General features: G+C 43.8%; 2 protein-coding genes across 2 annotated transcripts; one reads left to right on the forward strand and one right to left on the reverse strand.

The window, feature by feature from the left end:
- The first annotated feature begins 6655 nt into the window (after positions 1-6655).
- Positions 6656-35410, forward strand: Chrnb3 (cholinergic receptor nicotinic beta 3 subunit). Its single transcript, XM_051169604.1, has 6 exons — positions 6656-7069; positions 23727-23899; positions 25840-25884; positions 31700-31809; positions 32030-32912; positions 35259-35410. The coding sequence occupies exons 1-6, from the start codon at positions 7021-7023 to the stop codon at positions 35391-35393; spliced, it is 1395 nt and encodes a 464-aa protein (XP_051025561.1). The 5' UTR covers positions 6656-7020; the 3' UTR covers positions 35394-35410.
- A 10136-nt stretch (positions 35411-45546) lies between these two features.
- Positions 45547-55268, reverse strand: Chrna6 (cholinergic receptor nicotinic alpha 6 subunit). The gene is made up of 6 exons (XM_051169595.1): positions 55107-55268; positions 53390-53529; positions 49669-49713; positions 48466-48575; positions 47374-48355; positions 45547-46018 (listed from the first exon to the last, which is right to left on the reverse strand). The coding sequence occupies exons 1-6, from the start codon at positions 55180-55182 to the stop codon at positions 45887-45889; spliced, it is 1485 nt and encodes a 494-aa protein (XP_051025552.1). The 5' UTR covers positions 55183-55268; the 3' UTR covers positions 45547-45886.
- Between the last annotated feature and the right edge of the window lie 16496 nt (positions 55269-71764).

Genomic DNA, 71764 nt, shown 5'->3' on the forward strand with positions numbered 1-71764 from the left:
ACTACTGACCTTGATTGTTCCCTGAACCAGAATTCATTTGCTTTAACATTCGGAACAAAGAAGATCACGATGTAAGAGGCATCCCAAAACTCACTTGAACTTGTATGGTTTAAAATCTATTGTCAAATTTAGTTTATCCTGAGTGCTTAGCCCACCATGTCCAAGATGGGAAGAGCTTACCATGGGTAAGGTGTTGAAGGTTATTTTCATTAAACTGTTTGTTTCTCTTAGTTTCTCTCTTAAGCTAGTTATCACACAAATAATTGAGACTCTTTTATGTTTGTTTATAAAGCCTTACAATGCAATCTAGAGCAGCTTAAGTCTGTTCTTAACCCTCTATGTTATCCTGACTTCATCTTTGGCAAAACCCTCAATTTAGTTGCTTTTTAGTTCTTTCTTTGCTTCAGCTGAATCTTCATCTCTCCTGCACCTGTGGCTGAATGCCCTATTTCCTCTTCTAACTCCTCCTCCCCTGGCTGGCAGGAAGTCCAGCCCTATTCTCTCCCCTACTCAGTGATTGGCTCTAAGCTGCTTTATTGGCATACAAAGGGAGCAATTGGGGAGCAGAGTTTATACAACATTGAGACAGGAGATTCTTAGAACAAGCCTTGCAACCAGATATGGGGGATACAGAAATCAGCATTTGAATTACCTTATGATACCTTACGCCAATAGCAAGGTCAGTACTGGCAGACAGCAAATGTGAGCAAGTGAAGAGAGCACAGGGATGTCAGGTACGTAACAGTAGAAAGGGTGGATGGAAAGTTCAAGTGTGTGAGGTAGAAGAGAGAAATCTCACCAGTGTCCCAGAAGATTCCTTTTTATAAGTACACTTGTCATCTTTCCCCATCAAGTTCTCACTGTGGTTATTTAAAATGGAACTGCATAGTTTTTCTTCATCTTATAAATCAGCAAATCCATGGTCTCCTCTTGATGTGTCTGTAAAAAAACAATAATATTGCTACTATAAAACCAACCAACCAACCAAGCCACTAACCCCCTAACCAACCAACAAACCAACCAACTCACTAACCTCCTAACCAACCAACCAACCAACCAACCAACCAACCAACCAACCAAGCCACTAACCCCCTAACCAACCAACCAACCAAGCCACTAACCCCCTAACCCCTACTTAGGGACACAGAATGCATTTGTTTACTAAGTTAAAATATCAATCTACCCTTACAATTTCTAATCTGTCCAGTAACTATAACAGGTTCTTTTTTCATTTTTAAATAGAAAATCTATTTATGTATGGTAAGAGTCTGACATTAACTATAGTCAAACCTGTATGCAATAGAAAGTAATAAAAATATATTAACCATTTCAAATGACAACTTATAGCAGGTTCTCATGATCCCTAGATAAGAAAAGGAATTGCCCATTCCTAATAACACCTTAGATTATACAACATAATATAATTTATCAGAACAACATTTTTACTAACAGTAAATAATTTATGGGAAATTTGTTCATCTACCTAATGTTTCATTATGAATTAAATTTTTTGGGGGGCTATTTCCTGATAGGGTTTCTCTTGTAGTCCTGGCTATCCTGGATTCGATTTGTGGACCAGGCTGGCCTAGAACTCACAGAGATCCACCTGCCTCTGCCTCCCATGTGCTGGGATTAAAGGCATGAGCCACCATGCCTGGCCTGTTATGAGGTTAATTGAGAAATATTAAAAAATTTTAAGCTCCATTTTTCTGACACTTCTAGAAGTGTTATTCATGACAGGATAAAAAGAAAATGATACCTTATGGCTTTTACTTAAGATTTATTTTTGTATTGAATGTGTGTGTGTGTGTGTGTGTGTGTGTGTGTGTGTGTGTGTGTGTGTACACCACATGTATGCAGTACCTGTGGAGGCAGAAGAGGGCATCAGATACCCTGGGGCTGGTGTTAAGAGATGGTTATAAACGTCCACGTCCTTACTGGGAAGTGAACTGTACAGCTGGGGTTGGCAATTCATCCAATTCATCCTGATGAGTAGGAAATCAGAAGCCACAACAGTGATTTGTGCAAAATTACACAGTTAATCAGGGTGAAAGTCAAGGTTTCTGACTCTTGTTCCAATGCCCTTTCAAACATCTTTACCAGTAACCACTCCTGCCAGTCATAATTATAAGCCCTGCCACAACATATGCCTGCCATATTGAGTAGTGCACCCGACCGCATGATTATTTGTAACCACCCGTACCAGCCCTATCTACATGTAAGCACCTTTTAAAACTGTTTTTTGGGGGGGTTCCTTAATGCCTCTAACTCCCTTCCAACGCCCTACTCCCAGGTAGGAGAGAAAGAAGTTTGGAAGGGACAGGGGACATAGACTTCTTCTTCTTCTTCTTCTTTTTTTAAAGACTTCTTTAGACATAGTTCCGGCTGGTTAGGGTCACCGGGTTCTTTGGGGGCAATACCAGTCTCAGCCAACAGGATGTCCAGCAAACACAGAAGAAACGCAGCAGCGGTCTTCTTTTTCTGTCCCTCTCCTTGAAGCGCCCAGGAAGTGTCCTGGAAGCATCCTTGTCTCTCTCCCTGAGCTATCTGCCGCTGGCAAAGACCACGCCCCTCTCTGAGCTGCAGGAGGTTGTCAGCTGTGGATCAGCTAAAGCAATCCTGTGTCCCTACATTTGGGATTAAAACAAAAACATATTCACACAACATAGTAATCGTTAAAGAAACCCAAAACTTCTACCGCACCTACCAGTCACGGCAACCTGCCATCGTTACCTGTTTTTTTAAAAAATATTTTATTTAGGTTTAATCTATGTGCATTGGTGTGAAAGTGTCAGATCTTGGAGTTACAGACAGTTGTGAACTGCCATGTGGGTGCTGGGAATTGAACCCAGGTCCTTTGGAAGAGCAGGCAGTGCTCTTAACCACAGAGCCATCTCTCCAGCCATTGTTACCTGTATGGCCAGCCATGCCTATCCTACTAATTCTGGCAACATGTTACCATCACCTGTAACTATCTCTGCCAGACCTTCTCACCAAGGAAACCGACTGCCATTACCCACAGTCTCCCTCTAGAGTCCAACTCATTAGGCACACCCTCCCCACACCACCAGGGATGTGTGTTTTTCACAAGCTTTGAGCTGACTGGACAGAGACACTGCCATGTGTGACTGATGTGAAGGGCATTCATGTAAGTCACTCAGTGGTGCTCACACAATCCTTGGACCCTGGCTAGATGCCCTCCTAGTGTTAGCAAATCCACCGGGAGAGTCTCTAGCCTGTGGGCTGTAGCTGCCCTAGATCTCTTCTTTGGGAGCTGCCTGTAGAAGGAGCCTCTGAGTGGTACCTACTGCCTGCTGGTGCAGAGTTTGAGATATAGATAGAATTTGCTACTTTTATTAAAATGCAAGGAAAACTAATATAAAGTACATGCCCCTTGACAAGGAGCATGTCTACGAGGAACTGCAGTGTGATCCACAATCCACTAGAGGGCTCCCAAGTCCCACACCCAACCTTCACTTACTCTAACTCCACAGACATGGTTAACTCAATCACTCATTAAGAGCTCAGAGCTGTAGCCAGGCCTAGGGAGTAAGCCCAGCTTCTAACAATTGTCTTTTTAAAAAAATTATTTTATTATGTTTCTTTTTAACATGTACATTTATATTACTACACATGAATAAGACAAACTGCACACAGCAGGAAGAACCACGAGATAATCATGAATTATATGAATGTTACATTCATAGTGACTTGGCCATTTGCATTTGTCAAGCCTGAAGCAACCATCCTTCCTGCTGTGTTGGGTCCAAATTTCTGAATGAAAATATCTATCATATTTCATCTCTATTAACTTAAACCATCTATCTTGATCTAAAAAGATCTTATCCCCTAACCAACTAAACTTGATTGTAAGACAATTGTCTTTTTTACCTGGTGTAATGGCACATGCATTTAGTCATAGCATTCAGGAGGCAGACACAGGCAAATCTCTGTGAGTTTGAGGCTACCCTGGTGAGGCCACCAGCAAGTTCCAGGCTAGCCAGGGCTACGTAGTTGAGACTCTGACTGGAAACAAAACCAAACCTATAAAAACCCAACCTAACCCAAACCAACCCAAACAAACACACATCCTTTTCAGTTCTGGCTCCTCCCAGGAAGCACTATGTCAGGAGTCATCTGTCCTTCATCCTCTTAGTAGCCCAGGCCCATCCAGGAGAAAGTTCTGTCATAGTACTAGTTCTAGCTCCATCCCTACTTTGAGCTGGAACTCAGGTGTACAGAAAGCACGGGCAGACTAAGCACTCTTGTCTCTCTCTCCAGTTTGGACCTTTTTTTTTTTTTTGTCTTTTTGTTTTGCTTTGTTTTTTGAGACAGGCTTCTCTGTGTAGCCTTGGCGGTCCTGGACTCCCTTTGGAGAACAGACTGGCCTCAAACTCACAGAGATCCACCTGCCTCTGCTTCCGGGAGTGCTGGGATTAAAGGCATGTGCCACTGCACCTGGTTTGGGCCAAAATCAGAACTATATGGATTTGAATTGTCTATATTTCTATGGTGTGTGTATGTATGTATGTATGTGTGTATATGTATATGTGTGTATGTATGTATGTATGTATGTATGTGTGTATGCATGTATGTGTGTGTATGTATGTATGTGTATGTATGTATGTATGTGTGTGTGTATGCATGTATGTGTATGTATGTATGTATGTATGTGTGTGTGTGTATGCATGTATGTATGTGTGTATGTATGTATGTAATCTCTGCCACAGTTTATCCTCCCTCACTCACTCCATTCCTTCCCCCTTACATCCCCCCTCATACGCTCCTCCATTTCTCCTCAGGAGAGAGCAGGCCTCCCCTGGCTATCAACCAGCCATAGCACATCAAGTTCCAGTAAGACTAGGCAGATAGCTGTGGGTCAGTGTGGATCTACAGAGTTTCCCCAGACTGCAGCTTGCTCTCCAATGACAATGGAGAACTCCTGGTTATTTCTGCTTGTTTGGCTGCGCACAGCATCTCCCAGGCAGCTGCCTTGGCTGAGGTGCACTGCTGCTGCTGGGCAGGGAGACGAGCACACAGACCTGGCTCAGAGATGGGCACTTTCTGAGAGATGAGCCGTGCTTTGTCCACAGTCTGTTTTTAATTCCCATCCATGCCTGAGGAAGGGAGTCAGGCATTTGTGTTTGCAGAGACCTCAGAGCAGAAGCGGACAACTTGTCTTTCAGTGCCAGATGCCCACTTCTCTCTATTTAGCCTATGCTCTCTGGAAAGACTGTTGAGGTGTTACAGTGGATGGAGAAGAGATGTTCTCTAAAACAGAAGGCAGAAGAGGGCTTTGTAAGGCTTAAGAGCAGAGGCCAGCTGATTCTTCTAGCAAGAAGACCATTTCTAGCACACTTGGTGTGTACGTGTGTGTGTGTGTGTGTGTGTGTGTAGCCCTCAATGAGGCAGGATTTTATTCCTGAGTTCTGCTCTTAGAGTCCTGGGCATGAGATATGGCACCAGAGGCTGCTGCTGACAGTTCTGAGAGACCATGTTGATGGCCACTGACCTATTCACTGGGGTCAAGGCAGACTGGAGGCTACGGGAGCTTGTAAGCTTGCCAAACTCCTTTGCTACCCTGCAGAAAAAGATGGGAATCTTTTAATGGTGAGATTGGATTTCCTGCCCAATGATAGAATGACAAGCATACTTATATATAATTTTCTAGGAAGAAAAGGGATTCTTGCTGTACATTATGGTGAGTGACGGCCATTTTATGGTGAGCTGGCATGTCTCCTTCCTTTCCTGCCTTCCTTCAAGGCCTAATCTTAACTATTAATGTGTGACAGGCCATGGAGATCCAGGAGGAAAGATATCAGGCCTCCCACGGGAGCTCGGGGTACAATTCAGAGACAGGTAGGGTAGATGTCGGGCCAGAACACCAAAAGGGAGCCTGAGGAGACCAGAGCTTGGATCTCTTGAATCTTAGCTAGGGCTCCTTTCTTTTTGTGACATTTCCACCCAGAGCATCATCTGGGCACCTGGAAGCTGCTAATAGGACATCCTCTCCTGCCTGCTTCTGTCTGCATGGCTGGGATACAAAGTATCCAAAGTAGCCGGCTCACTGATCACAGGACAGAAATCCATGTAAGCCCCATTCAATCAATTGTTATTAGTTATTGGTCTTAGGTATTTGACATGGTGACAGCAAGCCGACTAACACACATTAGTAGAAGATTAATGAGATATTATCAAAGAATACAGCTCTGTAAAGTCAAAGTCATTTGATGCCTCGAATGCTGCCCCATAATCTGCCACATTTAGGTCATTAGTTTCTTTTTCTGGCTACCTTACCCTATGTAGCTCCAACTTTATGCTTTCTTATTGATTAGATTTGTACTTGCTAGAGTACCTGGCTCCCCTTCCCCCACCCCCGCCCGCCCCGTGTGTGAACGGAGGAAAAGTTCGATGACCATGAAGAAGGTGGAATAGAACTAATAATAGGCAGCCTCGTAAGTGTGTGAGAAAGGACACTCCTGCGGGCAGGAGGAGGGGGACCAGTGGGCTCAAGGGACCAAGGTCTAACGTGTATGAGTCCCATCAGACACGGAAGGTGGCTGGATATCCTCATCACTTGTAAGCTCTTGGTCCAAACAGAAAAGCAACTAGTGAGTTGTGTTTCACATGCCTCCATGAGAGAGACCATGAAACACAGCACGCTCACTACACAGATCCAGACACAAGAAAATCCCACAGTGATATTTTAAACTCATCCTCCTCTCTCATCCCATCTCTCTCTGTCAGCGGGCAAATTAATAAGCCAGGAGTTAGGACCCAGAGATGGTTTTAGCCTCACAAGATCTGACAGCTCACTGGGCATCAGTGAAGTGCACTTTAGGAAACCCACTCCACAGGGAGGTGACCTGTGACTATTTTCATCCCAGGCAGCTGGTCACGATCCCCTTGAGTTCCACCTAGACTTTGAGCCGCTTGCGTTTTGTTTTCTGACCCTGTTCCTTTCCGGTGGAAACGCTCTGTGGGTGAAAGGGAAGAAATCATCTCTCTGAAGCAGACGTCATGACAGGCTTTCTTCTGGTCCTTCTGGTTCCCACTGTCACTCTCTCAGGTAAGAGCACCTTAAGCTAAATGCAAACTGCAGGTGTCAGGTTGTCCAAAGGGGGTGGGGGAACAACACCGTGGGTCACGTTATTACTGTAAAAGTGCGGCATTGATCTATTTCAAGATAACCTTTAAAATATGGTTTATAGCACGAGAACACTACAAACAGATGTCTAAAGAAGTCTGAGCTCTGAGTACGGTTAAGGCTTGCTCATTTACTGCACGGTGCTCTTTTGGATCACTGCGTATTATGAACCTGATAGACACAGTGAGGGAAATGTTACCGAGTGCTTTGGATGTTACTCTCAGCATTGCTAAATGCTCAGTAGAAATTTACTAGGTGGACACCTTTATATTTACTAACAAATGTGTCCGTATTCAATTTTGTAAATTTATTCTGCAGACCCGTTAATAATTTAATAAATACTTCTAAACTAGGAAGCTTCATATTTTCTTTTATTATTTTAATAGTATATAAAAAAGTCCGTGAATATCTGTGTGCTATGTGACCAATGGAAAAAAGGATTATTGATAAGAAAAAAGAATTAAAATAAGGTGAGAATAAAAGCACAGAGGGAGGAGCAGGCTGTGAGGAAGGCACCCTGAAGATTTAGGGGACAGTGGTCACTTACATGACACTTTTCTGAAAGGATTACTGATAAGAAAAAAGAATTAAAATAAGGTGAGAATAAAAGCACAGAGGGAGGAGCAGGCTGTGAGGAAGGCACCCTGAAGATTTAGGGGACAGTGGTCACTTACATGACACTTTTCTGGGACTCGGAATCATTTCATTGTTACAAAACTTAGAAACAAAACAACTTTTCCCCTGAAGCTAAGAACAGGGCTTTGAGGAGAGTTAATCCATCAGCAGTGTGTCCTCGTGTCTCAGGAGTGTTTTTGCCACATTTGATTATTACAGCTTCCAGATTGAGAGTGGGCCATCTAGAACTAGATCCCAGACTTAAAAGTTGTAGGCTGTGACGTTTGTACAATCACTGTCATGCACACATTCAGAAGTCGCCTCCCACTATGCTCACCCTCAGAAGCGAGCAGGGTAACTTTGAGGTGCAGAGAACGCTAAGCCCACTTCCCAACAGCACCCGATATGTTCTCTGAAAAGTCTTGAATTCCACAAGAAGTCTTGCGATCATAAAAATGATCATCAACCTTTGGGTGTTTATCATATGATTAGTGCTCATACGTCTGACTTATTTTTTTTTTTTTGTGCCTTCATTTATTAGGATGTTCCTTTTACTATGAAAGAATTGGTTCTTACAATGCACCTTGCAAGGATACCCCTCAGTGGGTAACAGAGATAATTAGCATTAACTCTAGGCTCAACTCCGCCTAGTCCTCTGTGCTCAGTAAATTTTTCCATCAGAAAACTGGAAGTGGAAGAGAACTTGGTGCTTTTCCTCCAGTGTGGAGGCCACCACAAGAGTGTGGGCATGTGTTCTGTGAGTGTATGTTTCTCACAGATCATCGTAATAATCTAACTAATAACGCACAGTCAGTCTCGCTGTGAGACTTCAGAAGCCAGTGAGATCTACTCATATTTTTGCCTGGAACCTCCTTCCTTATGTTCTAGCATCTTTACTACTCATTGTAAAATATTTACACAAATTTATATTCAGATGACACTGAACACCCTTTCAATTTTTATATTTCTGTGTTTAGTAAATGAAAACACTTGCATATTCTTGTGAGGCATCTCTCGCGTGGGAGTGCTTGTGTGTGTTCCCAAAGAGGAGGAACTCTAGCTTATTTGCCTCCCCAGCACTCTTCCTAGGGGATGATGTCTGTGTTTACTCATTCAGTGAATATTCATTAAGCATGTGGTGAACCCTGGGAATACTTCCAGGATGTGTGGCTGCATGGGAGAATAGAGCAAAGTCTTTCTAATAAGCTCCTATGTTTAGAGGAAGCCATTAAATATTTACTATTTGGCTTCACCTTGAGTACCAGAGCCATATGTTAGCAGACCTGACTACCATTCCTGTGCATAATACTTTCACAATAATGGAAAGAAAAGACAATAAAAAGCAAAAGATATCAAAAACCATCGTATCTCTCATTGAAAATTGTTGAAAAATTTCAACTATTAATTTTTTCCAGTAATTTCTTTATCTCTCATAGTTGGAGATCAACATAGATGCTATCTTTAGGAAACTCATAAAGTCATGGGAAGTTTCATTGGTTTTCTTGACAATTATTTATTTATTCCTTGGAATGAGTGAGTTTGTCAGATCCTCTTAAAAGGAAAATTGGTATGGGGATGGTAAGAGAGCAGGAACCCTGGCAGTCTGAGGGAAGAAAAATTAGTCAGAAATAAAAAGTACCCAAAAACCAAAGTCTGAGTTCTAGAGGAAGATTTCTGTCTGGAGTTGGCATGGGGCATCTGTGGGGGGCCGTGCCCGTGTTGTGGCATAGGAACCATTCTCTTATATATTTCCTAAACTAAACCAACAGGTCTCAGTCAGTGGGCCACATGTTGCACCCTCTGCACGGATGCTAAGATTCTACAGGCACAAGAGGAGCTGCAATAGTCACCTATGCCGTGTTTATCCTCCACACGCTTTACCTAAGACAAAGGTTGAATCTCGACCAGATATCAAGCTTCTAACTTTGGGTCTGGTACCCACTGACGTTCAATATTGTTCTTCTGGACTCTTGTTTAAATGAAAGAGGGTTCGGCAAGGCTCTAGACATTCTGAGCCAAGAGGAGCAGCACTCCGGAGTGTATCCCGAGCTCCAGGTTCCTTTTATAGAGACAAGCAGCAGCAGGCATAAGGTCTCCATCTCTGCCTCTCAGCATGTGCTCTCTGACTCTGTTTGTTCCTTCCTCTCTGGTCCTGAGCCCAAGAATTTACCTGTCTGGCTACAAAGAAAATATCTCGCCCAGATAAAAAAAGCCAGAGAGCTTAGATAGAGAGACCAGGAACAGGAGAAGGTTGGGAGACCAGGGATTGAGGCACCCGAGGGGGCACGTGTTCTCTACACATGCTGCACTCACTCAGCCTATGTTCATGGGATGGTTCCAAGGCAAGTAGATAAGAGGGGATAAGGGTTTAATTTGAAGCAAGAACACTCCCTTCCTTTAGGACTGTGTGTGTCTACCTTTAAGGAAAATGACTGCTGAGTGTTACCAGCACTGAAGAATCCATGGACAAAGTGATGAAGCCAGAAGGCCAGACATCAGCTACAGAAGGCAACTTTTGGGTAGACTATGAAAACACCAGGGGAGGAGGGCGCTGGAGAGATGGCTCAGAGGTTAAGAGCAGTGTCTGCTCTTCCAGAGAACCCGGGTTCAGGTCCCAGTACCCACATGGCAGCTCACAACTGTCTATAACTACAACTACAAGATCTGACACCCTCACACAGACATACATGCAGGCAAAACACCAATGCACATAAATAAATAAATAAATAAATAAATAAATAAATAAATAAACAAATAAACAACACCAGAACGGGGGCGTTCTCCTAAGATCTAATGGATATTTCTTGTGCCTTAGTTTTAGAATGCCATACTCTTCCAAGTGCTAGGCTGCCTGAGGCAACGGGATGTTGTTTAGCTTTTTGAGCCTGTAGTAAAATACATGTAGTAGGTGACTTGTGAGCATAAAAGATTTATTTTATCTTGCAGTTGGATTTTCTAGTCTGTGGTCAACTGATCTCCTTTAGGCATTGTGGTGAGGCAGCAGATTGTAGTAGGAGGGTAGGTCTGGGGGAAAAACTGCTTAGACTAGGTGTCAGAAAGCAAAAGAAAGAGGATTCTAGAATCCCATAATCCCCTCAAATGTACCCTTCGATACCATAAAGATCTCCTTGTCTCATTCTACTTCTTAGAGGTTCCGGTACATCTCAATATGCACCACCCAATACATGGGTCTTGTGGCCGCTGAACATCTAGACCAGAGCAAGCAGTAAAGCACATTGGAAACTGCGTGGTGTCACTAAGCAACATCAAAAATAGCAATGCTAGTGAGCACGTGCCCCTAGAATAAAGCTGTTGAGACCATTTTTTTATCCTATATATTATATATGGTTATATGCATCATCTATGGGCCATACATAAATGATCACAGTGAAGATAAGTCATCCACCCCCTTGCATCCCCTAGGTAATCACAGGCAGGTAGAATGTCCTGAGATCTGAACATCACAAGCTGCTATTTACTTCCAGCCCAGAGCTGGGCAGGTCACTCCCCTCCCAGTATCACAGCATTTTCAGCTTACAATAAAGAGCTTGGATTAGCACCGAGAGTCTTTTCAGCTCTGGCTTCCCTACCATTTCCCCTTTGCTTTTCCCTTCACTGACACTGAACATAGGGAATACAGGCTTCCTAGAGATGCAGTGCAAGCCAGGCTCACCCCTCATCCCAGAACAGCTTCTTGACTTGTCAGTGAGCAACGGAACGTATCTTAGAACGTTAGTCTTCTACTGTCAACTTAAAGGATGAATCCGTTTGCAAAAGAGAATCCATTTATTCCTGGAATCTTGGTTACATGTAGCTTTCTGTGTCCTAGGAGCAGTGAACCAGGGCCATTGCCTTGCCTGGTACAGAATTGTGGCCGTTTGCTGATTCATTTGTCCATTCACCACACATCATCAAATATTTATCAAGGCTACAGTTTCAAAGAACCAAATATGGCCGTCATCATTAATATTTTATTTTAAAAGGACAACTCGTCGACTTGTCTGGACTTATTCTTTGTTCCTGCTACAGTTACTAAGGCATTTATGCTTTAAAATTTTTTTTTTTTATTTGCTTCGGTGAATTTTGCTTTGGTCAAAACAGACTTGTCCCAGTCAGTTCCAGCTGCCGTAGTGCAGTACACATACTACAGGCTGGAGGCTTAAGCGACAGCTGTTCATTTCTTCCAGTTCTGAGGCTGAAGTTCACGCTCGACAAGGTTGAGCGGTCTCGGTGAGAGCTGCTCTCCGGGTGGTAGATTTTCTCTTGGATCCTCACTGAGCCCCTTCTTCCTCCTTAGAGGCTGTATCTTCAAAACACTCACCTTGGGGTGGGACTTGCATAGCATGATTTTGAACAACACAAACGTTTAGTCCATTCTAAACAGTACATATTTATATGCTATGGGAGCCCCACGTTTAAAAAAATTAATTAATTTTTTTTTTATCCCGGCTACAGTGTCCCCTCTCTCTTCTCCTCCCAGTCCCTTCCCCCTTTCCCTCCACATACTCCTCCTGCATTTCTCCTCAGAAAAAGTCAGACCTCCTGTAGATTTTAGCCATGGCATGCCAAGTTGCAAAAACACTAGACAGCTCCTCTCCTATTAAGGAGAGATGAGGCAACCCAGGAGGAGGAAAGGGTTCTAAAGGCAGGCAACAGAGTCAGAGTCAGCCCCTGCTCCTGCTGTTAGGAGTCCCACAAGAACACGCAGCTACACAGCTATAGCATATGTGCAGTGGGCTTGGGTCAGTCCCATGCAGTTCCCTGGTTGGTGGTTCAGTCTCTGTGAGCTCCTATGAGCCCAGGTAGTTGTTCCTGTAGGTTTTCTTGAGGTGTCCTTGACCTCCCTGAGGAGCCCCACTTTTTAAGATTGGAAAGACAGTGTGAATATGTTCTCCTTCCTAGGAGAGCAAAGCCATACATTTCTCTTGCAACCAGGTGAAAAGCAAGAGCCAGATGCCACCATTTTAGATTTTACTGCACAACATTCAACTTATCTCCTTTCCAAAAATCTGTACATTTTTTTGGGCACAGTTTTCTGGAGGGGGCTAAAAATTCAAAGCCAAGGGCCTTCCTTGCTTGTCCTCAGCAAAACCTGGTTCACAGATTGTGTGAGCCAAAAATCTCTCTGTCTCTCTGTCTCTGTCTCTCTCTCTTGTGTGTGTGTGTGTACATATGCATATGCACAGGTGCATACAAGACATTATTCTGTAGTTTTGACATTCCTGTAGTGACTTAATCCATCATTTGAGATAACAAGGTAATGATTTGTGCTAATTGCGATAATCTGGAATAGAGAGACTTCCCAGGAAGTCTAGCCTGTGGCCCAGCAGTTTAGCCAAGTAATCAGTGAAATTGGTGAGGGAGACCAGCCTCTCCCTGGAGCTCTGGGCAGGTGTTTTTCATAGTTAAAGGACTGTTTAAATCACTAAAGTATTCATCTATGTTCTTTAACTTCTTACAGTAAGCTTGGCTTCTGATGACATTCTTGTAAATAAGCAAAGATGCTGAAGGATTGGGCTAGAGAGATGGCTCAGTGGTTGAGACCACTTACCACTCTTGCAGAAGACCCCAGATGGGTCTGCAGCACCCACACATTGACTCACAATCATCTGTAACTGCAGTTCCAGGGGATCTGAAACCCTCTTCCAACCTCTGTGAGTACAGGCATGCAAAGAGTGCACATACATGTGGGTAGGGAATACAAACACACACACACACACACACACACACACACACACACACACACAATAAGATCAACTTAAACAAGTAAAACATAAAAACGATGCTGAAAGATATGGCAATTTTTCTCTTTAATTGGTAGTTGCAGGAATTTCTTGCTGCCCTTGATATTTTGAACAAAACTGCTGTTAGTGAAATAGCTAGACAGACTACTTTATGCCATCTTGAACAGTCCACTGAAACGTTGGGGGAAAAATCGACTACACAGGATTTCAGATGACTGGCCTGGTTCCTGAAGGCACAGCCCCATCCAGTGACATTCCAAACACTTCGTATAAAGATTTTTACTATGACAAACTTTGGAGAAACTGTAGGTGACCCTGCACCTACTTCTATTTAGGCCAGAGAAGGATCACTTTCCCTGTTGGCTTAGCAGAGGGACTATTGTGACAAGGCTGAGACTGGTCCAAATATTACCTCTCAGACTGTGAAAGCCTTCTGGTAGGCTTCCTTAGGGAACGAGCTGTGAGACACTCACCTGTGCTGCCTCCCCTGGTATCAAAACATTAGGCCCAATTAAAGGTTTCTCTAAAGTGGTCTTTTCTTGCCTCCTTTTAGTAGTGTGGGCTGAACTGGTAAGGTGAAGGAAAGCAAAATCAGCAGGCAGCAGAGCAATGGCAGAGTCGTGGAGTTGGTAGTGACAGTGGCAGCTCAGCAATCAGAAGGCCAAGCAGCAAATGCTGCAAGGAATTCCACTGCTAAACGGACAGAAATGACAGCTGAACAGTCTGAGAGTTTAGTTCAACAATGGGGCCAGCAGCGTAAAGCGATGGCCAGAGCAGGAGAGAGAGCATGAGAGAGAGAGGGAGAGAGAGACGGCGGGGGGCGGGGGGTGGAGAAGAGGAAAAAGAAAAGCCCTGACACAACATCATGAGCCAAGGAACCTCCAGAGACAACATTGAGTTGGTTTTCTGTTGACCATCTTGTGCTGGTCATGTAGACTACTCTTAAGAATAGTTTGTTTCCTAAGTGAGACTGCCTTGGAAAAGACTAAATTTTCATTTGCAAGTGGTTAGTAACTGGAGAGAGTTTTTGGTCTAGGTATGGGGAAACTTCTTTCAGCTCTAGGATTCATCTGATGCAGACCCATGCAGGCCCTGTGCATGCTTCCTCATTCCCCGGGAGTCCATGTGTTCATTGTCCTTTTGTGTTGAGAGGGCCTTGTTTTCTTGCTATCCTCTGGCTCTTACATTAAAAAAAAAGCTTTTTTTTTTTTTTTTTTTTTTTTTTTTTACTGATTCTTTGTGAATTTCACACTGTGCACCCCAACCTCATTCTTCTTCCTGTCCCTCCATACGTGCCCTCTGCCCTTGCAACCTCTTCCCCAAAAGAAAACAAAAAATAGAAAGTAAAAATTCCAAAAGTATAAAAAAATAAACCAAACCAATGAACCAACCAACCAAAACAACAACAACAACAACAACAACAACAGCAGCAGCAGCACCAGCAGCCAGCAAGGGACAGGACCAACTCTTCTGTATTCATTCCACTGAGGCCAGCTCTCCAGCACCAGGGCCAGGTCTCCAGCACTGCCTCAGGGAGGGGTAGAGTCCTCTCTCTTCAGTACTGGAGCCAGCAAGGGGCAGGGCAAGCTCACTGAGTGTAGCAGCTAGGAAGGGGCAGGGCCAGCTCACTGAGGCCCTTGGATGGCAGCCTAGACCAGGCACATTGTATGGCCTTTGATGGTAACATGGGCCATGGACATTGACGCAGACCCCTACTGCTGCAGGGTCATGGACCCAGACTTGGCCTTTGGTAGCAACAGGCCAAGGCATCACCGTGATCTCAGGGACCAGTGCAAGCTACTCATATCAGGCTGTTCTCACCAGCTTTGCATTTCCAGCTTTACCTCTCTTCACAGTGCACAAACCTTTGTCTGCCACATACTTGCTCATTGTAGTGGTGCCTGGGCCTCTGGCTGTCTTTTGTCTCAGCCATGTTGCATCAGCTCTTACACTTTTTTTTTTTGCCTTCTCTTCCACAGGGTTCCGTGAGCCTTGAGGGGAAGGATTTGATGAAGACCTCCATTTAGGGTTGAGTGTTCTGAGGTCTCTCACTCTTCATATTGTCTAGATGCTGGTCTTTGTATTTTTTCCCCATCTCCTGCAGGAGAAAGCCATCTGATGACAACTGAGCAAGGCAATGATTCATAGATCATAGCATAATGTCGTAGGAGGCATTTTATTACTACTTTCTTTTAGTAGAACAGTGGTACTTAGTTTTTCCCTAGGCCCCTGGCCTATCTCATGTTCTTTCTCATGCAAGCAACATTGGATATGGATTTTATCTCATGAAGTGGGCCTTAATTCAAATTAAATCAGATAGTCATTGGTTACTCTCACAACTTTTGTACCACCATTGCACTAGCATTTTTTTTTTTTTTTTTTAGCTCCATTGAAAAGTTTTTACTTAACTGTAATTGCCAAGGTAGTCATTTGTAGTCTTAATTAACAGGCCGATTTACGACTCTATGAAACATGGCTTTTTAAAGCATAATAAAATGGGTGGAGTATTTTAACATAGGTTTCTAATAAGAAAGCTTAGAAATATGTCTACAGCGTGCTCCCATTGTCTCTGTCAGGAAAGTACTCACCTGCGGGGCTTCAGTCATTCGCTGCCCGATGCAACTTGGTGACAAATTGTCCCCTCTGTGAAGTGACTTCTGAGTCCAAGGGGTTTTATTCTGCTATGATTATTAATTGTTAGAAAAAGCGGATGTCTACAATACCCCGACCACAATTTCACACCAGATGGGAAGCCCTAACTAGGGTTTCTGCTTTTCCTGAAATTTCCCTTTGGTTCTTTTGATAGGGCCAAGGGTTGGCAAAATACACTAGCATATCTTGCAGGCATGTCTCTATTGCAGATTGAAGGTTTGGTAAGCTGGGTTGATATTTATGTTTCTCCTCTGGTAGCGTGCAGAGTACCTTCCAGTACAAGAAACATTATCTTTGTGGATTTTTTTCCTTTAATGGGTATGTAGTGTCCTTCCCTGTCTCTTGTATTTAGTTTTGATTTGAGGTCTACTTTACCAGATATTAAAGTGTCTATACCTCCTTGCTTCTTAGGTCCAGTTGCTGAAATATCTTTTTTATTCTTTTACCTTAAGGTAATGTATATCCTTGATGTTGAGGTGTGTTTCTTGGATGCAGCAGCAGGATGGATTTTGCTTTCATATTCATTCTATTAGTCTATGTCATTTTCTTGGGCAATTGATAACATGCATGTGTAAAGTTACCAGTGAACAGTGTTTGTTGACTCCCTTATTTTGTTATTGTGGTGGTGATGGTGTTTTTTTTTTTTTTTTTTTTTTTTTTTTTTTTTTTTTTTGTGTGTGTGTGTGTGTATGTTTCTTCATCTTTTTATTTGCTTGTCTGACATTAGTTATTCCTTGTGTTTCCTTAGGTGTGATTGCATTCTTCAGGTTGAATTTTTAATTCTAGTACCTTTTGTAGGACTGGATTTGTATATAGAAATTGCTTAAATTTGATTTTATCAAGGAATATTTTATTTTCTCCATTTTTCTTTTGTGATTGAAAGTTTTGCTGGGTATAGTAGTCTGGGCTGGCATCTGACTTCTGGTAATAGCACCTATTAGAAGTCAAGTTTAGTTCTAATAGGTCTGCTTTTATATGTTAGTTGGTCTTTCCTTCTTGTAGCTTTTCGTATTATTTCTTTGTTCTGTATGTTTGTTTAATGTTTGTTTTTTATGTGCCAAGAAGATGTTCTTTTCTGGTCCAGGCTATTTGGTGTCCTGTCTGCTTGTGTACCTTGATAGATATCTCCTTATTTAGGTTAGGGAAAATTTCTTCCATGATATTGTTGAAAATATATTTTGTGCCTTTGACCTGGAGTTCTCCTCCTCCTTCTATTTCTATTATTCTTAAATTTGATTTTTTCATATTGTTTCAGATCTCCTGGTTGTTTTTTGTCTGTTTTTTTAAACATTTAACATTTTCTTTGCCTGAGGTATGCAGTTTTTCTATCTTGTCTTTAGTGCATGAGGCTCTCTGTTACATCTTTTATATTCTGTTGGTGAGGCTATTGTAGTTTCCAAATTTCTCAATTCCAGATTTCTCCACAGTAATTTTTTTTTTGATTCTTCTTCTACCTTCAGGTCTTGAATTGTTTTATTCATAGTCTCCCACTACTTGTTTGTGTTCTCATAGATTTCTTTACAGGATTTACTAATTTCCTCCTTAAGGATCCCTATTATATTCATAAAGGTTATTTTAAGGTCCTGGTCTTGTGCTTCAGCTGTGCTGCATTTCTCAGTGACTACTGTGCTGGGGTAGGTAGGTGAGGTAGTCTCTAGTGGAGACACATTGTCCTGGATGTTATTGATTGTGTATTTAAGCTGGCATCTAGGTATCTGGGTTTAGGATGACCGAAATTCTAGGTGCTGATATGTGGTTTTGTGTTTGTTGGGTGGGTGTCTTGTTCCATGGTTTCTGCTGCTCTGTGGTTCTTAGAAGGTGGCTTTGTGTTGCCTGGTGGGAAATTCTTCTAGGATTCTGCCAGGTGTAGCCACTTAAGGTTTATAGGTAAAACATGTTTCTAGATATTCAGCGCTGCAGTTAGAAAAGGGGATGGGATAGAAAGGGGGTGCTGAGCGGGGGGTCCCAAGATGGCAGAAAGCATGCCATTCTACCAGGATATGCTTAGTTCTTTGGGATCAGGGTAGAGAATGCTGGAACAGGAAGTCAGCTATGGAGCTGGGGATGAGACTGGGGGACTGGAATTGGAAGAGAGGAGGGAGAGCTAAGATCTGAAACTGGCCTACAAGATTCCCAGGGAGTTGGGTACTGGGGCAATGGCAAGAGTCAGGAGGAAGGCTGGAGGAATAGATCAGTGTGATCTGCTGGAGATGGGGGCAGAGGCGAAGGGAAGGCCATAGCAGGTGTCTGCTACAGAGTTGGGATGAGGCTGGTGGTTGGATTTGGAAGGGGAGAAGGGAGAGGTGAAGATCTGCTCCTCATCCGGTTTTAAATGCTTACTTCAGTGCAGTAGGAAAACAGTCTAGAGAGACAGAAGAAACAGCAGAAGCTCGGAGATCCAGAGTCTGTGGATGGTGGAAAGGGGTCAGAGTGCGATGTGGAATGCTGGGAAACCACCTGGATGAGGCTGTTTTGAACTTTGAGGTGGGGTAGGAGGAGCCAAGTGAACATCTTTTCCATCAGGATGAACCAGGGAATCTCTCTCTCTTCCCTCCCCGGACATTTCCGGAAGCGGTTAGGTCCCTTGACCCACTGATGCCTTGGCAGCTGCCCTGCTCTTAGATGCTTCTCTGATTGTTAATAACATCCAAAGCACTAGAGGTCCAGAAGGGCGAGATTTTAAATGAATATCCCATGTGTAGGGCCGTACTTCCCCCTATTGCACACTTTAATGCTTTTTACTTTAATGCATTTTATATTTTATATGTATGCGTTCTTGAGGTGGAAGAGAAAGGGTGAGGCACAACTTCAGCTATAGCCCATCTTTTTTGTTGTTGTTTTGAAAAATACTTTTTATTTGTTGTTGGCACGTCCACGCACATAGGATGTATTTTGGCCATATTTTCCCACACATCATGTTCTTTTGTTCCCCTCCCACTCCCTCTGCCAACTGTTCTTGTCAACAAGACCTCCACCTACTTTCTTGTTTTGTTTTGTTTTGTTTTTCTTAATAACCCTCTGAGTTTGTTGCTTGCATTGCATGGATGTTGGGTTATTACTGGATCATGGGCAGCTTCTCAGCAGCTACAGCCTTGAGGAGAAGGACTCCCCGGTCTTCTGCTGGCGTTGACTCAGTTAAAGACAGGACATCATGAGCCCTTCGCCATGCATGCTGGAAGGTAGTATTTAAAAAAGAAATACATAAAATTTAATGTCGTATCTTCTCTTTTTTCTCCTTGTATTAAAGATTTTGAAAAAACAAGTCAAATTCTTACCAAATAGTCTTCTCATTGCTTTTCAAGCACATATGTATTGATAGAAAACACACTTCCTGTATTTTATCCATCAATATTAACATTTATGAATTATTAATTAAGACAACAGCTAAGAACACTTTTAAAGGGGAAATCTTTTCCCAAGAGAAAAGTGTGATGCATCCTTTCTCCCCCGTCTTTTTTATTTAAAAATTTAAAATTTATTTAAAACATAATGACACCACTCCTCTTTCTCCTTCCTTCTGCGGCCATGTATCTCCCTTAGCTACCTGTCAAATGCACAACCTTTTACTCATTGTTGTTACACACACACACACACACACACACACACACACACACACACACACTCACTGGAAGGCTGATTTGTGTGGGTAACCACTGTGGCTTGAAGTTCAGGAGACCACAGGCTATGTCATGTTCAGAAGACAGAATTTCAGGCCACCTCTCTCCGTCTTTCAGCTCTTTCACTCTTTTTGTCTGACCTTCCCTGATGTTATTGGAGGCTTGATGAGGGAGGATGTAGATGCCCCATTTAGGGCCGAGTATTTGTCAGTTATTCTCAGTACTTTTTTTTTTTTTTTTAACCAGTCGTGATCCTCTGCATTGACTCCTGCCATTTCACAAAGAAATGTCTCTGATGAAGGTGAGGAGTAGCCGTAAAACATGAGTTTGAACATAACCACACAGAAAGCAGTTTGCTAACATGCATTTAGCAAAACACAGTGGTAGGTTTCGTCCTAAGACCTATGGATAGCTAACTAAACTCTACTTATATCATTTAACTGCCTTTGTAGTACAAAGTCCCAAAGTCTTCCTCATTTCTCAAAACAAACAAACAAACAAACAAACAAATCAACCAACCAACCAACCAACCAACCAACCAACAACAAAAAACATGGTCAGGTCTGCCACAGCAACAGGCTACTTCCTGGTACGAATTTCTCTAATGGTCACTTTCCTGATGCTGTGATAAAACACTCATGGCAACTTAGACAAGGAAGGGCTTAGTTGGCTTATGGTTTCAGAGGGTTTTGAGTCTACCACCATCATGGCAGACAGGTCTGGCAATAGGCATGGCAACCGATTGGCAGCTGAGAGCTTACGTTTTAGACTGTAACCAGGAAGCAGAGAGCAAAGAGAGGATGGCAGAGGTCTTTGACCTCTCAACGTCCAGCCCCAGTGACACTATTCTGCCCTATACCACACCTCCTAATCTCCCTAAACACTGCCACCAACTAGGAACCAAGTATTTGAACACCGAAAACTATAGGGAACATCTCGTTCGACACCACCACCATAACCATGTAATTGTGGTGGGTGACACATTCCGACGACAATAGTTTCTGCAGCTTTGGGGCTGTCCTAGTTTGTTTATCATACCAAGGCAGAAAGTGTCTTGTAGAAGAAAGGATTTATTTCATCTTACAAGGCCATAAGGCAACACTAAAAGAAGTCAGGGCAGGAGTGACGGGGAGAGAAACTTGTTTTTTATGATCCCAAGTGTGGGATCGGAACGGTCTTGTGAGAGAACAGGTGAGGCTAATCCACTAGAAGACCACCCACCTCATGCGGGAGCTTGATTGTTGCCAGCTGAAAAAATCCCGTAAACAGACTCTGGGAGGGGATGTATAAATGAGCCCAGAACTGAAGGCGGACCTTTAAAGACTTGGGATAGTTTGGCTGTTCATTGCTCCACTTTGAGACACTTCTAGAGAGAACCGCTCAAGGGAAAGCTTTGGGTTTCCAGCTCCTGCTGAGCTTCCGGGTTCTGGTTACTCCAGGTTCCAGCAGAAGAAATCCTTCTGATTATGCCAGGAGAATTGACCCTTGGAACTGATATCCTTACGGTTTTGCTATTGTGTTGTTCCTTAATCCTCTTTTCCTATTGTTTTGGTTAGTCGGGTTATAAGTGACGTATGCTCAGTTAATAAGTTGTAATAAAATATATTGGTTAAGAAAATTGAGAATGCACAGGAGTGCAAGGCAGGAGCCTGGAGGTAGGCACTGAAGTACAGAGCCTGGGCAAATGCTGCCTACTCACTTGTTTTCCATGGCTTGCGCATCCTGCTTTTTATACAACCCAGGACCACCTGCTCAGAGGCAGTACCACTTTCAGTGGGCCAAACCTTTCTATATCACTCATTAATATTAAAAAATGTCCTCAGAGCATGGTCTATAGGCCATTATGTTGGAGGCATTTTCTCAGTTGAGGTCTCCTTTTCTCAGATGACATTAGTTTATATTAAGTTGACTAAAGAACTAATCACACAGGGGCTTTCTGGGACCTCCTTGACCAACAACTCATGGGGAGGTGTGAGACTCCTAGCACTAACATTTTCATTTAATAACCCATGGCTTTTGGGAGCAGCTTTATCTATCCAAGCAAGAACCTTTATTTAAACCCCTTAAAAAAGCAATTATATTTTTAATTAGCTTACAAAGCCATAAGGCTGTTCATACATTCTTAGTTTTGGTTGGTCTTCTCATTACCCCCTTTCTCTTTCCTCTTTATTCCCTTGTCCTCACTCCTGCCTAAAACGTTCCACCCCCTCTTTTCCCTTGTATCATTGGTGCCTTCTAGTTTCCTGACCTTTGTAGGAAGTCCAAAGTCAATACCTTAATCTAAAAATTTGAAGTTAGACTCCATATAGGAGGGGCGAGAACATGTGGCATTTGTCTTTCTGGGCCTGATTTATCCAGTTTTATCCATCTTCTTTTGAACTTAATACATTCACTGTTCTTTATATCTGAGAAACATTCCATAGCGTATTGCATTTTCATTATGCGTTCATCAGTTGATAGTGGCATGAAGATGATATCTCCTTAGTAGGATGGAGTTCTTTGGGTGAAGGCCCAGGAGGCATGGAGTTGGTGCATATAGCAGTTCTATTTTCAGTCCTTGGGGAAACTTCTATGCTGATAAGCACAGTCGTCCCATCTTTGCCATCCTCATCCCACCCTGAGAAGAGGTGCACGGGCACCATGAATTGCTCCTCTTTTAGGGAACTGCCTGTGGAGACCTCATGGACCCAAAGGGATGTTACATCTAAGGGCAGTCTCTGGGTTTGGCTTAGTAAACTTGGAGTAAGCATTTTGCTTGTGATTGTTGGCCAGTGTGTGTGTGTGTGTGTGTGTGTGTGTGTGTGTGTGTGTGTGTGATCAGAGGTCTTCTTGAATAAAGAAAATTCTGCAGATTTAGTTCTTCTAGACTATTAACAGATATTGAACATTCACAGAGAAGCTGAAAGCGATAGTTAGGGACCTTATTGGTTTAGGTTAGCCAGCACATACTTGAATACAAAGAAGACTCATTAGACTGCATTTCTATGTCAATACTCTAACCGAGGCCCCAATTTTAAGTCAGAATCATTTCAGGGACTTACATATTTTTGATCTTGTAAGAATTCTTCCTGGGAGCTGACCAGAGAAGGACTTCTAGCAGGAGATATTACTGGGAAGAAGACAAGAAAATAGACAAAGAAACATAGTGGGTGTTCAGTGATGATATAGCCTTTTCCCTGGTTCATTTATCCATGTGTGAAAAATGAGTGCCCTCTCTGGGCCAGGCCCTGTTCTAAATGTGGAGTGTTGTTACAGGGGATAGATGCTGTCTGTGCCTGTCAACCTGAAGTTTGGGGGGTGGGGAATAATGACAACATGTAAATATGCAAACAACATACACATTATAAAACTATACATATAAACACACATACAAAGACGACACATAATAAAACTGTACATATAAAACACATACAAAGGTGATACGCACTTATGTATACAATAACAAACACATGTAATATGATTGAACATACATATGTATATTTATACAACATATGTACAAGGACAGTCTGCATATCCAATATATATACAATAATAGCTTATAAATACAGTACACACAATGACTATACACACACACATATATACATACATATATACACTCATATTCAACTGAAAAGATACAGGGTAAATCCTAGGTGCAATGAAAGAGCCAGCATGTGTGCAGTACACATTTCTAAGTAGGTGGCATTTTTTTTTGTGAGACCTGAAGTGAAGGGTAAGATGAGAGGCTATAGGTGACACTTCAGAGACCTATGTGTGCACACAGGGATAAGATGTTTCTAGAAAAGTATAGATTCTGGTTTTGCCAGTGTGGTACAGGGAAGTAGGGTGCAGGGAGAGAGTGGGGTGCAGAGCACCTTGCTTCAGAGCCTCTGTTGAGCCAGCCCATGGTAAACAGATGAAGGATCCAAGGGAGGATGCTGAACCAGCGTCTCTGCTGTTCCCTTAATTCAGGTTCCTGGGTGACTCTCACAGCCTCTGCAGCACTCAGCTCCATCGCCCAACATGAAGACGCGCTCCTCAGACACTTGTTCCAAGACTACCAGAAATGGGTTCGCCCTGTGCTGAATTCCAGTGACACCATAAAAGTATATTTTGGCTTGAAAATATCTCAGCTTGTGGACGTGGTGAGTCAAAACCACACACCGTCCTTAAGTGTTGTGACTCCAGACTTTGTCTTTCCCTGTTCTTGACCCTGACGTTTTTACACGTAGGCTATATTGAGAGGAAATATGTCCCTAGGAGGCAGTGAAATGTCCTGAGGCAGGAATGGGAGGTCATCCCATGCTAACTCTGTAGGACTCTTGGGCAGAGGGCGGAAAGGGGAGTTAGAATATATTGACACCCCCCCAAGTAGGAAGCAGGGGAGAAGGGAGGATAAAACCCAGCATGACAGGTAATATCCAGGCTCCTTGCTACTTGTGCACTGGGCCATTAGGGCTCCTGCACCTAGGCAATGTTTCTCACCCTTCCCAATGCTTTACCCTTTAACACAGTTCCCCATGTGTGGTGTGGTGACCTCCACACATACATTATTTTTGTTACTACTTCATAACTGTAACTTTGCTACAGTTACAAATTGTAATGTAAACCTCTGTGTTTTCTGATGGTCCTAGGTGACCCTTGTGGAAGGGTCATTTGCCCCCACAAAAGGGGTCAACGACCTACAGTTGAGAGCCGATGATGTAGAGGCTGACAAGGTGGCGATGACAGTGCCCTGTTAGAGCCACATGCTCTTCAGGGGACTCCTCACTTTTCTTGACCTCACTTTTGCATCTCTGCTCCACTTTCTTCTCAGGATTGTACTCCTGCTAGGTCTGTTTGTGGAGAAACCTGTAGCCTCAAATTGCCCAAATGCAGGAACTCATCCTATTGTGCTCCCCAAGGCTCTAGATTATGTCTCCCGTGTGGCTCAAGCCTATGGCCCTCTTCTCCACTCTGGGCTGGCTAAATGCCCCAGGATTATTTCTGGAAACTTATACAGTTTGTCTTTTTTCTTTATTTTATTTTTATTTTTTTGGCATATACATTTATATTATTACATAGAAATAAAAAAATTACATACAGCAAGAAGAACCATGAAACAACCAGGGATTATATGAATGTTACATTCATGGTGTTTTGGCTAATTATATTTGGCAACCTTGTAGAAAACATCTTTCCTATCTTGGTGATTCCAAAATTCTGAGTGAGAATCAATATCTATCATATCTCATCTCTGTCAACTTAAAATACCTATCTAGACCTAAAAACATCTTAACCCCTAAACAACTAAGGTTAATTGTAAAACTAAACTATCTGGTCTTCAACCCCATCAGACATTTGAGAAAGAGTAAAACTTAATTACTTGAGTTTGTCTTAAGCCCAGCTATAATTTCCTTCTTCACACCATCAAGAGCTTTCTGAGTTCTTTACCTGATAAAAGTATCTCCACAATGAATTACTGCTTGTCTTAATAGGTAGTTTTATTTGAGCAAAGTATGCAGTATGCTGTGGGGCCATGTATCACTGATTTGTTCTTAACTTTGGAATATTTGAATCTTTTGGGTTTTGAACACTTCTGCAGTAAGACTCAGGATTCTTCCTAAGAAACATCCAAAATATTGAAACCCTCCATTTTTCATCCCCCTTTTCCACCTGTCAACTATTTAATTTTTATTAGTTCTTTGAGAGTCTCATATAAGTTGCTTTGATAATGCCCCCATCTGTTCTCAACTTGGACTCCCTCCCTGGTCACCCAACACTATACCCTTACAAACAAACCCTTCAACACCAACTTATGTGGCCTAAATATTGGATGTGTGCGTCATGGATGCTTTAACCAGAGCTACCGGCTCAGAGAAAACCATCTCTCCATCTCCCACAAGCTAAGAATGGCCAATAGCTCAAGAGCTAGGATTGGAATTTCCTACCCAATGCCCATCTCCACACTGGGATTTGGTCTGCCTTGGGTTTGCACGGTTTTATGTACACAGTTGCAATCGCTTCCAGTTAATAGGTGCAGTTACCATGCTGTGACTGGAAGACACTGTTTAATGCTCAACATTTTTAATGGTCCCTTTCTTAGGATGAAAAGAATCAGCTGATGACAACAAATGTGTGGCTCAAGCAGGTAAGGACCAATCCAAGGCGTATCTGCCAGCCACCTTGGGAAACTGGCATTATTTTATATTTAGATGCATTGCCGTCTGAAAAGACTCTAGTTGGGTTCCTCAGGGAAAGACTCAGGGATGCCTGTGAAGGGTCTGTTTTATCTTCAGCTGTGAACTCAGGAGAGCAACCTCGTTAGTGTATGGGCATGCATCTTCCTGTAGCCCTGTTCCTCAGGGGTGGGACAGCATGGGGCGGGGCTGGCACTAGGCAGGTGGTGACAATGATTCAACACTATTTACTGTGAGTCTGCTAAGTGACAGGCATTGTGCAAGATCCTGGAAGAACAGAGGAATAAAACAACAACAACGACAACAACAACAACGCAGTCCAATCCTCAAGGAGAGGGCAGAGGGTTAGTTAGTTATGCGAGGAATAGTTACTGTAAGATGGTGAACACCACTATTAAGTTTATATAAGGTCCGTGAAGGCGACACTGAGATGGGGGAAATTCAGGGAACGCTCCCAAGAAGAGCGATTGTCTAACATGGGCCTTAAGGTCAAACAGAAGTCCTGCAAACCAGATAGGAGTGGATTTTGTGAATCATATTGGCAGTCCTCCCGATAATTCCCATGACTGCACAGCCCCCTCACACCTAAGCAAACCAAGTATTGCAGCACACCTTCCTAAAGACGAAGACTACTGCACTCAGCTCCCCTCTGTGTCCCCTGCCCCATCCCATTCCCTCCCCCCACCCTGCTACTGGTCAATGATGTTTCCTCCCAACCACTGGAACCCCTCGAGCTGGATCTATTTTTATTCTATTGATTTATTTTGCAGACTTGGTTGTCTTTCTTCCTTGAACTTTCAGAGAGGAATCAAATCCCCAGGGGCCATAAATATCTTATTCACAGACTTGCTAAAACCACACCAGGAAGGACGATGTCATGACCCCCCTCAGATTTGCACCGTCCTGCTCAAGGTCCAAAGGCCTTTTCATCCACTCATCCATCCTTTATTCCTTCCCGCGCACAGTCCCACCACCATCTCCCTAACCTGCTGTACCGGCCACGCTGGGACTCCTTGCCCTTCCAATTTCTGCTTTAGACATTGTCTCCCCAGAATGCCCACATGGTCTCTTCCCCAGCATCATGGGCAGCTTGTGTGAATCAATCTCAGGCTGGGAGCTCATAGTGTCAGGGCCAGTGCTGTGCTCAGTGCCAGTTAATGTGGCATATACGGTGACACAATAAAATCCCCAAGCAAAGGAAGTCCCATCAGCTACCCCCTCACCTCACAAATCTCGATTCCCTTTGCTATTATTGATCTTGCTGCTGGACCACAGAAAGCAAGAACAATTTTTTTTTTCTGACTTAGAAATCCTCTCCTGGGGCTTGCCTCAGCTCCCTTAGAATACTGCTTCTGAAATTATTTCACTCTTTACCCCTCTTTGTCCAAGAACTGTTATGGGTCTTTAGAGAAATCCATATTAGCAAACAGAGAATCTGCTGACATTTGCCATCTGAAGATGCCAAGGCTTTTACATGCAGCTTCATCCAGGACACAAGCAGCACCACCAGGCTTTGCTGCTGCCATTTGGACAAGGTGGCTCGTGACCCTTCTGCTTCCCAAGGGCTGAGGGTTTACAGGCTTGGACCGCCACGTCTAGTGCCATGCCATTCGGAGCCTGATAACTTTTCCCCTGTGTCTGTAAACAATTTCCTCTGAGCATATTGTTGCCAGTCCCCCTGGTGGTTTAGTTTGGTCTGTTCCCCATCACTGAGGCAAAATCAGTTCCCATTGGTCTGATATGATACTCTGTGTGTGTGTGTGTGTGTGTGTATGTGTGTGTATGTCTGTGTGTGTGTGTGTGTGTGTGTGTGTGTGTGAGAGAGAGAGAGAGAGAGAGAGAGAGAGAGAGAGAGAGAGAGAGAGAGAGAGAGAGAGAGGACAAGTGCCAATAAAACCCTTTTCGGAAGTATAAGTGCACTGTGTGTTGTATGTATGTATATATATGCATATATGCTAAAATGCTTATTGAGTCTGGGCAAATAAAGACAGATCACATTTAAATTAATAGACAGCTGAAATGGCTGGTTTTCCATCTGAATCATGCTGCTTAGAAATAGTAGAATTATCAAACTTTACCAGGCAGTTTATGTTATATAACTCATATATAAAAGAGGGGCTCACTGGTCACTTTGCTTGCATTAAGCTTATGTGTATTTAATTCTGTAAGCCTTTCCATAATGCTTTATTTTAAAAATAATTTACAGGATATATTCTTTCCCATCCCTCAACCCAAGCTGTACACAAAACTAATTCTTCTTCATCACAGACACACCCACACTCCTCTTCACTTTTTTAGTGCAGTGACTTAGTATAAAATATTGTTGCTCTGAAAGACGTTAGTTTCCGATGTAGTCAAGGCACCACAAATTCAGCACAAGACATACGAGTTCAGTAAATGTAATTAAGAGCAGAGCACTATTTTGTTGTTGTTGTTTGTTTGTTTGTTTTTTGAGACAGGGTTTCTCTGTGTAGCCTTGGCTGTCCTGGACTCACTCTGTACACCAGGCTGGCCTTGAACACACAGAGATCTGCCTGCCTCTGCCTCCTGAGTGCTGGGATTAAAGGCGTGCACTACCACCGGCAGGATCAACAGAGCAGTATTTTTTAAAAAGCCTTATTTGCTGGATTGGAGAGATGGCTCAGTGATTAAGTGTGCTTGCTACTCTCAAACTTAGCCCGGTCTTCTCTGGCCTTCACTGGCAACTGCAAATGTACATGGCATACACTAAATGCATATACATAAATAAACACATAAATCTTTTAAAAAAACAAAGCCATATTACTTTAGGCATAGAGAACTCATTTCTAATAATGTCAGTGTATTAAAATTTGACCACAGAAAATATTTTAGATAGCAATATTTAAACCTAGACAAAAATTATTTTATTTTTTTAAGAGAAAATACTTCATGGCTTTACGATTTAAAACATAGCTTAAATTCCTTTGCTGTCAAATTAATCTTCTGCATATAGGACTGTGCACATTAAGCAGAATTTTAAGTTGTAAGAAAGCAACTCCTCATGCAGACCCACAGACGAAGCAATCTTCAATTCTTGCTCTTCCTGCTAGTAATTTACGAAAGCGCATTTGTGAGCAGCCCCAAATATCTTGCCAAAGAGTTAAATCTAAATTATGTTTTGATGGGATGTAACAGATTAAGGTCACCTGTCCACATGGCTTAACATTAAGAGCATAACCGAGCCTTAATCATACAGCAGAAACTTGGGCTTTAGAAAACAGAGTCCCCACCCCAGGTTCTAGATTTAACTCTTACATGCCTGCATTTCAGTGAAGCTTGGCTTATAAAAAGGCCTTGAATAACTGTTCTAAAATTTCAAGAGAGGCAGTGGCACATGAGGGACAAGGAGGCCTTAGCAGGGGACGCTGCACTGACTGTAGGACTACCTGTATGCAGAGCTGGGTAGCGCTGGCATTTTCTTGTGAACAGATAATGGCGAATGGGGGTGGGGTGTGGCAAGTAAAATGAAGCAGACACAAATGCCACTCTGTGTGAACATTTCTGAGACTCGGACCCTCTGAGGATTCCAATATGAGTCTTTCAGAAGGAGATGAGGGAGTTATAAGGAGGGAGTTGTGTGCGCTCTTCTGAACATGGATAAAGAAGCAGAGCAAAGCCTGAGAATGTTGAGAAAATATTCCACATGCTTTAATTAGCCTGGCTTTCAAGTACTTAGTCATCTTTGCGTGCTTTCCCACAGTGACACGGTATCATAAGTATTTTAGATTCTGTGTTCCCAAAGGCCGTGTCTTCTTTGAAGTGAAGAGATGTCACATATGCTGAGATCCTGCTACTTATCAGGAGATTGATGTTTATTTTGTTTTTTTTTTTTTTTTTAAATAGTATCTTAATTTATTCTTTGAAGACTTCACATAGATGCAGTATTGATTGTATCTACTCTCCATGTCCCACTTGGACTCTGTCCAGCCTCCCCAGTGCACTTCTCTTCAACTTCATGTCCTCTTTAAAAGGAGAAATATCCAGTTAGTGCGGCCCACTGTGCCCAGGTATGAGGCCATCCCCTGGGGGCATAAACAACATCCCCCTGGCTGTACTACAAAGAAAGTTCCTTTCCTTCCTTCAGCGCCGATCAACTACTGTGGCTCCCCAGCCTGAAGTGAAGCTTCAGCAATCCCTCCTCCATCTACTCTAGAACTTTCTAAGAGAGATAATAAATCAGTATTTATTTAAGCAGCGCATAGATGAGAATGCCTGCTATAACTAGACATGTGCCCTTTGTGCCCAGAACAAATCCATGTAAGCCATTTTGCCAAAAATAATTGGTAGTTAAAAAAAAAAAAAAAAAAAGACAGTTTGGGTCAACAGTTTTCTATATGAAACCAAGCAAGTGTTCATCTCTCTTACTACATCAAATCTAAAGCAAAGTGTTTTTTAATATTTGGATTTGCTCTTTGAAAATTTCATACTTGTGTACACTGTATTTTATTTATGTTCATCTTCCTCATACCCGCACCCTTTCCGGGATCCTCTCACTCAGTTGTATGCCATTTTATTATAACCCTTTTTTTTTTAAATTTAATTTTTTTTATTAATTTATTCTTGTTACATCTCAATGTTTATCCCATCCCTTGTATCCTCCCATTCCTCCCCCCACCCCATTTTCCCATTATTCCCCTCCCCTATGACTGTTCCTGAGGGGGATTACGTCCCCCTATATATTCTCATAGGGTATCAAGTCTCTTCTTGGCTACTTGCTGTCCTTCCTCTGAGTGCCACCAGGTGTTTTCTATAACCCGCTGAGTCTGATTAGTGGTACCTCTACAGGCATGGGTGTGAGGCCGTCCTCCGGATCAGGGTTGACCTAGCAAGAATCATATCCCTAGAGAAAACAGACTCTCCCTTAGCAGCCATCAATCGTCAATAGCTACTCAGGTAGAGCGGATACTTGGTTGTCTGTTCCCCACCTGTACAGGAATACTGACTGCCTTCAGCTTGTGTGTACATTCTGTGTAGGCAACTGCAGCTACAATGAGTTTAGGAGTGCCTTGCACTGTCATGTCCAGAAGACACTGTTCCAACCCCGACCTCCGGCTCTTACACTTTTTCTGTTCCCTCTTCTGTGGTGTTCCCTGACCTGTGGGTGGGGTGGCAGATAACGATGTTTTATGTACCACCGAGCACTCATAGTCACTTTTTCTGAACACTTCGAATGGTCCTGGGTCCCTCTATTGACCACTTTTTACTGGAGACAACGCTTCTTTGACCAATGTTGAGAGCCTCACAAACATATGGCAATAAACATATTTAGAAAGTAATCTGCACCTTTTAAGGCATCATACATATTTTAATATTTTACTGTCTAATTAGGTCACCCATCTGCTGATTTCTGATTTTTTTTTTTAATGACATAGAAGGCTTCACTGAGCTCCAGGAAGCCTCACACTGAGTATACCCTTCTAATGCTTGAAGAAAAACATACGGAGGCCCAGAATATTAGGGACATAATTTAAAAATGTTAATTAGGAACTTTCAAAAATCAACTTAGATAAAGTAGAAAAGTGAAGTCTCTGCCCATTCCCACTGTTCTAAAGTGGCAGTGCAGTCAGGAATGGCCTGCAGGTGCTGAACACTTCCATGGTAACAGGCCACCCTGAATCCTAGATAGGATGCGAGGTCCTAGCAGGGGTGCAAATCTCTTTAGTCACAAAATGATGGGCTGATAAACTGAAGAAATTTGAGTGCTGGATTTTCAGAATGAAGTTGCTGCATACTCATTTCATGCAGGAATGGACAGATCAAAAGTTACGCTGGAATCCCGGAGAATATGGTGGCATTAACTCTATAAAGGTTCCGTCGGAATCGCTGTGGCTCCCTGACATAGTTCTCTTTGAAAAGTAAGTATCGTAGAAGACCACTGCATTGGTTACATTAACACAGAATACACAAAGTCCGATTTGCTCAGAATAATTAACTTTATGTATCAAAATGATTTTCTTTGTACTGTTCGCCGCTATGGCAGGAAAGGAAAGCAACGTAGATAGTAGACTTTCGAGGAAAAACCTCCAAACACTGAGGGCTCAGCCATCCACTAAAGGGTATTTACTTTCATGGCAGTGCTGATGGGCGTTTCGAAGGCTCCCTCATGACCAAGGCTGTTGTGAAATCCAGCGGAACCGTCAGCTGGACTCCTCCCGCCAGCTACAAAAGTTCCTGCACCATGGATGTCACATTTTTCCCGTTCGACAGGCAGAACTGCTCGATGAAGTTTGGATCCTGGACTTACGATGGTACCATGGTTGACCTCATCCTGATCAATGAAAACGTTGACCGGAAAGACTTTTTTGATAATGGAGAGTGGGAGATACTGAAAGCAAAGGGGATGAAGGGCAGCAGAAGGGAAGGGTCCTATTCCTATCCGTTCGTTACCTACTCCTTCGTTCTGAGACGCCTGCCATTATTTTACACCCTCTTTTTGATAATCCCCTGCCTGGGGCTGTCTTTCCTCACGGTCCTGGTGTTCTACTTACCTTCCGACGAAGGGGAAAAACTTTCATTATCGACCTCGGTTTTGGTCTCGTTGACAGTGTTTCTTTTAGTAATTGAAGAAATAATCCCGTCCTCTTCAAAAGTCATTCCTCTCATTGGCGAGTACCTCCTCTTCATTATGATTTTTGTTACCCTGTCAATTATCGTCACGGTTTTTGTAATTAATGTTCACCACAGATCTTCTTCAACGTACCATCCCATGGCCCCCTGGGTGAAGAGGCTGTTTCTGCAAACACTTCCCAGATGGCTTTGCATGAAGGACCCCACCGACCGCTTTCCTTTCCCTAATGGAAAGGAGAGTCAAGCCTCAGCGAGGGGGAAAGCCCCTGGGAAAAAGAAACACACTCCTACCAGTGATGGAGAAAAAGTTCTGGTCACTTTCCTGGAAAAGGCCGCCGAGTCCATCAGATACATCTCTGGGCACGTGAAGAAGGAGCACCTCATCAGCCAGGTGAGTGCGTTGTGACGCGATGCCGCTGTCACTGGGGTGAGCACAGGAAAGCCACAGTGGTGTCCTATACAACAGAACGTGGTCCTTGCTCACCTTGGCGTTATCAGCGACTCTCTGTAACGGAACACAAAGTCAGCAAACAAGAGGACTTTTAGCATTGATTTTTTTTTTCTTTTAAAGAATGAGTTCACAAAAGCACAATGACTAAAAACCGAGCAGGTGCTGATGGAGCACTGTTCCTCACAGCGCCTCGCTTGCACTGTGAAGAATTTGGTTACACCTTTAGATGGGTTACCCTGGTCTATGGTCATTTTCACCTTTCATGCTACGATGTTTTTAAACGCAGTGTTCAGAAATGTGTTCAGTGACTAGAGAGACTCAGAATTTGAAACGTAACATAAAATTTAGTTATAACAGGTGTTTCATTGAGGTAGAAGTATCTGGCTACTTAGTGTTATGTAGTTCAGAAAAACCAGAGTGAAGCTGCGGGATTCGATCCTGGAATCCCAGCTACCCAGGAAGCCAAGAAGGCCAGCAGGTTGAGAGCAAGAATTCACACAGTGAGAACCTGGCTCCAAACCAGAAATGCCCAAGTCTCAGGGGTGCCACCTTCCTGAGCACAGACCCAGCCCTATCCTGTATGACATGTTCTTTGCCAGACTTTTTTTTGGAACCTACTTGAAGAACAGGACAAGGAATAAACGACAGACTGTCAGTACACAGGCTGAGAACAGCCTTTGTCTTCATGCCAACTACAAGGAACACTCATTTGACTATAAAATTCTTGAAAATTAGATCGAGGCTTACCAACAGGCTTCTGATTAGTGTTTTTGAAATATGTTTTATGTTTTATCTCATCTTCATAGGCAAGCCTGACTTATCTTCTCATCTGTTTATCATATTTTTCACACAAATATTTTGTTAAAAAAAAAAAACCTAGAAAAATACCAGCTCTTATGGATGTACTTCTTCTATTAGGGAAGGAGTTTCTGTTTTATTTCTTTACATCTTTTGTAAATACTAATATCAACATTTAAGTGGTTTAAAAATATGAATGGCACAGATAATTTGGAAAATGCAACGACAAGAGAATCACAATCATTAATAATCCCACTACCGAGGGTTAACATTTTAACATTTCCCTGTGTCTTGCCTGTGTATTTTATGCCAGTTTTGCTTTTAAGCTTGGAAACCTCCTGTCCCTCCTGTCAGTGGGCCGGCCTTCTGCTCTGCTCCATCTTTACTAAATCCTTGTCTATAGTGCTACTGGTTAGCAAGTCCCTGTATAGTGTCCTGGTTTCCCCTGGCAATCTATGAGGCTCAGGGGGGACCTGCTGCTCAGTACTGCTGAAGATAGCTGGGAAGACGGTGCTGTGTATCCCTAGGATAAAGGAGATGCTCTCCGTCCTCCACCCATTTCCCTCTTCTCCCTCCTCTTGCAAGAGCTGAAATGGTTTCTATTGGGTACATTTTCTTTGCTTCTTTGTCTGCCCGCCCCCTTCTTTTTTCTTTCTTTCTTCCGACAAGATTTCTCTGTGTTGCCCTGTTTGTCTTGGAACTCTTTCTGTAGAGACCAGGCTGGCCTAGAACTCATAGAGATCTGCCTGCCTCTGCCTCCCAAGTGCCACCGCTGCCCAACTGTATTTTCTTTCTCATGTGCATACATTGGCGCTTCTGTGAAATTGCTGTAGGCTTGAGATCATGCGTAGAAACTGGACTGTGTGTCCCTTAGAAGGTGAGCTCCCATGCTTTCCTCACAGGGTTCCCTAGCCCATGGCTTGTTCCTCCCTGGTCCTGCTGCTGCAGGCCTGGTACCCGTTCTCTCAGAACACCCCTGCCTAACTTGGGGCTCCATAGAGCCCTTATTATAATGCCTGTCCCACCTGTCATTTCCTCTCTTCCTCAGTGCTGTCTTCCGGATCTAGAGGAGCCATGTCCACTTGTGGAGTAGGAGGAAAGCCCATGCCACGTAATTACAAATGCTCTAAAGATGTAAATTTGTGATTGGTTTCATAGGCATATCAGGAAGCATTGTATAAAAATCAGGGTTTTTGTTTTGGCATTTGATGAACAATATTTGAAGTACACAAATAATTCTGTAGCTTCTCTTTTATATCTTCACCATTATTAAATGTTTCTAAACGCTAACTTGCAATCTATTTTCTTGGGGTGCATAACTTCACTGGATAAAATCCAAGCCCATGCCATCAGTGATGTGTAGGTACATTTTTGAAAACTTAACAGTGTCCTAAATCTAATCCTGCTCTTTTTAGAACCCTCAATGATTTCAGAACAGCTGCTCAGCCTTTTCAATGAAAGATGCCTTTTTTTTTTTTTCTTTTGCAGGTAGTGCAAGACTGGAAATTTGTGGCTCAAGTTCTTGACCGCATCTTTCTGTGGCTCTTTCTGATAGCTTCAGTTTTGGGCTCCATTCTGATTTTTATTCCAGCCTTGAAGACGTGGCTACATCGTTTCCATTAGGAACTACTTGCTGGATCCACGTAGAAGACACACATAAAGACAAGTCTCATCTTAGGACTGACAGCTGCCAGCATGTTCACAGAATGCAGATGGCATACACTACTTGCAGCACCATGTCCCGTCATCTAAACCTTCCATGATTGGAAGACCCTGAGAAAATGTGGGTTTGATCTAGTATGCTGGATGGCTGCCATTAAGAGATTGATTTGGGCAACTCAAAGAAGCCTCCATGTTATGTTCTTGTGCAGGATGCTCTGAACTCCTCCATCTGTTCATCCCTGGACTCCTGCATCTGCATATCCCTCAGGCCTCCCCACCCCCACCCCATCTGCTTATCCCTAAACTCCTCCATCTGCTCCTCCACTTGGTGGATGGTCTGGTCTGCACGCTGGGGCCATGTGGTGCTTCTCTAGCAGTGTGGGTGAGCACATTTTTGACAGCAGTTTCAGGAATTATGCAGGTGCAACTCTTGGCCTAGCACACTATTAGTGCACAGGTCCAAGATGCTACTTGTCATTGAATGTCCCCCCCCCCCCCCCAGTAGGGTGTTCATTGAAGAGGCTTGAGTGGCTGTGGCAGTTCTCAAAGGCAGGTGTTACTGGAAGTTTGTTCGCTGCACTGCAAAAATCTTTCTAATGGAGCAAGTAGGAACTCTGGTGATTTGCAGCTTGCTGTAATATTGCACCAAAATAGCTTACAACAGAATAGCACCAATTAGTTACCAGAACTGTATCTGTTGTTTCTCTCTTCTTTCTTCTCTAAGGAAACTAAATGTTGAATATTCTTTGGTTGTGGCTTTGGATGGTGTCTTAGCCAGTGTTCTATTGCTTTGAAAAGACACCATGGTTGTGACAAGTCTTATTTAAAAAAAAAAAAAGCATTTAACTGGGTCTTGCTTACCGTTTCAGAGGCTTAGTCCATTATCATCGTAGTGGGAAGCATGGTGACACATTGGGAGACACGGTACTGGAGAGATAGCCTAGAGTTGCACACCTGGATCTATGGGCAACAGGAAGAAGAAGACACGGAGACTGGCTTGGACTGTAGGAACCCCAGAGGCCATCCCAGTGATGCTCTTCCTCCAACAAGGCAACATCTTTGGATCCTTCTCAAGTAATGCCACTCCCTGATGACTATTAAATTACAGGAGCCACTGTGAGCCATTCCTGTTCAAGCCACCACAGATAGAATTGGTTTTCACTGACTCTTCTGCCTTCGCTTTCCTTTCCCTTGTGGGTCTCTCGTTTCCTCACCCCGCCCCATGCTTCCTCTAGGATCTAGGCGGGAGTGTTTATCAGATTGACTTTGCTGCTGTTCCTACTGAGTCCTCCCTGGGTTTGTTAAAGGAGTTTGTTCATCCACAGTGACGAAGCCTTGCCTGTTCTGTCTTATTTTAGACATGGTTCTTCTAAGTAGTTTATCCCTGAGATTTTTAAAACCCCAACCTAAGGTTTTATTTTTAGATTATTGCCATTGCAAAATACACTAAGAGTTGAGCCCTCTATTTCCTGTTCGTTTGTGCTTTTTCCTTCCTAAACCTCCTAAGCTTCTCTTCTCCTCTTCAGACTCAGATATGTCACGTCATGTCTGAGCATAGAGTACCATCCATCCATCTCTACCTCCGGCATCTCTCCACCCTTCCCTTCCCTTCCCCTCCCCTTTGTCTCCATCTCCTTCTCTCTGCATTTGATGACTAATGTCTTCAAATTCTGCAGACTTTCTTCCATTTCTTTTACTATCTCTGTTCTTCATTTTTGTCTCTTTGCCTCTTGAAATTCCTGGTAGAGGTCCTGACATCACTGGACCTGCTCTCCAGGGTTATTAGTCTGGTTGACTCTTCTCTCATACTTTAAAATTCTTTGTATAATATTTTCTTAATTCTTTGACAATTCCATACGACATGCTTTGAGTCTATTTACCTCTAATCTCCTCCTCCTCCTTCACCCAGGTCTACTCTCTCACCGTATCCACCAACTTCATGTCCCAATTTACTTATATTTTTAAAATATCCCTTTGAGTCCACTTTGTGCTGTGGGGTGTTGGCCCAGCCCCTGGTCACCTCTCTGAAGCTGGTCCCTCTCTGGCCATGCGTGTCCGTGTGTGCGAGTAAGGGAAGGTGGAAGTCCTCGTTGGTACTTTGGTGGTCACACGATGCAGCCGAAGTAGCAAGGGGACTCTGCAGTCTCAGGCTGCCGTGTCATGCTTCCGGCCCTGGCTCCACAACCTGCGCCAACCCCTGACTGCCTCTGCTGGATTCAGCCCTTGCTCATACTTCGATTTTTGTTTTGTTTTGTTTTTTGGTTTTTTGTTTTTCAAGACAGGGTTTCTCTGTGTAACAGTCCTGGCTATTCTCGACTCGCTTTTGTAGACCAGGCTGGCCTCGAACTCACAGCGATCCGCCTGCCTCTGCCTCCCAAGTGCTGGGACTAAAGGCGTGCACCACCATGAGCCCCCCTGGCCTGGCTGCTCATACTTCTCTAAATAATGTTTAAGTGTGCGCGGGAAGGGAATGGTGTAAACCCTGGCCTGGAGTTCCCACTGAGCTCAGCCATAGCCAGTTGAAGGAGAATCTCCAACTTAGGCTCTTCAGATCTCTTTGCACAGCTTACACTGCTCCCCTACCTCACTGCCAATAGTGTGCCTGGCTCTTGGCCGATCCAGCCCACACGATGGATTTTTTTTAAAAGAAGAGATGAATATGCATAGTGAAATAAGTCACACAGTTTGTTGGTCCCAGCTTTGTGGCTAACCAGCAGTGTGAGCAGAGGGCCTTAATGCAGCTGTGTGTCCTAGAGGACTTTTTAGCTTGTGGGGACATAGAAAGAAGTGAGGATTCATGACCTTTGACGTCTCCTCAGTCCTGCACGCTATGCGTTTGAGGCTTGCTGTGGGGCTTCCGAATGTTGAACCACATGGCTCCTAACAGCAGCTTTCTTCCTTGGGCAGGTGGGTGGGAGGTAGTCTGCTCTGTGGCCACCTCAGGACAGACTTTGCCAGGAACACACTGTGATGAAAATCAAGGCTTAGCTATGACTTCCTGAATGCTAATGTGGATAAAAGGATAAAGAGCTATTATCCTTCCTCCTTCACATCTAACCTGTTATTATGCTAGGAAAAGGGCAGCATTAATATTAGAAAAAGCGCTTAGATCTGAATGTAGCTTTACATTAGAAAAATACCAGCATGAAACACTTACCACAACAAACATTTTCTGACCTACTCAAATACAGAAAAGATTAAGCCTCAGTGTGTGCCTGTGGCTTACTTTTACTAGGCGCTAAAGTGGAAGATGACATTAATAGTTTCAAAAATAGAAAAGCATAAATATTTACATATTGTAATGATCCTAGGAAAGTACTCCAAAAGAGAATGTTAGAGCAAGGAAATCTTAGGACTGGAGGGAGGGCTGAGCACATAAAGGCAGTGTCTCCCAAGGCGGAAGATCCAAATTTAATATCCATAACCCATGTGGTGGAAGGAGAGAACTGACTCCCATTTAGGTGCCCTTCAATGCCACCCCCATAAATACCTTAGCAAATGTGTGTGCACACACTCAGTCCTCTCTCTCTCTTTCCCCCTCCCTCTCGTAAAGAAATTTTAACTTCACTTGTATAGGAAGGAAAATAAGTGGGTAAAATTTGCTAGTTGATCCCAATCAGTGGGTGTTGGAAGACTTCTCCAGCTGGACAGCTTCTTGAGTGGATCTGATTCTTTGGGTCTCAGCTCACACACACCCTCTCGCTCCCCCCATCTTCTGGGGGGGGGTCTGCACAGAACACAATCCCAGAGCCCTCCCTGTTTCTAGTGTTTCATTCTGTACTATGTGGTTTAGGGCATGCTTGTTCTGTTTAGTGAGTGGTAGTTCTTTACCTGTGCCAGCGTTACTTGCGTAACATCCCCAACATGTCTAATAGGGCTAAGTGTGTAGACCAGGCTTATTTAATGTATTTTCACTAATTAAACCAGATGCAAGCTTTTTTTTTTTTTTTTGAGACGGGGTTTCTTTATGTAGTCTTGGTTGTCCTGGACTTGCTTTGTAGACCAGGCTGGCCTTGAACTCACGAAGATCTGCCTTCATTTGCCTCCCTGAGTGCTGGGATTACAGGCGTGCACCACCACACTTTGCTAACCAGAAGTTTTTTTTTTAAGGTTATAATTTAATTACAACATTTCTCTCTTCTCTTTTCTCTCTCCAAACCCTCCTTTATACCTGTTCCCACTTGCTTTCAAACGTATAGCCTCTTTTTTTGACTAATGGTTACTGTCTGAATAGATATTTATTTTTGTTTTATTTTATTTTTTGGTTTTTCAAAACGGGGTTTCTCTGTGTAGCTTTAGCTGTCCTAGACTCGCTTTGTAGACCAGGCTAGCCTTGAATTCACAGTGATCCACCTGCCTCTGCCTCCTGAGTGCTGGGATTTAAGGCGTGCGCTCCCACTCCTGGCCTGAATAGATTTTAAAAGTATACTTTATGTTCCTAAATATAACTGTTCAGTCTTTATGACGCTACCTGCATGTATGTTTTCAGGGCTGACCATTCAGCACTGAACAACACTTGGTATATTCTTTGCAGGGGAAGACTACGTCTCTTCTCTCATTCCCAGCTTTCCTCAGTTACCCATGGTTCTTTGGGTGGCAGGGAGGCGTTTCCCTTTCCAGTTTGGCATGCTCATTAGAGTCATCCTTGTTGTTGAGACTATGGATGTAGTTTCTGATGTAGTAGGGGACACAACCTCACAGCAAATTCCTTTATCCTCTAGCTCTTACAATCTTTTGCCTCCTCCTTGGCAAAGACCTTGAATTTTAGGTGAGGGAGTGTTTTGTAGATGTATCGGTTTGGACTGGGCTTCATGATTCTGCATTTTGACTGATTGTGATTTTCTGTAGTGGTCTCTGTTGCAAAGAGGGGTTTGCAACATTTGCATTGTTTCCTCAATGAAGGATGAAGACTACACTTACCTGTGGGTATAAGAACAGATATTTAGGGGCTGGAGAGATGGCTCAGAGGTTAAGAGCACTGACTGTTGTTCCAAAGGTCCTGAGTTCAATTCCCAGCAACCACATGGTGGCTTATAACCATCTATAATGAGGTCTGGTGCCCTCTTCTGGCCTGTGGGTATATGCGCAGGCAGAACATTGTATACATAATAAATAAATACATCTTTAAAAAAAAAAAGAACAGATGTTTATAGATAGTTGTTAGGGATTATGCTGGCGTAGTGAATTAGTGCTTGTAGAGTCTCCAGTGACTGTGACTTCTCTAACACTGTGTCATTAGCTACGTTTTCAGCACCAGGCACTGTTTTCTTCTTGTTGAGTGGCTTTGAGTCCAATTTTAGAGAGTTGTTGGTTACCACCAAGGTGTGCATGCCACTACTGCACTTTTGGAGTTATCATGCCTTACTGGTTATTGATGTGGTTCATGGGTGTCATAGGGGGTAGGGCTGTTGGTTGCCTCCCCTTTGGAAGCTTCCATGGTATCTTCTGGATACCAGAAGCATTTTGTTGGATTATTCATGTGGTGTGCTCTTGTGTATTCTGTCCCAAGATTTCTAGATCTGTGTATTTATTTTCAATGTGCACCTTGACAGAGTTCTTACATGAGACTATTTCCAAAGCAATGTTGCCATATCTAACAAAACATTTAATTGGAAATTTTCTGCCTCACAAGTACTTCAGCTTTGCAGTTAGTCTGTCTAAAATAGGACCTGGAGCAGGGTTGTATTGCTGTGCCTTCTAAGTCCGTTTCAGTCTCCTTCTTGGCAATGGTTTCTTGGGAGGAATAACTCCGCTATCCCCGAGAATGTCTCACTTTTTCATTTCTCAGTCTGCTTGCTTCAGATGCCATCTGACTTGTTCCTTTGCGCCTTGAATTTCCTGTCATCTAAAGTGACAACAACCACCTTGACTGTACTTCCGATTTCGTATCGTTGGCCGGAATGCACCACAGAAGGTAACGTGAAGTGCACCTCGCGACTTATGAGCAGTCACGCTCTCTTACTGCCACATCATTATTGCTAAGATTCATTATGAGTCAGATGGTGACGGTTTGATATCATCGCTGTGTTCAGTAATAATCTGGGTAGCACAGCCTGTGGCCGTGGTACATCGCTAACTCATAATACCCAATGCCTTGGACCCTGGAAATATGATATCTAAGTAGACATGCAGACCACTGTGCTTTCCACAGAATAATGTTTCAACGCAATGCTCATGGTTTTGATTGTCTCAAAGTTCTATCTCTGAAGCAAGCACTGTTGCATATTAAAACCAGTTCACTTAATTATGATGATGGCTATTTGTCTTTCACCTGGCATGTGTCCCTACTTCACTATACTTTCTGTTCAGTATGCCAATAAAACAACAGTGCAAATGAAATTGGAATTACATCTTTGGTGCATGGTTATGGCCTTATCTTTGAAAAACCATCTGGGAGCACCTGGTGTGGCTCATCAAGGCTCTGGGCAGGGCTGTCTACTTCAGAAAACCAGCTCAGTTCAGTGCAGAGGCAGACACACCCACCAGAACACTTGAAGATGGCCTCTAACCCTGGGCTGCAAGGGACGTGTGTGTGTGTGTGTGTGTGTGTGTGTGTGTGTGTGTGTGTGTGTGTGTGATTCAGACAAACCTGAAGATTATAGTAGCTGAAGATATCCAGAAGAATGTGACACAGTGACTCAGGTCACCTAGAAACAGCCCCATGAAGACATTTTGTATTGTGGATTTAAATATAAAATGGCCCACCAGGAACACATGGTTTCCAATTAATATGGCCTAACTGGAAGAAATGGTGTTCTAAGGGTGTGGCTTGATGTTTCTTATCCGGCCTCACTTCCTGGCCTCTCTGCTTCCTGAGCTCATGGAGGCAATGTGGCCAGCTGCTCCACACTCCGGCTGCCATGCCTTCCTTCCTTGCCACGATAAACTATGACCTCTCAATGAAAAGCAAAGACAAACCTTCCATTCATTAAGCAGATTCTTGTCAAATATACGATCACAGCGGTCAAAGAAGCAACCAATACAGGTTATAGTCGGTCTGATTAGCAGATGAAAATACTTTTCAGCTTTAAAAGTGCCTTCAGTGGTCACAAGAGTTAGACAAAGATCTTTCTGCTTCGTCCCAAAAGGACTGATGTTCCTGCTGCAAGGCAGTGTACAAAGGTGTGTCTGCTCATCCTTCCAATGCTGTGTCCCAAATAAAGACCCCCAAGAGAGCCTTGGTTCCTCATATGGGGGTCAGTCATCTGGTCATCTTGTGAAGGAAAGTTCTGCATCAACCTGTTTCACAGAGTACAGGAGCTTAGTGTCCTTAGTCCCCAGATCTCGAGGGATAACAACATTCCTGCTCCTGTGTGTGTGTGTGTGTGTGTGTGTGTGTGTGTGTGTGTGTGTGCCAGTGTGAAATCAATTAGCTAGGGAGGTGCTGCAGTAGTTGAAGCACTTACTATAGGCAGGGGACTGGGGTTTGCATCCCTGAAACACAGGTTAATGTCAGGTGGGTATGGCAGCTTGCCTGCGCTTCCAGCCTTAGAAAGCTGAGACAGGGTATCCCTGAAACAAGTTGGTAGTAAACCAGCCCTATCAGTGAACTTTGGATTTGACTGAGAAGCTCTGCCTCAATGAATAAGGTGGATAGTGACCAAGAAATATTCTTTTTAAAAAAACCAATTTATCTATTCAATTTACATCTGAGTTGTAGCCCCATTCCTCCTCATCTCCCAGTCCAACCCTCCCTCCCATTCCCCCACCTCTGCTCCCCTCTTCTTCGGAAAAGGGGAGCCCTCCTTCTCATCCACCCAGGCTCAACAGGTCTCCTAGTAAGGGGACCCACGTGACTCCTGAGCGGCCCATCGGCTATATCTTTGTAGGGGCCTAGATCCAGCCCATGCTAGGTCCTTGGCAGGTGCTTCAGTGTCCAACAGGTCCCTCTGGGCTCTGGATAGTTGGCTCTGTTGGTCATCTTGTGAAGCTCCTGTCACCTCCAGGTCCTTTATTCCTTCCACCCACTTTCCCACAAGATGCCCTATGAATCACCCAATGTTTGCCTGTGAGTCTCAGCATCTGTTTCAAGGTGCTGCTGGGTGGAGCCTCTCAAGCATAGCAGAGTATCAATAGTGTCGGAGGTTGGCTTTCTCCCATGGGATGGGTCTCAGGTTGAACATTCTAAAAATTAACCTTAAATATGTATTTAGCAATTTATCTCATGCTCCTTTACAGATGTATTTTCAGTCCATGTTTTCTTCTCTTATTCTGAATAAATGTTATTGCTTCCTGCCCCCCTCAAACATGGTACATGCCTTTTTAAAGGTGTATTGCTAGCTTGTTTAGTATGGAGTCCTTTGATAACTGCTAGGTAATTTCTAGGAAGCTGGGTCAGAAAGTATGAAGTATTTTCAAGCATTAAAGAACAGTTAAGCATGAAGACACTCGGAGGAGTTTCCTCTGGGCCCTACTTTTCTTTCTTACAATGCAATTGACAAAATTAATTAATTAATTCACTCTACATCCTGGTCATAACCCCATCCCTCCTTACCTCCCAGTCCCACTCTGCCTCCCTCTCCCCTCTCCCCTATTCCTCAGAAAATGGGAACCCCCTTTTCCATCCAATTCAGCCCATTAAGTTGTATCAGGACTGAGCCTGTCCTCTTCCCCTGTGGCCTGTTTGCTAATATTTGATGGAGACTTCACTTGCGCATCACGACAAAACTTTTATAGCATGACAAAACAAGTGTCCTTAAAAAAAAAAAAGCAACCCCATGGGCCCGCAATTGGGCACGTAGACCTTCAGGAGGATGGAGGCGCCCCCCAAGGCACCACGCGGTGTAGCTAGACTACTGTTACAGCACAGGCCAGGGTGGCCCCCAACCTGCAGAAGACTGTTTGGAAGGCCTGTGTACTCAGCATCCCCCAGGAGTTCAGAGATCCCTTCTATGTTGTCCGGTATGAGCCAGAGCACATCGAACTGTCCCCCATAATGCTTCTGTCCAGTGACGGGTATTGCTTCCTCTGCAGCCATGTCCTGAGAGGGGACCAGGTGTCCACCTCTCAAGGAAGACAGTCTGTTCTCCAGGCCCTGCCAAATGTTGCTGATGACGTGTCTAGACAACAGGATCGGAAGGTGAAGTTGAACCATGAAATTTCCTAGGCACAAGAACAGCTCCTTTCCTGGACCATGTGAGCTGCTAAGACACCTACGCAAGTCATCACGGTCACACAAACGAGTAGTCAGCGTGCAACACCACACAGTTCCCGGTGTTCTCCCACTCAGAAAAAAAGTTGCTCCAAATGGCACAAGATTAAAATTTCTCATAGGTTTTATTTTGTCTCCATGCAGTGAGTGTGTGGAGGGTTCATGGGGGAAGTGTAGACTGATACTTATGTGAAAACACAGGAGTGGGTTTAGGTTTTCCATTAGATTCTCCCATTTCGGTTGCTCTAGCTATAGTCTCCGCTACAAGATCCTGTGGATCTTTGCATATGTGACTTTTCTAAAAGGCTGTCACTTTAAAGGCAAAGAATTTATTTTTGCTATCCTTGCAGCACCTAGCCCAGTACTGGGCACCAGTCAAACGTCCCGCCAAAACATTGGATCAGCCCCAAGGACATGTGGTCAAGACTTAGTCCTCCACACTACGGGGAGGTCGTAGAGCTTCTAGGATGTGAGTGAGGCCTGTGGGAAGAACTTAAGTCATTGGGGTGTGCCTTTGAAAGGAATATTGGCACCCCAGATTCTTCTTCTCCTTTTTGCTTTCTTTGTAGCTGTCATTAAGTGGACAGCTGTCCTCTACTAGGCACTCCTACTACGATATTTTGCCTCACCAGAGGTCCGGAGGTGACGGGGCCTAGTGCTCATGGACTAAGTCATCTGAAGCTGTGAGCTCATATAAACTTCATCCTTTTACGTTGATTATCTCAGGTCATTTTTCACCCTGACCGAAAGCCACTAGGACTACCCATTCGATAGTCTGCCAAGAGAGATGCTATCTGGCTTCTCATGTAACCACTGCAGGTGCCAGATGGCAGTGCGGGCTCCATGCCAGAGACACGCACAAGAAAGGAGGGTACAGTAGCAGGCAGGTGTTGCAAATACCACCAGTGTTTCAGGCTTTCTCTCTAGCCGTACACATCATTGTAATACCCAGTAGGAGCTTCAGATACAAGAGAACCTCTTTTCAGTGGGGACTGATGCTAACTATGAGGTTTTGCTTTGTGAGGGGTCATAGTGTTCCAGGGAACAACGCATGCAAAGCATAGGGGAGCTAACTCAGTACTGCTGGCCTGGGAGCACTGCCAACTCTGGGCCCCAAGGCAGTAAAACACCCAGTGCAATGAAGACCTGTACTCAAGCTCCTAAGGTCGCAGCCCTGCCCCCGACCCCTTCCCTTCCTGTCTTGGTTTAGGAGACTGGGTAGCTGGCCTTTTCATTGTGTTAAGTCGTTCAGAAAAAACAAAAACATCTAAAAGACTCAGAAGGCAGAAGGAAAAAATCCAAATTAAGACTTGCCCGTGTTCCCAAGCAGTGGCTGGAGAAACAGCCCTACAGTTCCAAACACACAGACAATTATAAATACCCAGAGAAAGACTCTGTCCACCACCATGGCCATGTATTTCCAGTCATCTTCTACCTGAAATGGAAACAAAAGATCAAGGCCAACTTTAAAAACAGAGACCATAGGAAAACGTGCTATATTTTATGACTTTCTGTTTTCAGAGCCACTTTCTCCAATACTTCTAAAACTTAGCTGGTTTGCCTGCCTGCCTGTGTGTCCTTTGTGGTGCCTGTTGCCTAAGGAGGGTGGACACACATCCCTGGTGCCTCATAGAGCTGCCTATGCACTTGACAAAGACGTTTGTGACCCCCGTCCTGTGACAAAGGTCCTTTCCTGGCTCCAGGGACAATCCCACAAAATACCTGCATGAGACCCCAACTCTTGCCATGCGTGCACACGGAGAGCCTGGTCCTTTGGGGGAATCTGAGTTTGAAACAGGGATGGAACAGGTTGGAGGATATGAGGTATGACCCAGAACCCCCTGCACAGGAATAAGCAGCCTCCAGGCCTCCAGGTGATACTAACAGGGAGAGTTTGTTACGTACCTGGAATCCTTTTAGTTCCAAACATCTAACCTTCTGCTATTGGACTCTATGGGTTGTCTATTAGGGGACCTGCATGGCACAGTAAGTCAACAGTAACTATATCTCCTACACACTAAAAGATGCTAGCCTGGAGGTGAGCTCAATGGCCACTCCTGTCCTATGCCATGTATCACGACAGACATTTTCAGTGTCTCCCAGTGCATCGACAGGGTGGTGTTTGGGGTCCTGTTATCCTTTCCCTAGGAGCTACAGATGCAGGAAACGGAGCTGCTCCAGACACTTGGCCAGAGCTTCTACCAGCCTCAGCTCGTCAAGTGGTGGCATGGGATCTTTGAGCTCTTGCTTTGGGGGAGGGAGGAGCTATGTCACTGGCATCAGCGTGTGGGAGACAGGAGCAGAATGTGTACACGTGGCATACATCTCCGAGACGCCTTGGACTCTTGTCTTTGTCCAAGAGGCCACGTTAAAGGAAATGTGACCGGAGCTGCTGACTGCTAAGGAGCTTGAATCTCTCACCGCTGCAGCTTCAGGCAGCACCACAGTCATCTCATTGCCCTTGGCCAATCTCCCTTCCCACCCTCACTTTGCCACTGTTCGTTTGGTGTGCTGTAGGCACGTTCCATGAGGCAAGTTTGTCCTGTGTGTGGATTGTAGTTGGATCTCACCGTAAGTAAATGGAGACTGAAGATTTGTTGCCCGGGCTACACATCATGTCACTACACCCCCTGAACTCTAACCCACACCCTCCCAACCAGGGATGTGTGATAATAGAGCTGGTCTTGGATGCTTCTGCCTGACTGTACCACACCATAACTCCCACTGACGTTCTGACTAGTCTCCAAGGTGCCTGTGGGGCCTGCTAGGAGGAGGTGGGTATGCTTTTACCTCCTTCATTTCATTGTGGCTCCTCATGTTTTCTGCTATGAACTGAACACTATCTACCACGTCTTCCACATCTGGCGAGTGCTCTGAATTCTCTGTCACCCACTGTGCAGGCTGCTGACTTATTCTTCTCTTGCCAGGGGCTGCTACCTCACTTGACGTTTGACAGTGGCGGCACTCTTTTAGAAGTCTGGGCTCTCTTCGATGAGCCAACTTGACCTTGGCGGGCCTCTTGGGAAGGCTTTTGGGGTCCTGGACATCACCTGCCTCCTTTGTCTTGTCCAGAGGCCTCTTCATCATGAGAACTGAGGGGAAGACCTGAAGGAAGATGGTCTTCACCCACTTGGGCATGGTATGTGTTGCCAGGGTACGGTAGTGTATGTTCAATACAAACACGGTTACCACGATGGACAGCGTGACGAAGATCATGGTGAACAGGAGATACTCGCCCACCAGCGGGATCACAAGAGATGTGGATGGGATGGTCTCTGTAATCACCAGCAAAAAGACAGTCAGAGAAAGCAGGACTGAGATGCAAAGTGTGACTTTCTCGCCACAGTCGGAAGGAAGGTAAAAGACCAACACGGTGAGAAAAGAGATGAAGAGACAGGGGATGATGAGGTTAATGGTGTAGAACATGGGCAACCTCCTGATGTAGAAAGAGTAGGTTATATCTGTGTAGATCTCTTCACAACAGTTGTACTTGATGTCATGCTTGTAGCCAGAGGCATCAACAATTTCCCATTCACTGTTTTCCCAAAAATCGTTCATGTCCACTTTGGAGCCAATGATCAGAAGGTCAATTTCAGCCTTGTCATAAGTCCAGGAGCCAAATTTCAGGGAACAGTTTTGATGATCAAAAGGGAAGAAGGTGATGTCCATAGGACAAGAACTCTTAAAGATGGCTGGTGGGGTCCACGTTATCATGCCATCGTACTTAAGGAGAGCTTTGGTCTTGCCTTCAACCTGGAAGTCACCGACGGCACTGGAAGTAAAAACCACACACTGTTAGCAGCACTGTGCACCCCTTTGCTGTGGGTCACATGGGCCAAAGATGTGTAGAAATTGACTGTGGATCTTTCTAGACACACATACTTGTTATATAGAACAATGTCGGGCTTCCAGATCTTGTCTGCTGGAACACGAAGTGTCTCAATGCCATCATACGCCATGGGATCCCAACGCAATTTGTAATCCTTCCAGATCTAAAAGAAATAGAACTATTTTTTTTTTTTGGTGGTGGTGATTTTGCTTTGTTTTTAATGTTTGTTAAGTTTGTTCTTTAACAGTTTTATACATATACCCTCTGTCCTTTCTGAACCCCATCCCATCCCCTTTGACCTCCTTTCTCCCTATGAGCCCCTTTCACTTTAAAAATGGATGAGAATGGCTTTTGAGAATTTCATCATAAAATTTTCCAAATGTTTATGTTGGTTCAATAATTTTCTTGATTTAACTATGGCACTAGCCAAGGACAATACAGGCAGTAAACTTCAAACCCCTACCCAGATCTTGCCAATGGACAGGACATTTTCCACAGTTGAGTAGAGAGTGGGGTCTGACTTTCACAGGAACTCTGGTGCCCCATATTTGACCATGTCCCCTGGATGGGGAGGCCTGGTGGCACTCAGAGGAAGGATAGCAGGCTACCAAGAAGAGACTTGATACCCTATGAGCATATACAGGGGGAAGAGGACCCCCTCAGTCACAGTCATAGGGGAGGGGAGTAAGGGGAAAATGGGAGGGAGGGAGGAATGGGAGGATACAAGGGATGGGATAACAATTGAGATGTAATATGAATAAATTAATAAAAATACTTTTCTTGATTTAAAAAGTAAGATATTTTTGAAGAATACACAGATTTCTATAAAAAGCAGGGCATTATAGCCATGGGCACAGGGAACAAAACAGCCAAGCTGATTTGGCACAGCTATAACTGGCTATGGCTTCACATCGTGTTTCATGGGCTATGTTCACATTCATTTCTAATGGTAAAAACATAATTTGTATGCAAATGGTCAAAGAGGAAAGAAAGCGTCAGACTTCGGATTTCCATAAATGATAAGAAGAGATATGAGAGCAGAAAGTAGAAAGGCCAGAGGCCTTGATGTCAAGGACAGCAGCTCTGCCTGCTCATGTGCTGCCTTCCTTAAGCTAGCTGCAACCAGAGCTGAGCCTCAAGATGGCAAGGCAAAGGATATTCTATATCTATCGTAGGTTGGGGAAGGAAAGAGGTAACACAGGTGGGTTTATCGCTGAGTGGACACACGCCGCTGCTGTTCAACAGGGGACACATACGTGACGCAGCCACAGATTGGTCTCCATGATCTGATTGACTTCATCCTGGAAGGGAGGAATAATATTTTCAACCATCCATGTCCTCGTAAGAGTTAATGGCTAAAAATAGAGACATCTAAGTTATTTGTGCTAGTGGAGGCAAACAAGAAGACTGAGATAACTATGAAAACTATTTAACTATAACAGAAGTAGGGTACCTTTGTACCCATCCCTGCTCTGTTGACTTAGAAAGTGGTTTATGGCTTTAAAATGTCCCTCAAATCTAATTTGAATTCCCTCTCCTCTGTGAATCTTTTCATATCACCTCAGTCTGTAAAGCCTCCTGGGTGCATAAAAAGAAACAGAGAGGAGGACAGAGAAGTCCAGGGACAATAGCGGGAAAAGTCCTGTAAGTGATGACAGCTGCTCACTGTTTCTACCTATGACCCATGGTCTTTCATCAAAGAAGTCCTGAGTGTCCTGTGAGCATTAGTCCTGGGATCCAAACTCAGACAACAGCTTCAGCTGAGTAGCAAGCTTGCTGCCTGAAATGGCTGTTCTTTGATTTTCTTTCTCCAACCTGAGCACCCTTGAGTCACAAAGGACACTCTTACTTACAGAGTGACCATTGTGTGCTCAGTTACAGGGTGAACAAATCTCCTGCCTCCATGTGGTCTTAGCTGTTGGTTGGGAAGACACAAAGCTAATAGTATCAGCACATGCATATGTAAAATATATCATGATATAACAAAGAGAAGTAGAGTGGTTCATGTGCGCACATATGTCTGTTTATATAAGGATTAAAGAAGGCTTCTTTGAGGAGTACCTTGCAAGTGGCCCTATAGGCCATGTAAGGAGAGGCAGGGCAGGTGGTCAGCAGGCATTCCCTGTCACCATCTTCAGTACAATTGATACTTGAGTGGCTACTGGTCCTCAGCAGGAAAGCTACTCAAGACACACCGAGGTGATAGGTGGGTCACAGCAGAATAGCTTGGGTATTGATGGTATGTTCTTAGCAGTCAACAGGAGATTCCATAGTCTCACATCCCAAGATATCTGAGGCCCCTGTAGAGTGAAGGAACCCAGCTCTCTCCAGGTTTGTTTGTTTTTGTTTCTTGAGACAGGGTTTCTCTGTGTAGCCTTGGCTGTCCTGGATTCACTTTGTAGACCAGTCTGGCCTTGAACTCACAGAGATCCGCTTGCCTCTGCCTCCCCGAGTGCAAGGATTACAGGTGTGTGCCACCATGCCTGGATGGTTGAGGTTTCTATGCAGAGCTCTGACAGATGCTCTCCACATTCTACTGAGCTGCTCCCTGGGCTCCACTCCTTCACCTGATGGTTACTGCTACCCACCCTGGAGAGGTCCAAACCCAGACTATGCCAAGCTTCTCCCTGATAGTGGGTCGTGTGGAATCATTGTAGGTCCTGGGATTTGTAAACGTCAACAAAAAGAGCTGGAGAAGTGAGGTCTGCACATCTTCACAGTCCCCCCCCCCCCGCCCCATGATCAGGGCCTTCTGGTATTGACTCGCTTTAAATCTGTAGGGTCTAACAGAACCTTGGCCAGCATATGCACTACATATGCACCATCTGTTCATCAAAACTGAATAATTTCTGTTGCCTCAGTTCCATGAGGTCTCAGCCCCACTTATTCTCCAAAACATGATTTATCTCTGGACTAGTTCACTGTGTTCAGGGAGTTGACACTCATTATTAATACCATTCTTAACAGGCCTGCCTCCAGTCTGACACTTCCATAGATTGGATAAGCATGGATGTGCATCCATGAGGAATACATACATGCATGGTGTGCATCAATGAGGAATACATATCCTTGGAGGTGTTAGAGAATTCATGGATCAGGACTTGGTCTGGAAAATCATAGTCTCCATGTAAGTCCCGACCACTCCAATTGGCACTGTGCTCAGTGAGCTCTGATGGAGGAAGAGACCTGAGACACATAATACCATACTGCATTCTTGGTACCATCTGCCTAGACCTCTTTATTGGGACAACATTAGTGGGCATCCAGGTGCACAATTTTGAGTCATGATTTCAAATGCACTAGTTTCTGGAAAAGCTGCAATAAACTGGGAGATGTGGCTTAGGAAGACCACACAGCCTACATTTTACAATGGCTTAGGTTTGTCATTTCTGTCAGGTCTGGCCATGTTGCACAGGTCAGTTCTCTTAGACCGCAAAGCAACACGAAGAGACAATTGATATGCACAGTCTGGCAAAAGAGATGGAAGGAGCCTTGTCGCTGTCACCAAATCTGGCTATGCTTTCAGCATCACAGCTCACAGCAGCACACCCTCGAGTGGAGCAGTATAAAACTTCAGGATTAGGGCTGGAGAGATTTCTCCGCAGTGAAGAACACTGACTACCCTTCCAGAGGACCCGAGTTCAATTCCCAGCACCCACATGGTGGCTCACAACTGTCTGTAACTCCAACTGACACCCTCACACAGAAATGCAGACAAAACACCAATGCACATAAAATAAAAATAAAGTAAAATTTAAAAAAACGTTAGAATTAAACATAGGGTTCAGTATTAACACCACAATGAAAACTGGTGTTAACCTCCTGGACTGTGAGTCTTTAGATTTCTGTTACACACAAAGAAATGAAGTCATTTTATTTAAGCTGTCCATGTGACACATACATATTATTTTAGCAGCCACATGCCAATGTCAACACTCACATATGCGGGCCACCTGCTGCCATTCTAAGAAAACTATTTTGAGAGAGCACATCATTGGGGAATGACGTAAAGCTGAACAAAAGGGTGGCCTTTCCACACTACGGGTGACACTGGGCTCTGTTCTCCATTTCCAGTAGCCCAGTCCACAGCAGGTGTGCATCCTGCCCAGTAGAAACCAAAGAAGGGGTCAGAACAGATACAAAATAGGTGGGTTTTAAGGTACTGAGCAGGTCTACCCAGGTAAGAAGAAACATCTGGAACTTAGAACACGAACCAGTGTTTACCAGAATATGCATATGTCCAATCTAAGGTTAAAAGACCAGGCTGGGTCAGCTAAGTCCACTGGGCAGTGTGGATTGGAGAAGTCCGCTGTCTGCGTATACACTGTTGTTCGATCGTTCCCTAAGTATAACTGGAGAGGCCACCCTCAATTCACCCACGTGATAAATGCTAGAGAGCAGGAGGATGCCTTCCCTCTCCCGGGGCTGGAAGGTGATGGCTCCTTCTATGTGTATGATAGTCTCGGGACCACCTCTGACTCCTTCGCCACTGACACGCCAGGCTTTCCTTAATTTCCTACTCTGCCTAGTGGGACGAAGCCCAGGCCTGGCACTAAGACTCCTGCTTATCTGAGAGAATCAGATCCTTCTACCTTCAGTCCCTGGGATGAGGGAAAGATTACTCCGAAAGAAAAAGAAAAAGAAAAACTAAAATAGCCCACTTCTCCTTGCCCTTAGACATGATCTCAGTGAACTTGGAGAGGGTCACCGTGTGTGGTACACTCCTCAGCTCTCTTGGAGCCTCCCTTCCTCTCGCCTTCATGTCTTTGTTTCATAATCCGACTCTGAAAGAATGTCTAACCATGCGAAGTCTGAGCAAAGACAGCACCGTGCAGGGCCTTGCGAGGACCCTCCACAGGACACCTTGCATTCACCTTTAAGTTGTTCAGTAGGGCTGTGTGTTCACCGAGTGCACAAAGTGCAAGAGTGTCGGGAACTCAGCCCTTGGGAAACACGTCAGGAGTCTGAAGCACTTACCACATTGGCCAGCTGTGTGATGGCCAATTCAAAGTGCACCGTGACAGGGTCGGAAACGTTTTCCACCGGCCGGATGAAGCGGTTGTAGTGAGCGAACAGTGTGTGGAAGAGCTGTTCTTCAGACGCACAGCACGTACACCCTGGGTGGCCAGAGACACAGGGGAGCATCAGGCAAGTGCTGTGGGAGGGTCTGAGCTGGCTCCTCTCCTGCTCTCAAGGCTCGTGTCTCAGGGACAAAGGCTGATCACTGTCCCAGGTAGGCCCACTTTTACCTGCACTAGGGCAGCTCCACCACACACCCCTTCTAGTCTTGCTTGCTCTGTGTCAGTATTGAGATAAGACAACTTCATAGGCATCTCAGAACTAGTACCATGTTCACAAAGTGGTCTGGGACGAGACTGCCTTTTGAAGTCAAGGGCACCGTAAATGCCACGGGGGTAGAAAGCCAGTAGGATGGAAATTTTTATGTCACTAAACCCAACCCACAGCCTGACCACTCGAGTAGAATCCTGGCAGAGATTCCGGAGGGCTGTGTGTCTGTAACTGGCAAGGCATCCTACTAGAACTCTCATCATTGCCTTGGTCCTCATTAGCCACACTCTTTGAAAAAACATGCCTTCAAATAAAGTGCTTCTACATTTATGAGAAAGGAAAGTTTTAAAAGTAGATTCACTTAAAATACTTTAAAAGCAATTGAAAATTGGTTCACAGTATCCTCTTTAGCCATTAGCCTCTGGACAGTAGTGCTACCTGCACCTTTAAGTCCTTAAGAACGCATTAAATCAGTTTCTTGCCTCCAATTTGCACCGCTCACGTCCTCAACACCCCTGATGAAACACATTCCTAACATTTGTTTTGTATAATTCAGAGTTGACTCCATAACTACTCCATGATTTTCCTCAACTGGGCTTGAAATCCTGCTCAGGTAAAATGAACAGACAGTAATTGCTGTGTTCCTCAGTGGCAGCTGCTTCACGCATCCATTTGGAAGTGCTGAACGCTGGGATAGAGGCAGGAAAGAAAACTTTTATATTGCACCTGTCACTCTGGTCAGTGTGAGTAACCAGGATGAAGTCATTTCTTCAGAAGACAGCGAGAAGCCACCCTGGCTACTGTTACCATTTCTCTCCTCTGTGTCTCTTTGCCCTGAGCTTTCTCCATCAGCCCCTCTGAAACTAGTAGTGGAATGTGTGTGTGTGTGTGTGTGTGTGTGTGTGTGTGTGTGTGTGTGTGTGAGAGAGAGAGAGAGAGAGAGAGAGAGAGAGAGAGATCTGCTCAGCGCAGCAGCCATGTCTGAGTCAACTTTTAAAACAAGCAAGCTTTCTCTTAGTATAGACAATGAGATGGATTTCCCAAGTGAGGACAATCGCTCACCATGGGAATTTCACAGGCTGAGTAGTAAGTACCGGTGGACAAACAAATCACCGTTTGGAGGATGTATCACATTTAACCACAAATAAATAAGTGGAGCATATTGATAGCATAAATGGCTATAAAACCCGACAATTCCGTATGCTACTTGGGAAAGCATATTTTAGTTAGAGAAGTGAAAAATGATTTACAGTATACTTCGATGTTTACCCCACATTACTCTCCAAATCTTATCCGTTAGGTTAAACTAATAAAAGTCATCCAGTTGTTGGATCCAGACAAGATGAGAAGAAAGGGTGTATGCAAGAACGAATAACATTCCAGGGCACAATCCCGAATCACTTACCTTTAAAGGAAGCCAAGAATCCACATAACCACAGACACAACCCCAAGTGAAGGAATCCCCGGTCCTGGCCAGTCATCACGATAAAAGCACCTGAATTCCGATTTCTCCACAGAGGGCTGTGGGAAACGTGGCTGCCAGTCAGTCAGCTGCAAGAATCAGACCTTTTAAAGCCTCAGGAGCTCGCGGCGATCCACACAGACCTTCTGAGAAATGAAAATACGCAACGTCTCTCTCACAGCTGCTCCCTGCATCACACAGCTGCTCCCCGCATCACAGGCTGAAGCAGATGCGAAGGGCAAGCAAAGCCAACACTGCAGGCATCAGGACGGCTGTCACACTTCCTGTCACCCTAGATCCCTGTGCAAGAAAGATAAACAAAGGCAGAGAGACACTAGGCAGCGAGGCTTCTTAGAGTTCCGCTGCCTCCCCCTGCTAGGCTTCAGCTCAGTGGCTCTCACCTAATGGCGCGACCCTTGAATAAAGCTCCTCATGTTGTGGTGACCCCTCAACCATAAAACTATTTTCATTGCTACTGCCCAGCCGTAATTTTGCTACTGTTACCAATTATAAGGTAAAGATCTGTGTTTTCCAATGGCCTTAGGCGAATCCTGTGAAAGGGTCGTTTGGTCTCAAGGGGTTGTAATACACAGGTTGAGAACTGCTGCTTTAGGGGGGCTAAGCACATATTTACTTGGCTCCCACTATAGGAAAAACTCACACTTAGTCTCAAAGCATATTCACTGAGTTTGCTGTTTAACTGAGGCCTGAGGCCCGCTGGTCAGGAATGTGTCTAAAATAATCCCAGTTCCTGCCTTCTTTGGGAGTGCTTAGAGGACACTTTGGGGGCTGCTTTAGTTTTCTATCGCCAGCTGTCCAAGTGCCTTGCTCTTCTGAGTGCTGTGACCCTGATCAGGAGAGAGGTCAAAGGTCAAAAGACGAGGGGACTAGCTATCCACAGGATAGTTTCCTCTTTAATTACCTGGGGTTGATTGGGTTTCTGCTATTTCCCCTCTTTTCTTTGTAGCTGTGGTACTAATAGGGTGCTGGTTAACTGGGTATTTGTAATGCTGGGGGTCAAGCCCTGGACCTCAGGCAACCTACATGAAATTTGGAACTCTCGGACCCTGAGCCACATCCAAGCTACCAAGGTGCCAGTGCAGACACAGGAGACAGAAACGCAGGGCAAAGAGCATGGTGTTTGGATTCAGACAGACCTGGATTTGGATTCTGGTCCCCAAACCCAGCTGGGAGACATTCTTTCAATTACCTATGTCACTTTAACCTTGCCCTAACCTTAAAATAAACAAACAATAAAAATGTAACCCAGTTCAGTTAAATCAACCATAAACCTCTCTAATCAGTTTTTGTTTTTGTTTTTTTTTTCCTGTGACATTTGCCACCAGTTTCCTCCCCTAAAAATAAGAATTGGAACTTATAAGAGAGATGTATTTTGGATGCTTGTGTGGATATTACTCTCCATTCAAAGAAAACATTTTAAACTATGCTGACACCACCAGAAAATGCTTGAGGTCCACATTTGAGTTACATCTGCTCTTCAAAATTCATAGGAAAATGGTCAAGCTTATAAGTTAAAAACAAACATATGGGACGGCAAATCCCATTACAAAAAATTAGCTCAAAGACTAAATTAAAAGATCTATATTTTTGTCCTGGTGTTTTGAGTTCTTTTTCATATTTAATTATATTTAAGGAGCCAGCTCCTGCCCAGCCATGCTGTTGAACCAGCCAAAGTAGTGCATCGCCCGTGATCTAGCGGGGTCCACAGGATGAGGGGAGAATGAAGGGTGGATGGTGAAATGGCAGGAGAGGCTGGCTAACAGTCTAATACCTTTGCTTTCTCCCTTCCTTCCCTCCCACCTCTCCTCTCCTTCCCTCCCACCTTTCCTCTCCTTCCCTCCCTCCTTCCTCCTTAACTCTTTCAATATATGATGTACTGGGACAGGCATGGCATAGTCTGAGGCAGGTGAGTTACCCAGTAAGTCCTGAAAAGAAATAGAAGGACGCAGCTGACCTCAGGTCAGATAGCTCACGAGGACCTTGGGAACTCTGCCTGCTATGGAAGGGGCCACTGAAAAACCCTCTGGCTCTGTGTGCCTTTAGTTGATTCTAATAGCTTTACTTGTGGAGGGCCTGACAGAGTACTGAGGTTTGGGTGTGGCTTTGCTGCTGTTCAGGGCTCCCAGGGAAGCAACATGATGGTGACTATGTCTGCTGAAGAGATGCCCTTGAATTTCTTGTCTGGTGACAATTTCCTTTCAGTGGTTCCTGCCTTCCATCTTCCCCAATCCTCTAAGGAACATACATCCTTTTCTCTGACAACTAACTACAGAATTACTTACTTCTGAGAAAAGCCAGGTGTGGGGCGGGGACACTTGAAAAATCATAATACATACATGGCATAACACGAGAAAGAGAGAGAGAGAGACAGAGAGAGAGAGAGAGAGAGAGAGAGAGAGAGAGAGAGAGAGAGAGAGAGAGACAGAGACAGAGACACAGAGACAGAGACAAGAGAGAGACAGAGAGAGAGAGACAGAGAGACAGAGACACAGAGAAAGACAGAGAGAGACAGAGACAGAGAGATAGAGAGACAGAGAGAGAGAGAGCCGGAGAGAGAGACAGAAAGACAAAGACCAAGAGAGAGAGAGAGACAGACAGAGACAGAGATAGACAGAGACACAGAGACAGACAGAGATCTAATAAAATAATTCTTAAAAATGAATCAGAGGTTGCTCCCGGGTGCGGGATCTTACTTATATTCCAGGAATCAGCATATTGCCAACACAGTCAGAGTTGAGAGTGGTGCAGCTCGGGGCCAGGGAAGGCTGGTTAACAACGGAACAGCCAGGCTTCCTCCACCTTTCCTTTCTTTGCCTCCTTGCCCCCTTCGCCTTCCTTGACCCTTCTCGGCACTTTCAAAACAGTGTATGGTTTTCTGGCTTACCAAACGCTTGTCTTCACATCAGCAACTTGTTCCTGGGTTGCTGATCTTTCACGTGGGGAACAAGGACCTTGGGTTTGTGGTTAAACCTCTTCTTCATACACAGGTGGAAAGAATACAGAACCGGGTGCATCGTGTCCTCGGAGCCACACAGTTGGAAGGTCAAGCCTGGGAGCAGGGTAGCCACAGCTGGTTTCATCTCTTTCTGAAATCATTGTCCTCAGTGTTCACGTTGCATCATCCCTATTAAAAATTCCTGGTGCTGAGTTGGGCGAGCACTTGCTCATCCCTGGCCCCTGAAATCTTGCGGTGGAAGCAGGAACGTCAGAGGTCCAAGCTCAACCTTAGCTACACAGCGAACATCATCAGTCAAGCCTTGGATGAGTGTACATGACGCCCTGCCTCACTAAGCAAAAAGCAAATAAAATAAATGAATGGAACATTCCCAGCTGGGAGCTGTGCCGCACACTTGCGACCTCTGCACTCAAGGTCTTGTATTTGAAGCTAGCAGGGCTAAGCAGAGAGAGTCTGGGACAAGGGCTGGGGATATACTCTTAAACTGCGTGTTAGTGAGTAAAAGAACCTGGAGTTCATCCACAATAAGGCAAAGGGGGGGGGGGGGAAGCACAGGAAAGTAAGTGCCTCAGAGAATAATTGTTTTGTGGGTTTCTTGCTTTTTTTTTTTTTTTTTTTTTTTAAAACATAAGTTTAATTGGAAGCTTTCACTGGGTTGGAGAGTAACATCTGTTAGCAAGGTACTTTTGTTTACAAAGTGTTTTAACGGTTCTCCTGCTTGCAAAATGGACAACATTATTCCTCCTGTAAAAATGAGGGAGCTATTTTGGCATGTTACAAGCATTAGGTGGGTGCTTTTGTTTTAAACACAGGTTTGAACCGCATGAGTGAACATTCTTTGGACTTTTTTTGTACAGCTGTCAGTTCTCTTTAAACTCAAAGCAAAAGAGATAGCTCTCTGCAAATAACTGCACACAAAAGCCTGATATGTATGTATTATTCATGATCCATCACAGCGTAATACTGCCAATAAAGTCATGATCTCTTGAGCTGTTTAAAATACCCACCCATGGTGAACTTTGCATGTTCAGTGTTCTTCAACCATATTTCACCTCCACCATACCCAGTGTTTCTACACACACAGGAAAATCAAACATTAATAGTTTGAGTAGTCCATCATATGTTAATTTGGGGGAATAGAAGAAGCTTTAAGTTGCTAACTGCTAATCTTTAAAGGACCTCAAATTGTCCCTATCATGCCCACCTTCTAGCCACTAAATCTTGAGAAAGGAGGTGTCCCTGAGGAACAGGACAAAGTGGGATAAAGCAAAGAGCCATCACCACAGTGACAGTGGAGAGCACTGATGAAAACCCTCAGCACCACTGAGCACTTCCTGTCTGCCAGCCACAAGACTGGTCCTTTTAATTCTCTGTTAATCCCCAGCCATGACTCATGGTGAAGTAAGGCTTCATTTGGGAGTGAGGACAGTGACAATCCTGGAGACTAACTAACTTTCTTAAGCCCCTTCAGAGCTGGTAAGTGGCTGAGCTAGATTTTCAACCTGGAACCAACTGGAGCTAAGCAAACACTTTCAAACTCCCTGAAAGGCTTTCTGAGCCATGAATTCTTTATAACTTGAATGTGCTTTAGAGTCATTTCTGAACTGGGTCATGGTCAACACCACTTTCCTCCCCCTGGGATGTTCTTCCTGTGCACAGTGCTGTGAGGTCAGGGCGAGTGAGAAAGTGGGTGTGGACCTGCACCTAAAGCCAGGCAAGAGACCCCAGTTAGGGGTGTCATGTCCCAGACAGGCAGACTCTGAACTCTGGGAGAAGAGTGGGCACAGGCACAGCTAAGTCTGTGAATTTCTCCTTGCACCTCTGGGGATGGACGCCTAAGGAGTGTCTCCAGCTGAGCCACACCCAGCTTTGGGAGTGACTGTCAGCCCTGGCATGGGCACCACTCAGCAACTTGCAGCGAAGCACATGGTCTAGTGGAAACGATCCCTAAGACAGGACTCTGGGAATTCTGGCACTCCCTTCCAGCCTCTTCTTGACTTCTCTCTTTGCAGAGCAAGTTTCTCGGTTCTTCAACACACAAATAAATGTGCTCAAATGGCATGTCTCACGACACCAACCCAATTTCAGTTTCCTTACCATTGTCTTAGAACCCAGAACTTTGTGAAATGAAATTTATTCCACTGCAGGAGCCCGAGCTGTGCGGTTGGAAATGAGAAAACTGTACCAAAGCCTATTGATTTCCTGGGACCCTATAATAAGTCACCACAAATATGATGATAACCTCAGGTTATTGTTTCACAGCTTTGAGGCTAAAAGCCCAAATGCAGGTGTTGGCAAAGCCAGGCTCCTCTGTGGGCTCCAACAGAGAATCTTCCCTTATCTCCTGCAGCTGTAGATGACTCCGAGTGTACCTTGGCTTATAGCTTCCTACTTCAGATCTCTGCATGTGTAGTTACAGGGCTGTGTCTGAGCCTCCACCTCTTTCTCCTCTGTCTCCTCCAAGGAAGGTGGTGATTAGATTTAGAGCCCTGTCCTCAGAGATGCTGCTTCTGACTCAGGCTCCTGGAGTTTTAAAGCTCCCTGGCTGGTCCTGGTGCCCATGACCAGCTCTGTTCATCTGGGAAGAACCCTCTTCCAGAGAGCTGGGGGAAGGCTCACACATAAACCATTCCCAGCATAGCCCTGTGCTATTATAGACTTGGACATTTCTGGAACACACCTGTCTCTGAACATTTGTGTATCCTAAACAAAACTGTGAGAGCGGTGCTGGAGTTGCTCTGCGGGTGCTATGCTTCTTATGAGACAGCCCAGTGAGCCCTGGGGTGGACCCTGAGGTGGTCTAGGTTAGTGATAAAGGATCAAATGCAGGCCCAGAAGATGCACATTCATTTTATTAAGCACCCATGGAACATTCACAAAAATTGAAATTTTTTGTGTGATAAAAAGTTTCAATAAGCAAACAAACAATCAAGCAAAACAAAAAAACCCTCTATATCACCAAAAGGACCCACTGTCCAGAAATAATTAAATCAAAGCTCAATTCCAGGACTCTCTAAACTTGCCATCCTTTTTCCACTGGTCCTCTAGTTTTTGAGAAGAAAGGAAAAAACTTATAGTATACAGGAATTCAATGTTCAGGACTCACTAGAGTATGCACGCAACTGAAGATAATATTAACCACAGAGTTCCAAAGTAGTGCTGAGTGCAGCCTCCTCCCAAAGATAACTTGTTCCTAACAGTCTGTGTGAGCCTCAGGCTTCTGTGCTGCACTGATGATCATAGCTACCTTCCTAATGCTAAAGCCACCCTTCAACCTGAGGCAGCTGAAGAGGACCAGGTATAGAGTGCAGACATTGATGCAGGTGGGGACAGAAGGAAGAAAATGATGCAGTGCCTTTAAAGGGCACAGCAGAAAGAGAGTCCACCCACCTAGAGTTCTATTCCCAGCAAAACTGTACTTCACAAGCAAGGGCAGAGTAATCATATCCAGGCAGGGAAATCAGTAAACCTGTGCTGCAATCAATGGTGAGCAGAGTCAGCCAGCCTGGCCAATAGACAAGTAACAGGTCAGAGAGACCCTCACCCAAAAACAAGGTGGGTGGAGCGTGAAGAATGACAGATACCGGGGGTTGTCTTCTGTCCTTCCTGTGTATGAATGTGCGCACACACACATGCATGCATACATACACTCTCTTTCTTTCCCTTTCTCTTTCTCTTCTTCTCATCCCCATTTTATAGTGTTAAATCTGGGCTTGGGTGATAAGTATAATTTTCTCATAGAAGGTAACAGTTTGGAAATGCTCACAGAATACTCTATGTCTGATGGTGTGTCCTGTCCCTTATTGTCATGGTTGATTCCTTGTCAACTTGACAGAAAGTAGAGTTATGTAAGAAGAGAAATCTTTTTTTTTTTACTTTTTAAATATATTATTTATTTTATAATAATATACATTACCTATATTAAAATGGCAATGTTTCAATGGTACATATTAGCATATTATGTAATACATATTATACACATAATATAAAGATTATCCATATTACAAAAAACTTTTTTGCTGTTTGGAGACATTCTTGTGTAGCCCAGGCTGGCCTTGAACTTGCTATTTAGTGGAGGATGGCCTTGAAGTAGTGATTCTCTTGCCTCCACCTCCCATGAATTACCACACCTTACATAAAAACATTTTTCTCAGGAAGAGGAATCTTTATTGAGAAAATGTCTGAGCAAAAGTGCATATAACTGAAGAGGATTATACACCACTTGCTTAATTACTGGTTGATGTGGAAAGGAGAGCCTAGCCCATGGTATAGGCGATCCTGGTTGTATAAGAGAGCAGTGTAAGCCAGCCATGGGTAGCAAGCCAGTAAGCAACATTCCTCTGTGACATCTACTCTAGTTACTGCCTTGACTTCCTGTCTGACCCCCCTGGAGGAGAGACTATAAGCTGTAAAATGAAATAAACCTTTTCCTCTCCAAGCTGCATTTTGGTTGCTTTTTTTGTTTTTTTAAATCACAGCAGTAGAAACCCGAACTAAGACAGCACTAAGTCCTAGCACTGGAGGGCCTAAGACTGATCAATCTCATATTTGGGATAAAAGTGAGCTACAGAGTGAGATCCTGTGAAAACACAAACATGAAGCTTTGTAACTTTTACTACCATTGTCTTACTGAGGGTTTTCATATGGAAGTGGTTTGGTCTTTAGTTCTCCTTTCCCGTGACCTATTTTCCTGACCTTACTATTACAAGAATACTAATATCATGGTGAGATTGAGAAACATTTTCTCTTTTGGAGGAATTTGTTAAAGGTGGCCCTTAATTTTTAAGTGATTGTCAAGCTATCTGTCTTGCTCTTTCATTTATTGGAGGTTTTAAATTCCAAACGATTTATCTGCCACCTTTCCTTTCTTCTCTCTCTTAACCCCTGCTATTTATTATTTTCTAAGGTGGGGTCTTTCATTTTGCTCAACCTGACTCACACACTTGGGCTCAAGCATCCCCCTGCCTCAGCCTCCTGAGTAGATAGAGCTAAATGTCACACCTGACTAACTGCTAGGTCCACTTGAGGGCATGATTTAATCTATCTAGGAGGTTTTCACTTCATCTAGTTCATCTACTTTGACACCCAGGTGTTCAAACATCCCTTCACCATCACTGTCCTTTCTGTGGGAGCAGCACTGACTGCTGCCCTCTTCCGGTCCTGGTTTATATAGTCATGCTTTTGTCTGTTTCTTTCTTTCTTTCTTTCTTTCTTTCTTTCTTTCTTTCTTTCTTAAGCTTTATTTATTTATTACATACAGTGTTCTGTGTGCATGTGTGTCTGCAGGCCAGAAGAGAGCACCAGATTTCATTATAGATGGTTGTGAGCCACCATGTAATTGCTGGGAATTGAACTCAGGACCTCTGGAAGAGCAGATGGTGCTCTTAACCACTGAGCCATCTCTCCAGGCCTTGTCTGTTTTCTTACTCCTCCCTTTATTCCTTGGGTAGCTAGTTAAATGTTTGCTAATTCTGATGTGACGTTTTCAAAACACCAGCATCTGGCATCATGGTTCCCCCCTTGGACTTTAACTGTTTTGCAGCTGTCTGTACTCCAGTTCTGTTTTATATCAGTCCTGTGCCTATTTGGAGGTTTCCCATGTTCTAAGTTAGAGGATTATGTTCTTAGTTTGAGAATCACTTTTAATATGTGTGCTTGCTGCAACACATTCTCCTTTGTGTGGCTTTTACTGCATATATGAGGCTTCATAAAACATGGTTATTTTTAACCACAAAAGCATTTTTTATTTTCCCTGTCATTTTTTTTTTGTCCTATCAGTTGTGCAAGAATGTGCACTTACTTTTCATATGTTCATGAACCTTCCATCTTCTGTTACTCATTTTGAGTTTTGTGTCATTGTGATTGGACAGTAGATAGTGTACAGTTCCTACCCCATAAAATGTATCCTATCCCTTTAATGGGCTATGATATGGTCTAGGCTTGAGTATTCTATCTATTTTTGCAAGAAGTGTGTTCTACTGATTAGGGATAAAAAAGCCCTATGTTGGCATTTTTATAGCTATTTTTATTGGGTTCTTTTACCTCTACAACCTTTGCAACCCTTATTTCACCCTAATCCTTTCCAACCCTCCAACACTAGGTAGGAGATAAAGAAGATTTGAGGTGAAAGGGGATGTAGACCACTATAATTTCCTTCCTTTGTTTAGCAAAGTAGAATTCCTTGAGGCAAATCTGACCTTAGTCATCAGAATCTCCCACAGTTTGGGGAACCAGCAAACTAGTAATCTAGCAATAGCAAACGCAATAGCAAATGCAGCAGCAGGATGAGCCAGCAGCAGCATGGGCAGCAGTAGGAGGAGCAGCAGATACCACAGGCCTTCTCAGGGCTCCCCAATTTATACCTTCTCCACAGTCCCCAGGGTTAAACCATCTGTAGCTTGCAAAGATCACGCCCCTGCTAGTTCAGGAGGCAAATCATAATCACTTGCTGTGAAGCAGCCTCTTATCCCATGCCCCAGATTAAAAAGAAGAAAACGTATTCTTATGACATAACTGGGTTTTTATTTATTTATTTATTTATTTTTTATTTAAAAAATTTTTATTTTATGTACATTGGTGTTCTGTGTGTAAGTGTGTGTCCAGGGGTGTCAAATTCCCTGGAACAGTTGTGAGCTGCCATGTGGTTGCTGGGAATTGAACTCAGGACCCTTGGAAGAGCAGCCAGTGCTCTTAACCACTGAGCCATCGCTCCAGCCCATAACTGGATTTTAACAGAAAACAAAACTCTCACTACAGTCCTATGGGCACCAGCAGAATCCGGCTGATTTACCGTGGTGCTCAGGTGGAGTCTTACCTTTCTACCTTGTTATTCCATATGTTGCTGAAAGTGAGGCATTGACTTCTCCAGATACTTCTGTTGTTTCTGCTGTGTCTCCTGTGCTCACTACTGTCCATTTCACCTCATGCAGTTGGTGCCCCGATTTTTTTTATTAATTTATTCATATTACACTCGATTGTTAGCCCTTCCCTTGTTTCCTCCTATTCCTCCCTCCCTCCCACTTCCCCCCTTCTCCCCTCCCCTATATCTGTGATTGAGGGAGACCTCCTCCCCCTATATATGCTCTTAAAATATCAAGTCTCTTCTTGGTAACTTGCTATCCTTCCTCTGAGTGCCGCCAGGCCTCCCCATCCAGGGGACATGGTCAGAAAAGGGGTTCCCCAATTTTTGATACATACTTATAACCATTGTGTGTCATTGGTACACTGACTGCTCCACATTTCTTAAATATTTATTGATGTTTAGCATCATATTTTTTTTATTTTAATGTTGATATTAGTATAGATAGTTCTGGGTGCTTTGTATTTCCAAAATCATTGCACTAAACCAAACCTGTCAGCATCTTTGAAACAAGTGTGTAGAGAGCATGTAGGTTAATATAGGTTTTTAATCTAGTTCGACCACATCTTCCTTCAGCTGGATTATCTGTGTCATCCACAATCCGTGCTGCCTGCCAGCAATATGGGTGGATCCACATTTGTCTTTTCCGCTTGGTTCTTTTCTGTGTCTTCACCCTATTTGCTCCTCTGTGTCTCCCTTACTGTGCTGTTTTGTGTTAAGTGAGTTTTTCCACTGTAAAACTTTAATGCCCGTAACACATGGCCTTTTGAGGATGTTGCAAATTCCAACCACTGTCTCTACAGATAGGCATGAAGCTCTATCCCAGGCATAGCAAACACCCTGTCCCACCCCAGACTTCCATTCCTATCTCAGGCACAACTTCTTCTGCAGGAAGTCAGTTTGTCAGTCACGCTGTTGACATCGGAGCTGCTTTCTGCTGCTGCGTTAGATGTCCTTGGGAGGTGGGTGATGAGGGTACCTGGACCTGAGGAATGAGACAAATTGTTATTCCTAATAAAGGCCACTCAGGAGATAGCACCGTAGACTTCATATTGTGACCACAAGTTTATGGAATCTATATAAAGAAAACCACAGTATGCTTGTTTCCATTTGAGTCAGTAGAAGTCATGGAAACATTTGAAGACAAAACCTAAAACCATGATTAAAATGCAACAATTTACTCACAAAATAAAAGAAATTTTTTTTTTTTTTTTACAATGCAGTCCTGGCAAGAAATAAAGTTATCAGGTGCAAAAAGTGTAAATTAGAACTGGCAAACACACGCCCTGAACTAGAAGCTAGGCAGGTAAGGATTATCGCAGTGCTCTGAAGGTACCTACAGGTCTCCTACCCCAGTGAGATGAGACAAATCATGAGGATCTTCTCCCTCACATAATAGGCAACCCAGAGTTTGGGGTCACTGGGGACCTGCCTTCAGAAGGGACTGTGGCCCCAGGCTCTCCAGTCCTGTCTGGCAATGTGATTTCTTATTCACATGCATGAATACAGAGGTGTGACAGGATGCAGGTAAGGACTTTGCCAAGCTTAGACAATATCAGCCACTACCTTTGAGTTCTCTCTACTATAAACTGAGTATTTATCATATATATAGTATATACGTATTTGTCATATATACTAAAGTATTTATCATATATATCATATAGTTTGGATGCCTCACATATGTAATTAATAGAACGATATCCTGAGAAGGTCTCTGTGGCCAGCAGAGTGTTGATGGTCTTGAGTCACCATGTAGTTTCTGAGAATTGAACTCAGGACCTCTGGAAGAACAGTCAGTATTTTTAACCACTGAGTCATCTCACCAGCCCTATTTTTAGACTTATTTAACTCACTACAATGCGATGAAAACTTGTTCTGCTTTAACTGACTCAGTCCTATGTTTACAACAAAGCACAGATAAATGTCGTTGGGGATCAACGTACACTAAATATGGATCACAGGCAACTGCATGGAAATGCTTATGAAAACCCATAAAGTTAGGTTCTGTAGATAGACTGAGAACAAATTTACGATGAGGGTCTTGGGGAGGGCCTGGTGCCGGAAAGTCTCTGGCTACAGAGATAGAGCAGAGGTCACCAGACTGGTAAGCATTTCCACATCCAACCTTCTGGGTGGACAACACCTATCTATCCCCTTCCTGAAGGGGTAACCCTGTGTGTTTAAAACTCCAAGTCCCCCTCGGGCTTATCTAGGAGCACACAGACTTCATGCTTACTACAATACTCAGCTGACTAGTGAGGCCATCTTTAGAATTTCAAATTAGGGATTGGAAATTCTAACTTGAATCAAATGAAAAGAGAACATCTTAAAAGACGGGGGGTCATCATTCTGTAATTTATTATTATTTTTCTAGCAATGGTGCAGGTGTTTGAGGCTGAGCTTTTATCTAGGAACAAGTTATGGGGACAACATGGATTCTAAGACAGAATGTAAAGACAAAGAGAAAACAAAGTGAACAACTTAGACAGGACCTGGCTTTCTGAGGAAGAAATCCACCAAGCCAAGCTAGTGTTTACACTGCCTGACTTTGCTGGGCCAGCCTATCATGACTATTTCCTTGTGTGAAGAGGCATTTTTAAATGCCAGGAAGCCAGAAGACAGGATTATGGAAGCTTTCAAGCTAAAAATTAAATAAAATCCTTTCAAGGCCTTGCGGCTTAAAGTCATGTTTATGTAACAACGGCCAAATTGCAAAAAAGGGAAAGGTCAGGCTGTTTTATTTACTGGAACCTTATAGGCACGTCCCCAAAACTCATTTGGAAACCCCATTTGTATTCTGCAAGGCACTGAGAAAGCTTGTAGCAAATTTAACTAAAGAATTTGGATCTGAAATTAAAATTAGTTGTAAGTTTTGACTTAATATAAGGTATATAGGAGAAAGGAAATTTAATAGACAATACCTAAGGGCATTAGATGCCTAAAAGCTAATAAAAAGCATATGAAAGGGCATATTTTCTTACAGTTCTGTTGGTTGCAAAAATGTCATGTTTAAGAATTACTGGAATTCGACCCAGAGAGAGAATCATTGAGTGCTTTCTTTCTCATTGGAGGCTCCTAGCTCCAAATCTTCAGATGTCAGTACATAATATGGAACAAGTACAGAAACCAGGAAAGTAAAAATGACCATGGCAGTCCACACTGAATGGACTCAGCAGGTTGTATTTGTGTATTGACGCACATGTAAAAGACAATAATCACAGAAAAAGAAGCTATCAATTTGAGAGGTAGTGAGGTAGGGACATGAGAAGGTGTAGAGAGAGGATAAAGAAGGCAGGAAGTGATATAAAATTATATTTCAATTAAATATGTAGTAAAATGTGGTACAGATACACAATGGAATATTACTCAGCTATGAAGATAATGAAATTTTCTTGAAATTAAAATTTCATGTAAATGAATAGAACTAGAAAGACTTGTACAGAGTGATATAATGAAGGAACAGAAAGACAAACACTGTATGTTTTCTCTCAGTCATGAAATCACAGCTTTAAATTTCTTCTTTGATGGAGCATAACTGAAAGCCATAAAAGGAGATTTGGATAAGGGAAGGGACTAATAGATTGTAGGTAAAAGAAAAGTAGAGAGGAGGTGGGGTTCTGAGGTTCACAGTCTTAAGCTGTGAAAGGCACTGGAGTCTGGGTGAAATCAGGGGCTTAGGGGATGGCTAACTCAAAGGAGGGTGTTGAATGATTAATAGTATTTAATATTGAATTATTATTTTAGTGAAATCAGTGGTTATTCCTTAACCAGCTTTAATCCCAAATAACCACACTGAGAGACCAGGATCTGTTTTATTAGCCTATAGCACAATGTTGTCCAATAATTACTCCATCCTAATCATCTCCTAGGCCCAGTTTATTTCTCTTGATGTTTCCCAGTCTCTCTTCATGGCTCCATCCTCTCCTTCTCTTTCTCCTCTCCACTTTATACTTGCTTTTTACTCATCTCCTAGGTCAGGCTCCTTCCTCCTGGTCCCCCCCCTGGTTTTCTCCAAGAGCATTACTCCTCCTCTTTCTCCTCCCCTCACTCTATCAGGATGTCCCACCCTATTCTCTGTTATTGCTCAGCATTGGCTAGTTGGTTTTTATTGACAACACAGAGAACAAATGGTGACATGTTTACACAAACTTGAAACTGGACATACTTAGAATAAACATCACAGTGCAACATCCAGATTGATTAGAGAGTGGAGTGGAGAAATCAGCATTTGAATGAACAAGGGTTAAAATGTACACGGCCCACAAGAACATTATGCCAACAGGAGGTGGTGTGAAAGCCAGGTTAAGTTCACTGTCTCACAACTCAATTGAACAACATAACTGGGAAAACAGTAGAATACATGGGGTATGAGAGAAAGAGGACTATACCCCTGGTTAAAGGACTAATGTGGGATGGTTGTGGGGTGTTGGGGAGAAATAAGAATAGAGGGTGAGTTAGTCAAAACTAAGGAGGAGTGGAAACAATTGGTGAGTTAAGCTTAAAATACAATTAAATATAAATAAAATACAATTCAACAGAATTATCCACACGAGTGGACAACAGCACTCATAGAAGATATGGGCTATTAAATGAAAATTGTACTACTAGGTATGGGATACCTTTCAATGAGTTATTGATCAAGGAGGCCCCAGAGGTCTCCAAAACACCGCACATTACTGATGAAGATACCATATATTTTTAATATAGGACACATAAGAGATATAAATCTCAAACCCTTTCTTTGGGCTAGTTTTCACAGTTCCAGAAAGTCCTGTGTAGACTGTAGGAGGAAGAGAAAAGTTATCAACAGTTTGGATACAGTGATGGATCCTGCATGTGACAATGCTGCTGTGCTAGGCAAGATGTGCCCATTGGTGCAACAGGGGCTCAGCCGTTATGGTGTAACTAACTGCTTCCTGATTGGGATTAAGGCCTGCTTGGCAGGAGGAGATTTGCTGCCGTGTGCTTCATTCCTGGCCAAAAGCCCATATTAAAACCATCATAGGCCTCTAGTAGACAGCTGTTGCTGTCACATTGCCTTTAAATATTTTATGTTTGTACCCACAAACATGGCCTATTTTCAAGAGCAACTGCAATGGAAGCCCGCCTTAGATAAGGTAAGGGCTGCAGATAGATGCAAACACTTGCAGGGCAGTCAGAGATAGACACACTAGACACTGTACAGGTGGCAAGAACAGAGTTCAAGTGTGGTAAGGCTTAATGGATGCCAAGAATATATAGGGAAGAGAGTCCAGCATGAACTGCTGGTGGCGTAGGTTATACAGAGGTGACCAGAGACTTTGTAGGAAGAATCAAGAGACACTAAGGTCAGTAGGTGTGGGCTGAGATGAGCGGGAAATGTAAAGAACTGCAAGATGCATCTTTGGGACTTGGCCCCTGCGCATCACCTGGGATTACTGCCTGGCCCCATGATATTTACCTAGGGTGGGGCTCCTTCTCCCAACAGAAGCTGGGAGATGGACAGGCTGAGACAAACAGAAATTCTTTGGGCAACCTTAAGCTTTCTCAGGCAGGCACTTTAAAAGCGATTTGTGTCACCTTAGGAATGTGGCTATGCGACTATAGCAGGATGTTGCCCAAATCATTGTATGCCTAGGTAAGATGAGAGAGGGCTCTGAGGAGCCTACTTACTGTGTGGCTGTTCAGAGCCTCTTGTCAGAAGCTGAGACAATGGCAGGATGAAGCCTTGGCACGTGCAGGGGCACATGTGGAGGGGGAGGCATGGGGGAGGAGAGAGACAGTGAGAACCCTTCCATATAAAGCAGCTATGGGGAAAGGTGTTGCTGGGGCACCTCTGTCAACATGGACCTGAACTGTGACCTTATGTGATTTCTCCTGACTTTTAATTTTGAACAATTAAAAAAAAAAATTCAAGTATTTGCATCTTCATAAAATCTCCTTGCTGGCGACCTTTAGGCCATGAGCCTCAATCTATCTGATAAAGGTATTCCATGGAGGAGAGGATGCAGTTTTACTCAAACTTTAGACTCAGCTTTTTGCCAAGCAACTCTGTATGGCTTAGTATTGAATAACACATAAATGATGGTAGGAGCAAGGTCTTGGCAATTGCGAATGCTGTGCTTACCTAAGGAGGGAGGGGAAGGAGCTACTGAAGGCTGCTGTGTGCCACGGGCTAAATCGACTGGAAACAAAGCGTATTTCAATGACTTCCGGGAAGATGAGCCTTCAGTCAGAACTCAGTTTGGGTTTGGGATTGCCACTGCTGGGGCTTGAATCCAGGGCCTGGCACAAACTGTGAGCATGGTCTACCATGGAGCCACATCCCAGTGCCATGAAAAGTGTTTTCCAGAAGACTTCCAGCAGTGGCACTAGGAGAATCAGTTTTCCTTATGGAAAAATAAATGAGTGGAAAAAGAAGGCAGTGTTCTTGTGACTTATTGGAGACTAGAGCACAAGGAAAATAGTGTTGTTGATCACTTAAGAAGTGAAATATGATTAGGGACTTCGTAAGAGGTGTCCTGTGCGATCAGAGAATATTTATTTATTTATTTATTTATTTATTTATTTATTTATTTATTTATTTCTCAAAGCCGGGCTTTTCCTGCCACCTAGTGGCTGCTGCTTGCAATTAAAAGAGATTTAATTACAAATATAAAGACAAATACTACAAACATTATTTCCATATGTTGCAATCTTAAAAATACTTTTATTTATTCTTTGATGATTTCATACATGCATTTGATTAAATTCACCTCCCATTTCCCTCTAACTCCTGGACTCTCC

This window comes from Acomys russatus, chromosome 27, assembly GCF_903995435.1.
Source record: "Acomys russatus chromosome 27, mAcoRus1.1, whole genome shotgun sequence".
NCBI classification, from domain to species: domain Eukaryota; kingdom Metazoa; phylum Chordata; class Mammalia; order Rodentia; family Muridae; genus Acomys; species Acomys russatus.

Coding starts and splice junctions, on each gene's coding strand:
- Chrna6 (XM_051169595.1), bottom strand. CDS start 55,182: ATGACTGGCCAGGACCGGGGATTCCTTCACTTGGGGTTGTGTCTGTGG. Junction 49,714..53,389: donor TCACACAGCTGGCCAATGTG/GTAAGTGCTTCA, acceptor CCTCCCTTCCAG/GATGAAGTCAATCAGATCAT. Junction 48,576..49,668: donor CCAATCTGTGGCTGCGTCAC/GTATGTGTCCCC, acceptor TATTTCTTTTAG/ATCTGGAAGGATTACAAATT.
- Chrnb3 (XM_051169604.1), top strand. CDS start 7,021: ATGACAGGCTTTCTTCTGGTCCTTCTGGTTCCCACTGTCACTCTCTCA. Junction 25,885..31,699: donor CAAATGTGTGGCTCAAGCAG/GTAAGGACCAAT, acceptor CATTTCATGCAG/GAATGGACAGATCAAAAGTT. Junction 32,913..35,258: donor AGGAGCACCTCATCAGCCAG/GTGAGTGCGTTG, acceptor TTTCTTTTGCAG/GTAGTGCAAGACTGGAAATT.